Source organism: Ceratotherium simum, chromosome 16 (assembly GCF_057802395.1).
Source record: "Ceratotherium simum simum isolate JZ-2026a chromosome 16, ASM5780239v1, whole genome shotgun sequence".
Lineage (NCBI taxonomy): Eukaryota > Metazoa > Chordata > Mammalia > Perissodactyla > Rhinocerotidae > Ceratotherium > Ceratotherium simum.
Window position 1 is genome coordinate 44,137,739 of NC_141915.1, and position 61,056 is coordinate 44,198,794.

Consider the following 61,056-nt stretch of genomic DNA (forward strand, 5'->3'; position numbering starts at 1 on the left):
GCAGGGAGCTCAGTGGCTCCCTGCTACTGCTTCCTGGGCCTGGATCTCACCTTTCCTGGACTGGCCCACCTCCCACTCCCAAACCCTGAGCCTCTGCTTCCCTGCCCAACCGTGGGCTGGAGTCGCACATCCGACTGGGGTGTCCAGGCACACTGTGTGTTCTCAGACCTGTGCGCCTGTGCTGGCTCCTTGAAGTAATCTGTCTCCTCTTCCAAGCTGGCTCCCATCCCAACCCCTCCTCCAGCCGGCTTCCTGACGACCCATCCTGTCCCACCCTCTCCACCCTCTTGTCTTGATCATTCCCTGCGCCTTAGCATTCACCTCCGAGGAGTGTTGACTTTCCATGTATAATCAGTCTCCAGGTTAGATCATAAGCTTCTTGAGGACAAAGACTTGCTCGAGTCTTTCAATGAATCTGCTCAACTAATCTAGGGTAGAGAGGCAATGGGCTTAAGGGGATGGCCTCAGGAATCAGTCCACCTCTGTGTCGGAAGAGGGAGCCTCACCCCGCCACATGAGCTCATTGAGCAGTGGTACTTTGAGGATCTGGCTTACTGGAGGGCTCAGTATACATCCGTGAATTGACTTGAGCCGTGGCAGGCTAATGTGGAAGGGAGATTGTTTTTGGCAGGTGGCAACTTTGTGGTACCTGGCAAAGAGTGCCAACCTAGAAGCCCTCTATTCTACAGCCCATAGGGCTTGCCCTGAGCATGCAGGAGCCGCTGTGTCATCCCCTTTTATCTCCATTCAATGAGCACTCAGGGTTTCAGGTGTGGAGTGGGAGGCAGGGATGTTGAGTAATTTCCTTCCATGCCCTTGATAACCAATGAACTGATAACTAATCAGCCTGCTCATTTTCCCACAGAGAAACTGAGGCCCAAGGCAGAGATGTGACCTGCCCACATCACACAGAGTTCAAAGCTTAGCTGGGGTTGGAACCTGTGTGTCCTGACTGCAGCCCAGTGCTCAGCTCTCTACCTCACACTGCCTCTTGGGTGACACACACACAGCAAGCCCTGCAGACAGAGATTCTGGAAGCGCAGGCCTGGGGACCAGACCTCAGGAACCATCCTTGCATCCAGATTGCCTCCAACATGCCAAGAGGTTGAGCAGGCCAACACAGCCTAAAAAGTCTCCAAGAAGGAATCTCTAAGCCCCTCTTCAAGGCTCCCAAACCTGCCGTACCTTGAGGCATCCTGTCTCTTTCTCCCCTTGAAATGAAGGTGATGTCCCCACAGCCCAAGCCACATGGTCTAGGGCTGCGCTGTCCAATGGCCGCTAGCCACATGTGGCTATTGAGCACTTGAAGTGTGGCTGGTGCAAATTGACTTGTGCTGTTAAGTGCAAGCTATACACTGGCTTTCAAAAACTTAGTGCAAAAAAATACAGAAAATATCTCAATACTTTTTTACATTGATTCATGTTGAAACAATGTTATTAAAATTAATTTCAGCTGTTTCTTTTTCCTTTTTTAATATGACTTCTAGAAATTTAAAATTAAATACGTGGCTCACATTTGTAGCTTGTGCTCTATTCCTATTAGACAGCACTAGTCTAGAGTAGACCCTTTGGCTGAAACTGCAGGCTCCTGAGGGCGGAGAGCTGACTGGGGTAGTACTTCCTCCACACAACTCACCCCCTCCCATCCTGACATCCCAAGGCTGGCACATGCTGATCCATAAATTGGGTCCCCAGTTCTCCAGACTGAATTACCCCTCCATATGGGTTCCTCTGAGGTCCCTCGGATCCAAAGAATCTCAATGTAGGGTATGAGGGCAACCAAAGCAGGCTTTCTGCTGGAGGCGAATGGGGCTTCAGGGCCAGGACTGGGAAGAGGCAAGACTGGCACCAAGGGCACAAAATTAAAGGAGGCCCTCACTCTCAGGGTAGTGCAGGGGTTGACCCCAGGAACTTAGCATGCTGCTCGCCCTGCTCCCAGCCCTGTCAGGCTCCGATGTGGTTCCTTCAGGGAGACCCATGCGGGAGCCACATCTCCACAGAGGTCCACAGCTGAACCCACGGCAGTCCCAGGGTGGTCCTAATAGCCTCTGCCCCCTATGGGCAAAACCCCACTCAACACCCACCAAGCCAGCCCCAAATAAGCCAGATCCAGCCCTGGATCCTCTGCAGCCAGGGCCTGCTCATCCTACTTCAGTGCCTCCAGGAGACAAGCTACATTAATGGCGATAATTTTGCAGCTTTGAAAGGAAAGCGCCCAAGACCCTGAGGCATGGGGCTAGAGGAGCCCTCTGAGGAGAGGGCCAGACGGCAGGCATCCTCAGAGGCCTCTGTCCCGCTGCAGGCCATGGGGCCAACGTGTCCCAACACTGACAGGCTTCCTTGCACAAGCCAGACCTCACAGAGTGAGGGGGGCGCATGAGGAGGGGGACAAGGCGGCTCGACAGCAGGGTTGGAGGCTCATCCATCAAGAACCATCAAACAGCAGGGCCACAGGCCTGCCTGAACGTTTGGCTTTTAAAGGGGACTTCTACAGCGCCCCCACCCCCAAAATCTTAGCCTCCTGGAATCAAGCACATTCCACTGGCGAGGGATTAGGGGGTCGGCACCCTAGGCTGGCCCCCCACCTGCTCATCCACAGTGGTGGGCCTGAACTCCCCGACACCTGCGCCCCCTGCCAACTAGAGCTGCGGTTAAGGGGCCCAGGGCAAGATAGAAATTGGTGGGGCCTTTTTGTCTGCCCCTGCTTTTAAGAAAATAGCACACAATTTGAGAGGCAATCTTTACTATCTTTTCTTTTTTTACATCAGGAGAGCTGGGTTGCAGTGCGGGTCTCCAAAGCCTCGTTTATGCCGAGAGCTGGGCCTAGAGAAGGGGAAGCACACCTCAGACAAGAGCAGAGGACCAGCGGTCCTCCTCGCCGAGCCCAACACCTACGCCTGGCTCGCCCGCCTGCAACACTGGGGGTCAGCCAGCCTCAGGGGCCCTGAGTGCTCCCTGAGACCCCCGCCAGGTGGGACAAAGGCACAGACCTCCCTTCTCTCCTTCCCTCCCGAGGGAGCCCCGACTGGGGGCCTGCAGTCCTGAGAACAGCAGGGCCAGGAAGAGCCCTAAGCCTTGACAGTTTGACAGTTGCTCATCTAGGCATCAGAAAGGCCTGTGTTCGGATCCTAGCTCAGTCCCCTGCTGCCTGTTGACCTTGGCAGACTACTTGAATTCTCTGAGCCCCGTTTCCTTAACTGGTAAGTGCTACTAGTATACTCCTGGTGTAGTGGAAAGCCATCTGGTCTTGCCATCAGAGAGACCTGGGTTGGACCAGTGGCTGGCTGTGCATCCTTGGGTAAGTTACTTGACTACTCTGACCTTCATTTTCCTTATGAGGTTTTTGCAAGGATTAAATGAAATCACGTATTTGAAAGTACCTGGCACAACACACAGTGGGTGCTGCCATCAGATGGAATTCATCCTTCTGTCTCCTGCCCTCCCACTTCACAATATAGCTTCTCTTGGTCCCTTCACGATATAGCTCTGATCACCCCAATCACCTAAAAGTGGTGTAGCCGTGGCATAGTTATACACTGGTCTCCCAAGTGGTGTGTTCCAGGCAGGACCCTGTGACAGCACCTAGTACACACATGATGCTCAAGCAATGCGCTTATTTTTGTACCTTTGGGAGGTAGGGTTGCATATTAGGTAGGAGCTTCAACTCTGCAGCCTGAGTTCAAATCCAGGCTCTGCCACTTACTAGACGGGCAATCTCGGGCCGGTTGCTTAACCTCTCTGTGCCTCAACCTCCTCATTTGTAAAATGCACATGATGATAGCACCTTCCTCTTAGGGTTGTTGTAGGATTTAAATAATGTAATAATTATAAAAGGCACATGATACGTGCTATCAGAGTGTTTTGTTAAATGAAATTTATTGACCACCTTCCCTGCAGAAGGTGCTCTTCCCGGCAGAGATGCTCACCGTACATCTGTCGGCCCCGGTTCAGGCCTTTTGCAGGCCCTGTCCTGTTAGTTCAGGGAAGTCCTTTCTGACCCTGTGTCTATTTTCTTACAGGAGAGGGGAGGGAGCCAGGCTCCAGAAGCGGCTGGGTGAAGGCCTCGGTGTGGCCTCTGGTCCTTGCCTCCCACCCCACCCCACCCCACACTGGTCAGAAGCCAGGGTACGCAGCTCCGTCTCGGGAGTGGGGGCTGTGCTGGGCTGGGTGAGCTGCTCCTCACTGCTCAGGAAGGGACCGACAGGCAGGGAATGTGTCCGTGACCGCCCAGTGTCCAGCACAAAGGTGGCTGCAGGAGGAGCTTCCTCTGCAGGAGGAAGGGAGAAGGTCAGCAGCCCATATCCGGCCCTGCCTGTTCCTCCCAGATGCTGTGGAAAGATGTCCTGGCCACTTCGTCATAGCTGGGCGGGGTCTTTCCTTCACACCGGGGCAAGTCCCTTGGAGGACCCTGGTCTGCAGGGCTGGGTACACACTCACAGGCACAGAGTTCCCCCCCTCCCCCGACAGACACACAGTGCAGGGGCTGTGGGATGAAGCAACCAGTTATTGACTTGGCTTCTGCTTGACATTCCACTGGGCTCTCCCAGGCTGCAAGGCCCCACTGTCTGGATGCATAATGGGCTGTTGGGAGTGATGGCTTAGCTATCAGTGTTCACTGCCCAGAGGTCAAGGTTGTGGGTCAATCCTTAGATAGGTTTGCCTCTCTTCCATAGCCACAGATGCCACCCTGCACCAGGGCTTGCTCTCTCATACATGTGCAACATGTACAAAAGAGATCAGCTTATGACTCAGCAGAAGGATGAAGCTGTTCTTGATGATGCCTACTCTGGCTGGGGGTGGGTCATTCCAGGCATCATCTTCACATGGCACCTTTGGATGCTGTGATGCAGGCTGTCTAAGAAGGTCACTAGCGCCACTGCGGTTCCCCTTTATCCAATGTAGAAACTGAGGATTTGGGACACGGGGAGACCTGTTCCAAGATCCCAGAGCTGGTTCCTTTGTGTAGATGTCAGCAGCTCCTGCTCTGTGTGTTGGGAGGTGGAGGCCCAGAGAGGGGACCTCAAAGTGCATTATCTCTGAGGGAGAGGCAGAGTTCTGTTGGAAACCGTGGGCCAGGGGGTCTTTCTGAGATCTTTGCTGGGAGGATCTCAGATCTCAGTTTTCCTGCCAGTCCCAGGCAGAGCTCAGGCCTATGTTGGGTGAAGGCTTCATCCACGTCTTCTGAGTTTGGGACTTTATGCCTCTTTAGCCCACTCCGACCTTGATCGAGGATAAAATGAGAACTAGAAGAGTGGATGCTGGGACAAAGTTGCTGTAAGAGATAGTGAGCTCCATCCATCCATCCGTCAATCTGCTGAGCACCCAGAATAAGCCAGGCTTGGTGTTGGGTGCTGGAGGTCCAGAGGTAAGGAAGCCATGGTCCTTACCTTCAAATTTTTCCAGCAAGGGAGACAGCATTGATTAGAAGTACCTGGGAGCCCTGCTTGAAATGGCTTAAATAACAAGGAAAAGTTATCTCACACAGCAAGAAGGCCAGAGGGAGGAAGCTTCGGAATTGGTCAGTTCAGAGACTCAATGGCATCACTGAGAACTGGGATTTTTTCTATCTTTCTGCCTGACTATCCCCTAAGTGCCTGCCAGCTCACCTCACAGTGTCAAAATGGCTGCCACACATCTGGATGCTGCAGGCCAATTCTGTAAATAGCTGAAGCGTAAGAGGAGCAGTTTCTTCTTGCATCCCTTTTTAAGAGAGAGGAGACCTTTCCCACAGGTCCCAGCAGAAGTTGCCTTTGACTCTCATTGGCTAGCACTGCATCACCTGCCCAGGCTCAAATTAATCTTTGAAAAGGGAAAAGGGATGATCACACCTGGATTTACCCCAGAGCTGGGAGTGCAGATCCCTTCCCTAGGGAGGATGGGTGTCTCATCAGAACTGGGGTTCTCTTTACCAAGAAGAAGGGGCAGCTGGCTACTCACAGTGTTTGTTGGCAACCAGATGAAAGATCCGAGCATCTTGTGTTTCTTCCCACACCCCGGGAGCGGCTCAGTAAACCCATCTCTGCCTTTCTCAGCCCCCTGCTCTGTCTGTTTTTCTCTCTAGCCTGACCGCTTGCCCACAAACAGTTCCTTGTTTGTTGTTAAAACTTGGCCAAGTGAAAACTTCCTGCCACAGCATCTCTCTCTCTATCTCAGTCTTAGACACACACACACAAGCACAATCTAGGTGTCCCTTGAATTACTCTGAACCCCACTTCTCTATGAGGACAACGCCTGTCCCAGTGCATTGCTCTCTTCCCGGTACAGACACCCCTATCTGTTTCTGACAAGGTTTGCACAAGTAAGCATCTGTGGGCCTCCATTTCTTCAGAGAACAGTTTACAGCCCAAGACCAGGCTTGATCTAAAGCAAAGGAAGAAAGGACACCTAACCTCATGCGCTCCCTGTGGCCTGACGAGAAGGAAGATGCTTACCCGGCAGCATTCAGGGAGGGAGGCTACTTGTCCATCTGGGTCCGTAGCAGGCACCACAAGGATCTCAGTGTTAAAAATTTTGCTCCAGGCAGCCAGAGACAGTGCATGGTGCCTGGGCATTGTGGAGGGAACCAAAAGATTTGCTGCAAAGACTGCCCCTCACTCCTTTGCCATAAGCATAGAGAAACACCATACTGAATATATTCCTTGGGATTCTACTGTTTCTCTCATTCCTCCTCACAAGAAGTCTAGGGAAACTTCCCATGGCAGCAGTTGCACTAGATAGAAAAATCAAGTCCCTAATGCAGACCACGCACTCTGTGTAATAGGGCCCCGCCCACCTTGGGGTCTCCCCTTGATCACTCCGCCGTCCTGCCTCAGCTCCAGCCAGCCTGGCCTTCTTGCTGTTCTTTCGATGTGCCAGGCTTGTTCCCACGTCAGCTTCCTCTGCCTCAATGCCCTCCTCCTATCTTAGAGCAGAAGCCAATTTTTCAGAGAAACCTTCCTTGAACAGCTATATAAGAAAGTTACTTCCGCCTTTATTTATTTTAATTGCATTATAGCTGATCAGAAAATACAACACTTATAGGTTCACTTCTTTATTCTCTACCTCGCGCCCTAGAATAGTGGCCCCGGCACGGCCAGACCCTGAACTATCTTGGTCCCCACTGTATCCTAGAGCACAGCCTGGCCTGTAGATGGTGTTCAATAACGAATGAATGAATGAATGATGTCTCCAGCCCAGACCACTTTTCTGGGATGAAATGAAAGAAACAAAACATAAATCTGCTGCAAAAGTGTCTGGTAGAGGGCCGGCCCTGTGGCTTGGTGGTTAAGTGCGCGCACTGCGATGCTGGTGGCCCGGGTTCGGATCCCGGGTGCGCATCGAGGCGCCACTTCTCTGTTCATCCTGAGGCCGAGTCCCGCATACAGCAACTAGAAGGATGTGCAGCTACGACATACAACTATCCACTGGGGCTTTGGGGGGAATAAATAAAATCTTTAAAAAAAAAAAAAAGTGTCTGGTAGAGATTAGCTAGAATTGCAGCCTCCCCACCCTGCTGTGTCCCGTGATGCTGAACACACAAGAGTGAGGTGACAGAGAGAAGCGGATGTAAGACTCTCATAAAAGCTTCTCCTTCTGCTTGTTCGTCAGTATTCATCCTCATCCTCTAAGGGTGATTGCACTTCGTGGGCTGGAGAAGTAGAAAAGGACGGGAGGAGGTTGTGAGGGAAGCCACTCTCGTAGTGACGATGCCTGCGTGCTCCAGGCACTGTGCTGTGGGTATAACATACAGATCGTCATGCCCATTTTAAGGACGAGGACTCTGAGTCTCATGAAGTTGGAGGGCCTGTTCAACGTCCCTGAACTAGTAGAGGGTGGAGTGGGGGAAAGTCTGTGCTCTTAACTACTCGACTAGACCACCTCTCTCCCTCGATGTGGATCACTGTAAGAATTCAATGAGATAACAATCAACTCACCTAACACGGTTTCCTAGCATTTTCTAAATAACAGCTCTCTTGTGGTAGAATTCACATACAATAAAGTTCACCTTTTTAAAGTATACAATTCAGTGTACAATTTGAAGTGTACAATTCACAGAGTTGTGCAACCATCACCACTGTCTAATTCCAGAGCATTTTTGTCACCTCCCCGCAAAAACCCATACCCATTAGCAATCAGTCCCATTCCCTTCTCCCCCTAGTTGTAGGCAACCACTACTCTACTTTCCGTCTCTATGGATTTTTCTGTTCTGGACATTTCACATGAATGGAATCATACAATATGTGGTGTTTCTTGACTGGCTTCTTTTACTCACCATACTATTTCAAGGCTCATCCACGTTGTAGTGAGCATCACTACTTCCTTCCTTTTGATGGCTGAATACTATTCCATCGTATGGATACACCACATTTGTTTATCCCTTCACCAGTTGATGGACTTTGATTTCTTTCCACCTTATTATGAATAATCCTGCTATGAACATTCCTGTACAAGTTTTTGGGCAGGCATATGTTTCAATTCTCTTGGGTAAATACCTAGGAGTGTAATTGCTGAGTCACGTGATCATTCTCTGTTGAACATTTTGAGGAATTTCTGAAGGGTTTTCCAAATCAGCTGCACCATGTCATGTTCCCACCAGCAGTGTGAGGGTTCCCACACGTGAGGGATGCTTGGTGCTGTTATTATTACTGTTGAAATACACGATCGTCTGACCCTCTGTCGAGGCTGGCTCCATTAGACAAGGATCCTCCCTGAAATTTGAGGTTCCACTAGGAAAGAACCCCCAACGTGACTTTATTTTTGTTTGATTGTTTCTCCCCTTCACCTGCCTCCTGACCTTCCTCGTCGCCCTAATTTCTAACTCTCCTCCAGCCCTGTCATCCCCACAGGCCTCGCCTGTGTCCTCCTCACACACGGTGGGGTGGCTGGAGGCCCCAGGGGGCCAGAGATGAGGTCGGGTCTCATGTGAATGGCCATGGGCACGGGCTATGGCCAGAGTGGGAGGAGAGTATCTGAGTAGCCTGCTTCCTGGGGGACCCTTAAACTTAGCAGTGGAAACCTTGGGGTATAGGCCAGGGCACCCCATGGGAATTATCTTAGATGTACAACTTTTTTTTATTGATATTACTAAGATTTCCGTTGTTAAGAACTTGGAACTTTTTCTGTATACATTTGTGATATTCTGAAGCTATGTATTTGTTGGCTGGAGGAGGGTGGGGAAGTGGAAAGAGAAAAGTCCTTTCCCACATTTTCCCTTGGATATTAGCATCCAAGGCTGAAAAGTGTGGAGAACAGTTGGTCCTTGAGTGGGTGGTGTGATTTAGGGAGGCCCTGGCCCCAGTGACCTATCCCTGATTATGTTCTGCTCTATCTCTGGGGCATTAATGCTGCCTCCTCCAGGAAGCCCTTTGATCCTACTCCCCAAAGTACTTCCAGGAAAAAGAGGACACCACATTAGGAGGCCATGCACGCCCTCCCTTGCTGAACAAGCCCCACTCAGGGACAGATGCTGGGTGTGTAGGACCCACCCACATGACACATGCTGCCTCTTGTTTTCCTCTTTGGAAAGTTCACAGGGAGACTCAGGATCCAGGTAGGCGAAGAGGCCTTTGGTTCGGGCAGTGGAAGAAGTAGCCCAGGATCTCTGGGATATTTCCTTGCCAAGCACAGTCAATAAAGGGAAATATACTACACCCAGAGCCTATATGAGGAGAGCTGTTCACTAAGGGCCAGCGTGATCTTACTACAAAGTCCCTCAATCCAATATGAGTCCAAGGATGAACAAGAGATCAGTGACTCTGTGGCTCATCATACAGGCTCATGGTGACCCTAGAGTTCTAATTTATGGCAGCCCTGGTTGGGCTTTTCTGGAGTGCTAGGCACCTGTGTCCTGTGGGTCTACGTGGTTCCAGATGTCAACAGCACCAGAAGAAATTGGCACTGGGTTTCTAGGTGAAGGTGGCCCTGGCTAAGGGTGACCCCGGGTTTTAGGCATCAGTGGCTCTAGACTTTGGTAGCCCTGGACAGTCTGAGTGCTGGTGATCCTGTGGCATTAGTGATGGAGGCCCCATGGTTCCGGGTGCTGGCAGCCTCTGGCACTAGGTGACCAATGAGTCTGTGGGCATTGGCCAGAGCTGGTCAGAGAAGAAGGGAAGAAGAGCTAAGCCAGAATTGCCCCGTGCTCCCAAGCCTGCATGGTTAAGCCCCGGGCTGTGGCTTCCTCTGAGCTGAGCTATCTGGAAGCACTTCGTAAGGGACAGGCGCTGTGCACAAGTTAGTTACTGTAAGTCACTGACGGGGCGGGGCTGGGGGGATCCCAGCCAGCAGCCTCCGCACTGACCGGTGGCTGAACTCAGGCTGGGCTCCCTGCCCTGGAAGCAAGGCAATGCCTGGACGGATGGCCCTGTGTCCTCTCGGCCTGGCCCCATGGGAGCCTAAGGCCACCTCCCAGTGGGCTCTGCTGAGGTGCAGGAAGGGGCTGCCGCCGAGGAAGGTGGGATCCAGCAGGTCTGGGCAGGTCTGCTCTGCTGAGGCTGGGCCCTCTCCTGGGTGGCTGGGGCACCCCAGATCGGGCAGGCGAGCACGTCCGGAGCACAGGCCCCTGCCCGGGAGGCCCTGCTAATGACCCCGTGCATTCCGGCCCATGCAGGCCGGGGAATTGGTTGAGGGCAGGCCCATTAGCTGGAATTCTCCCAATGCTCACACATCAGAGTGGAGGGGGGAGAAGTGAAAAGTTGAAAAAGAGCTAATTATCGCTTTTATCAGAGCGGGTGGGTTGATGGGTCCTGCCCGAGGGCAGCTGGGGCTGCATTAAAGATTAAACGCCAGGTAGGGGGGAGTGGGGCTCCTCATTCCACAGGAGGGAGGCCGGCAGGCCGCCCTATGGAGACCTGGTGGCAGGCGGCAGCCTTAGATCTGTCAGCCGAGCCCTCTGTCCCAGGGCCCACCATGGCCACATTCCACCAGGGGACCCCCGCGGCGCCCAGTGCTTCCGCCCACCACTTGGGGAGGGCGGCTGAGGTCCATGTCTGCTCCCTCAAGGGATGAGGGGTCAGGGCAAGCCTAATTATCCAATTGGTAGGTTTCCTGGCACCTGTCTTAGGGGGACTTAAATGATTCCTGCACATCACCCAATGACCTTCCGTATGGAACCTACATTGGAATTATATGAGACCTGGCAAGGACTCAAGTTCAGGAAGTCTGATTGTCCTTGTTATTACAGAGCAGGAGCCTAAGACCCAGAGAAGGAAAGGGACTCAGGCAGTCACATTGCTGTGTGGTTAGTCCCACGAGGCTATAAGTCCCTTGGGGATGGGGGCTGCATCTTTAATTCTCCTGTTTATACCTAAAGTATTAAAGTTAAAGGAACTGGGATGATCGGCTTAGAGTAATCAAGGCTGGGGTGACTTCATGACACCATTGCAACCCAACAGAGTTTTGGACACATGGGGTGTTCAATGATTGTTTGTTGGTTGTATGGATGATAAAGAGGTAGCAGCTAATGAGCACGATGATCATTTGGAGCATTCTCTAAATCTTGGGAGCTAATTCACTGGCCGTGAAGAATGGAAGCAGGTAAATATCATCTTGAGTTATAGGACAAACCAAGCACAAGTGGGGAATGGGTCGCTGAGTGCCACAGGCAGACCGACTGTAAGCCGGTGGTGTCAAGGCAGCCAGCTGCACCAATCCAGCTGTGCTAGTCTTCACTGTGTGTGTCTTGACAAAGATGTCCAAGACATCTCCACTGCACAGAGACACTGGAAGCATGCTATCCCCCATCTGGCACCACTAGGGACCCACAGCCCTGTCTGGCCAGCTCAGGTCTTTGAAGGATCTGCCCTTGCCCAGGAGAATGAATTAGACTCCTTGCTTCTTTTCCTCCTCCCAGCCTTGAGAAGCCAGAGCCTTTCCAGTTTGGTTTCTTCAGGCTTCCAACCTCAACTCAGAATTTGATGCTGTTCTCACCTCTTCCCATGGTGAGAAAATCCCACAAATGACATGTAGATGATGACCTGCCCCAGTCAAGGGGGCTCTGACTTTCCCAGCACTTCCCATACACTGTTCCACAAACAGACATCCTCCATCCCCAGTGATCTGGACTAGATTGGGCTACTAGAGCCTCTACAAATCCCTGGTGGGGGGAATGAGTCTGAGCAAGGATAGGTAAAAAGGATCTGGGGTTCATAAAGGACCACAAACTGAAACTTCACTGGCTACACGGATGTTCTGAGAGTCAAGCCAACATGATGCTGGATTGCTATGAAATATTTGACCTGCTCCTCACTATCAGGTGCTTCTTAAGAAAGTTCACGTAGTCCTGGGCTGTACAATCTAGCATGCTGCTGTTCTTCAACAGAGCAGCTATCACAGTGCTAATCAATCTTTTGATTAATTGTATGAGTATTTGATTGTTTACATCCTCCACTAAATTGTAAACCTCAGGACAACTAGGACTGTGTCTTTTTGTTCACTCTGAACCCCCAGCACCTGGCTTGGCACATTGTTGTACTGAATAAATATTTATTGAAGGAGTGAGGAGAGAAGAGAGGGAGGGAAGAAGGAAAGAATGAAGGAAGAAGGGAAAGAACTTTTTCAGGAATTGAGGTGGATGGGAGCCCTGCTCCCAAGGAGCTCACAGTCCGGTAGGGGAGAGAGATGGATGCACAGTTGCCCACGAGGCAGGGCACTTAATGCAAATGCAAAGGAAAAAAACAGTCTGATGGTGGGAGCTCGGAAGAGGGAGTGCTTCACTCTGGGGAATGGTGGGAAATCTTAAAGCAGAGTCTTTAAGGCTGGGCAGGAGTGAGTCAGGTGGACAAAGGGAGGACGGTCATTCTCAGCAGGACTGGCACAAGCAAAGGCACAGAGGTGAGAAAGTGTGGCCACGTTTGGAGAGAGGTGAAGCGGTGCAGCTGACTGGGGCATGGGGCACCTGGAGGGGGCCCTGGAGGTGTGGGCCAGGATGGTGGGCAAGGGCTAAGGAGCGCACCTGCAGATAAACAGCCAAGGTTTTCAAGCAGGAGTGTGACATGTCCAGCCACCAAGAAATGTAAAGGGAGGGACTTTGAAACTCTGAGGACTGGCATTAACCTTCACTAGAAACAGAGACCATTTCATTTGGAGCCAAGAGAGCTCTGGGATCCCTGAGGCTCCTGCAGAGGGTGATCTTCTGGGCCGAGTGAGCAGAGCACAAAGAAGGACCGGGACCTGGTGGCAGGGCGAAACTGGGCCATGCACGAGGACATTTCCAGCTGGAAGGCCATTGGGCTGGGTGGAATGGGAGACATTTCATGGTAATTTTCTCCCTGGTATTCTCTACAGGCCAACTGACATCCTCCTTACTGAGCTGATGGACAGGAGAAGGTTTGAGGGGCCCAGACAAGATCCTTGACTTGGGTGCCCATTGGAAGCCTCTTGGCATTTGGGGCAGCATGGCTGGGAACTCTGCAGAGGGCGGGGGTGAATGATGATTCTTATCCTTTGGAGAAATCAGAATCCAGTGTCCCCACTCTGCACATCTGGTCCCTGAAGACCTTGGTTTGAGTTCTGGCTCGATCACCTTCTACCTGTGACCTTGGAAAGGGTCTTCACCTCTCTGAAACTCAGTTTCCTCATCTGTAAAAGGGGATGATAAGTCATGCCCTGCCTACCCTGTGGGCTGTTGGGGGCTACTCCTCATCAAATGAGTAATAGCATGGAAGACACTTCGTAAACGGGAATGCCCTACACAAAAGTTAGATGTGATTATTAACAGGTAATACCTGAGTCACAGAGCTGGGAAGACCCAGACGTGAGATGTCAGAGTTCTGCACCCGGATCTGCTGGGGACTCAGACTAGCCAGAGAGACCTCTGAGACTCTGCAAGGGGCCCTCCTTCTGTCTCTCCCTGTCAGACGCTCTGCAACAACCTGAATTCAAATCCTGCTTTTCCCTTTCCTAGCTGTGTGACCTTAAGCAAAGCACTGCATTTCTCTGTGCCTCAGTTTCCCACCTGTTCAGCAGTGACAGGAGTGCCGACCTCAGGGGGCTGTTGTGGGAATTAAGACGCGGCCTGCAAAGTCCTGGCACACTGCCGGGCGCTGAACGTGCTCCCCAAGTGGTTATTTGTCTGTCTCCCTGCTCCTTGTACTCTGCCCCCTTCCGTCCCCTCGCTCCCCCTGTGGTCCTGTGAGCCTCGCCCAGGGTTCCTGAGGGCTCCCCATGGCTGCTGTGCTGCCTGGAGCTTGGGCCTAAGGAAGGCAGACCTGTGGCAAGGTCTGAGAAGGGCTGAGAAGACAGGCCGCACCTGTGGCTGAAGGAGCTAGACCTCAGCTCAAGAGCTGGGCCCAGTGGTTTTGCCAGGAGCCTCCCAGTTGCAGAATTCCATGACCCTGGAAGTCCTCTCAGATTGAATGCCCAAGACACAGCCCCCAGTGTGGCTCCATCTATCACGGGACACTGGGCTGGGAGTCTACCCCAGGGCAGTGATGCTGAGATTCCAAAACCTCCATTCCCTGCTCTCCTGAGCGCAGCCCGCAGAGAGGCCGCTCCTCCTGGCCCCCACCCCCACTCCGGCCCCATCTCTGAGCGGCAGGAATCCAGGAGAGCCCACCTGGGAACTCACAGACCCACATTCCTCCTCCCGAAGCTTCCTCCAGCTGGGCAGCCCTTGGCCCTTCTGGAGCACTTTAGGCAGAGCTGGGAAACCACAAAAATTTTAAGCTGAGATGAAGGAACGTAATGGGCTCTAATCTGAACTGACAGCGGCGTTATTAGCCAGCCAAGGGCTGCAGGAGCAGCGGGTAACAGGGACAGAAGGGGAGAGAGGAGGACGAATGGGGACAAAGAGACACAGATCAGACACGGGAATGAGGCAGGGCCTCGGGGATCGAGACCCAAGCAGGGCCAAAGTGGGGGCATGAGAGGGGCTGCCCAAGAGCCTGGGGGCCAGAGTCTTATAATGATAGTAGATAATGCTTATTTGGAGCTGCCAGTGTGCCAGACACTGTTTTGAGCTCTTGTATGAACGAATGTAATCCTCACGGTGTAGATGTTAGTGTTATTATCCCCATTTTATTGATGGCACAGAGAGGTCCATCAGTAAAGAGTGCTTGTCCTGACTCCAAGGCCAGGGTCTGCTGCTCACAGAGGCCTTCTGCTCTCTACAGGTCAAAAGTCAAAGGCCTTGCTCAGGAGTCAATGAGATGCAACATTAGGGCTGGGTGGGACCCCTCCCTCCAGGGTCTGGAAGGGAAGAAAGGACGTGCACTCATGACCCCCAGGCAGGCATGGATGATGGGAGCCAGGTGAGTGCCAGGAACGCAGAGGTCAGAGGTCTTAATTAGCTTTTCAGGAGTCAGAAGTCAGAGGTCCCTTTAGCCAATCAGCGGCTGGAGGCCATGACCACTGACAGTTGGTGGACCCTGCTGAGGCCATGATGAAGCTGTGGTTAAGGTGTGACTCTCACTTTCTTCCAAGAAGGGAGAGAGGGTACATGGCCACCAGCACTGCTTACCTGTGCCTCGCTAGCCTTGCCAAGTCTCCTGGGGTCAGGACTGTCACCCTCTGGCCCTGGCCACTGGGAGACATGCTGAGCCCTCTCCCTCCTCCCAGGGGAAGCACTTCCTGTCGGGCTAAGGCTGTCACACCCCAGAGGGCCGGATTCCGGAAGGCCTCTAAGTGAGCCATGCACCCCTATCCCATCCTGCATCTAGACGTAGTCCACTCCTAACCATCCAGCCTCCCTGGAAATCAGATTTTCAAAATGTTACTGATGTCACTATGGGTTTTAAGTCTAGGACTCAGATAAAGTTTGAGTCGGGCTTGGTGGGCTCTGCTGAGTTGGAGGAAATGGTTCTCTTCTGATGCAGGGAAGGGCCGAGCAGGCAAGCAGAGAAAATTTGAGATCCAGGAGCTCTGCTTTAGGGTCAGTAAGTGGCCAAGAGGCCATCTGGGGTCAAAGCCTGACTGTGTGACCTCATGAGGGTTCCTTATCCTCTGCAGGCCTCAGCTTCCTCATCTGTAAGCTGGGATGGTAATTATGGTACCTCGCGTCCGGAAGGGTGGTTGTGAGCATGAGGAGCTAATGCATGTAAAGCGTTCTGTGAGCGTCGGGTGCTTCATCAGTGCTCACAACACTGGCTTTCACGGCCATGCCATGCACGGCCTTGGGCCTGCAGTTGGGAGGGAATTCTGTCCCTTCCCAGCGTGGGGAAGTTTCTTGGTTTGTGGCGTGAGACAAAACAACCTGGGCAGCCGTCCCCTGCGTCAGAAGTCCGGGGTCGTTTGGTCCTGTGTTTGAGGGGGAGCTGATTCTAGAGGAACCAAGCCTCCCCAGAACGGGCCACCCTCAGCTTAGGCCTCCTCTCCGCTTTGCTGTGCCAAGGATGGACCCACGCAGACTATAAAATGCTGCAGCAGGGCCAGGAGTCCCCGTCACCAAGGACTCCCAGAGGCCCAGGAATATATCACAGAGTCAGTGCCAGCATGACTCTCCGCAGCCCTGCCAACGACAGCATCCATACCTGGGGAATAATAATAGTAGTGGCTACTGTTCATTAAGCATGTCCTGTGTGCCAGGCACTTTCCAGAGACACCCTCTAATCCTCCCAATGACCCTGCAAGGCTGGGGTTATCACCCCATGCCGTAACCTTCCCACTGACACCTGTCTCCGCCTCCCCTTCCAACTCCTCACCTGGCCAAGGCCTCAGGAAGCTTCGGGCTGGAGCTGGGCTACCACTCCTCTGGGGAGCCTTCTCTCCCTTCCCCTAGGCCAGGTCTGCAAGAAACCCCACAGGGTTCCCATAAGCACTTACCCCTTGTTAACACTTTTCACACTTTATTTTTACTCTATTTTTTATTTGATTTGTTTTAGGGGGTAAATAATGCTTTCATATGGTTCACAATCCAAAACCAACAACAAGGAATACAGCCAAGTCTCCCTGCTCTCCCACCCTGGTGCCCCAGCCACCGAGTTCAGCTGCCCGGGGCGGCCAGGGTTGTCAGTTTCATCTCACTGAGTAGTGATGACTTGTTTATCTGTCTTCTGTCCTGTAGGAGCAGGGACTGTGCCTGCCTCGTTAACTGCTTCATCCCCAGGGCCCGGCATGGTGCTTGGCCCATAGGAGGGATATCATGTATGTAATCTGTCTGTCTGTCTATCTATTTATTGAGGGATATCTACATAGAGGTTTTGTTGTTGTTGTTTGTTTTAATGAATGAGGCTCAGAGAAGACAAGCAACTTGCCTGCTTGGCTCTAACTCCCAAGACAGTGCTCACCCGGTGACTCTGTTTATCTGACTTGTAAAGACCACCTGTCCCTTCTTCCTGGATGATTGACCATTCATTCTCTGTGAAATAGATCCTGATTTCATTTTTTTAAGTTTAATTTTTAATTGGAACATAAATTTATTGAGGACCCCTCAATAAATGATCACAGAGCAGAGAGCCGTGTGTCAGGAAATAGAGAAGCTCCACACTTCAGAAGTCCCGGCCCTGGTGCCTGCTCAGTCATCACCCACTGTTGTGTTTAGGATGTTATTGCTGCTGCTGCTGCTGCTGCTCACCTTGGGCCTCAGTTTCCTCCATCTGTAAAATGGGAAGGGGCCCCTTAGGTCTGAAGTGCTATGGATCTTTGATGTCTTCTCTATTTGTACCCCTTCCAGCTGGTACTGCTTTCTACCAGCCCTAAAAGGAAACCAGAGCTATGAAAGCCTTTTGATCAAAGCTAATGCTTGATACCAATGCAACAAACGCATGAGGCAGGTCAGGACAGTTTTCTGTCCTGGGCTCCACACCAGCCAATCTGGCTTTGTCCCTAGGTCTGGACCAGGCCAAGGGTCAAGTATACACGGCCGTGGGTCCTCTAAAGAGCTGCAGGGAGAGGTGGGAGGGAGAAATTCATCCTAGGGATGCAGGTGGAGCTGTGAGGACCACTGTGGGGACCGCAGGTTGGCCCATGCACCATCTTCACCAGGAGACCAGCAGGCTGCTCTCTGAAGGGATTAGCTCATTCCCTGCCTGGGGCTGCGGAGAGCAGCCCTCATCTCGTGGAAGCTGCAGGTTCAGGCTTCTGTGTGGCCTTGTTCCCGTGGTCGAGGCAGCCAGGGATTCTAGGAGTTGGGAAGGGGAGGCGAGAGGGAGGAAGGGGAAGGAAACGGAGAGAAAAGGTCAGGGAGCACGGCCAGTAAGGAGCCAGTGTGTCAGGGAGGGACATGGTACCCACTCAAAAAGGAAGTCTGCTCTGGTGGGATGCTGCTGGGGAGGGAAATGGGGATGGGGGAACAGCATGGAGAGCAAGATTCATAAATTCATTTGTTCATTCATCCAATAAAACAAGGGATGCCAATATTAAGAGATAATTGCTAATCAAGGTATATGCAAAATGCTAAGAAAAGGCAAAAGAGGGAGCAGATAACTATTTGATGGGTTGCAGAAGTAGGGAAGCGAGGAAAGCAGGCAACTTTCACTGAAGGTATTTAGGCCAAGCCATGAAGCAAGCAGAGGAGAGGCCAGCCCCCAAGTCCTCCCCAGCTCTGCGGCTCATCCTCCCCAGACCTCCAAATCCTGGTCTGACTGTTGCCCTCACTGGGTTTGAGTCCTAGCTCTGCCACATACGTGCTGTGTGACCTTAGATAAGTGATCTAACCTCTCTGAGCCTCAGTTTTCTCAGCCATAAAGTAGAGACGACACCAACCTGGAGGGTTGTCATGAGATTCAAATGTGACAGTGCATGAGAGGCACTTTGCAGGGTGCCTTGCCCCTGTATAGAACATGCTCAAAACAACCTAATCTGGGTATTGTCAGTTTCAGCAGCAACTACGCTTACTCAACTCTGGGCCTCTGTCTTTGGGCAGGGGAGGAAAGCCAAGGCTGTTCCCAGCATCCCCCATCCCTGGCCCCCAGCCCTTGGGGAAACATGAGAAGCAGAGCTTGAGGATCTAACGTGGGCCCCCCCATACCCCTTAATCCTTCCTGAACTTGGGGGGTGGGTGGGGTGGGGGTGGCACCGCTGTAACACCTGCGCGGCTCTGACATCTCCCGCCTCTGGGCAGAGAAAGCAATTTCAGAAATGACATGTTGCCAACAAGCAGAAATCAGCTTCTGAATTAAAATGTGTCGGCATCAGGTGACCCCGGGCTTGGAGGGCTGGCTGCATGAAGACAGCTAAGATTAGGGCCTGTCAGCCCCGGGAGGGGCTGTGTGGGAAGGGATGCGGGCACCCGGGGGCTACCGTTGGCCGCCCTGGACTTGTTCAGACGGGGGGCAGGAATTCGGACGCTGGGTCGGGTTCTCCTGGGGCTCTGACTGGCCTCCACCTCTCCACTGTCCACACTCCATGGCGGGGGCGGGGCAGGGAGGGTCCAGCTCCCCTGGGACAGCTCCAGCGTAAACACACTAATGGGCCTGAGAGAGCCAGGGAGGAATGTGGGCCCCACAGCCCCTGGGGACTTGAGGAGGGATGGGAGTAGAGGGGATAAGACACCCAAGAGACAGTCAGCCTCAGCTGGCAGGTATGCAGGGAGGAGAGAAAGGGAGAGGGAAGGAGAAGGAAAACAAGAAGGAGGAGGACTGAGGGAGAGGGAGGAAGACACAATCAGCCACACTGAATCCCTGCACTTCCACAATGCCACCTTTGCCCCGGTGCCCGGGCCTTTGCACAAGCTGTGCCCTGTGCTATGGGAGAAGAAGTATGAAGGGGCTGTTTCATTTTCAGCCCTGCTATTTATTGTGGGGCCTTGGGCATGGCAGGGAACCTCTCTGAGCTTTAGTTTCCTTCTCTATAAAATGGGGATCATGGCTGTATGTACCCCTAAAGTTGCCGTAGTGGTTAAACAAGATGATCCTAGGATAAGGGACCAGAGTTCAGTACAGTCAGGCACCTTGCACAGGTCTTCATACCTAGTGATCTCTTTCCTTGTCTGTTTCCCTGTCTGTGACCTCCCTGAAGGCCAGGCCTGAGTCTCATCACCCTAGCACCTGGCACATGTCTGGCACACTGTGGGCGGCTAGTTAGTGGTTGCTGAGTGAGCCCTTACATGAAGGGACACCAGGTGACAGACATGCAGAGCAGAGTGGGAAATGAATGTGGAGGGCAGGGGGTAGGCAGAGGACCCCGCCGCTCTCCCTCCAGAATGTCCCCCACCCCAATCACAGGTCATCCCTCTGGTCATTTAGAGCCTTTCTTCTAGAGCAGGGCTCGGCAGACTGTGCTTGCTAGCTAGACAGTGACCGTATGTCCCCAATGGAAATCGGACATATGGGATCCTTCCACGTGTCTTTAGGAGTCGGCGGGCAGAGTAATAGACCTTGGGCCCATCTCAGGAGCTTCAGGACGTAGGGTCACCACAGTCATGCTCCTCAGAGCTGGGAACCCAGCAAAGACCAGAGCAGGGCCGGCAGGGGTGTGGGGTCCTCAGGGGCAGCAAAGAGGGAGGCATGGGCACTGCTGAGCCTCTAAGGTGGGAGGTGGGCTGGTGAGGCAGGAGCAATCTGTTCCATGATTTCAAGAGAGGAAATCTCCCTCCCCGACACCCACCTCCACTGCTGCTCTAAACGCCTTCCCCACCTGCTACAGGAATTCTACCGGGAGAGGGCATGGCTTCTTACCTCCTGCTCAGAGCTAAGTCATCAGAGAAGAAACCTAGGAATGTGAGAAGATTCCAGAGGGCAGTGGGTGTGAACTCAGGCATGAGAAAGGCCTGAATCTGAATCCCACTTCCGCCACTCACTTGGCAAATAGTTTAAGCTCCCTGAACCTGTTTCCTCATCTGTAAAATGGGGGTAACGATTCTTACCCTGTGGGTTGATTGTGAATATTAAAAGGCATACCATGGGAGTAAGAGAGAAGGGAAAGCTCTCTTTTATAGGAGAATGCCGACTAAAAAATAGGCAGGGAATGATCGAATTAGAAAATCACCATTTGCAATCGATTTGGGCAAGGATTGCCAATGGAGGCTGAAACTATCAGATAAAATGTTGTTGGGTGACAGGATATTCCCATAGTGTCAAAGCGTCAGCCCACAGATGAGTCATGAATCACAAAGGAAAAAGGGCAACTTCACATCAGAGAGCTCTGACGGAAACCACCTTACCCAGGTGATGAAATTCAACATCACTGGTAATGTCGACAAACCAACCTCCCTCTGCTCCTGACAGCGTGCACAGAGGACACACACCACCCCAGAGACTTCTTGCCAAAATGTTTAACCAGAACCTAATCATAAGGAAACAATCCAACACATCTCAATTGAGAGACATTCTACAAGACATCCAGCCTGAACGCTTCAAAATACCAATGTCGTGAAAGCAAAGACGGCAGGGAGACTATTCTAGACCAAAGAGGGGTAGAGGGACATGACAACAGCATGCAATGCCCGATTCTTGAGCGGATCCTCGATCAGGAAAAGAAGCTATAAAGGACATTTTGAGGGACAATTGGGGAAGTAGGAATAGGAAGTGTGTAGTAGATAATATTGTGTCAATCTTACATCTCTTGGATGTGATGATGGCCTTGTGGTTCTTTTGGAGAATGTTCTTGTTCATAGGTGCTATGTGATAAAGTATTTAAGTATCTCGGTGTCTGCAATGTTCTCACAAATGGCTCAACAAAATAAATATGTGTATACAGAGAGAGAGAGCAAATGTGGCTAAACGTTTTTAAAGAGGGAGGGGGGATACCGTGGTACAGTACCCACATAGTGGTTGTTTCAGCAAGCGCTGATCCCCAGGAAGAGCAGTGCACCCAGTGGCTAAGGGGGAGAGGCCCCAGGGCCTGTTTGGGACCTGGTTTAAGGGCAGGCTAGGAGAAAGGGGGTAGGGGGAAGCTCAAAGCAGTGTAGGGTAGAAAGAACATAGAGTCTGGAGGCAAAGAGCTGGGTCTGCTTCTTAGCTGTGTGGCCTGCAGTGAGTCACTCAACCATTTTGTGCCTCAGTTTCCCCATTTGTAAAAAGTGAAGAAGGGTGCCTGCCTTGTGAGGCTCAAGTGAGAACACGGGTGAGAAATGCCTTGGGACCCTGGAGCCTGCCACTGCGTGTGGACACTTCTGTCACTGCTCAGAACAGGCTGGTCTCCAGGCCCCAGAACACGGGGCAGAAGGGACATGTTAGGACAGGCATGCAGGTGGAAATGTAGGTGCCCTCAGGGATGGACTGTGGGCCTCCCTCTGCCTCCCTCCCTGGGGACCCTGTGTGGATCCCAGCAGGGCTGAAGAGCTGGGGAGGGGCAGGGACAAGCCCTTTGCTCAGAAAGGGGCCTCCTTCCCCCCAAGACCCCCAGGAGCAGCAGCTGGTTGAGGACATGCACTTCTCAAAGCATGCTGGGAAGGTAGTGTGGCCGGAGGAGGAGCTCCAAACCATTGCAAGGCCGTGCCTCTCATTTCTCCTATGCGACCATAGTCCTTGAAGGCTCCTGCTGTGCCTTATCTTCCCCCTGCCCCCAACCCACACTGCTGGCCATGGGATGAGGGCGCTAGAAACACTTATCTCTGGGAGGGGACCCAGGCTCCAGCCTGGTCTGACTTGGCGTGTCACCTTGGATGGTGACACGCCATCCTTCTTCTAGGCCTCAGTTTACCCAGAATCCATAAAATGGGGTGATCCATCCCCCACCTGCTGACATCTGAGGGGAGGCAGCATAAGGGGGGAAGAGTCCATATCTTGGAGGCCAGCGGCTCTATGTTCCAGCCCTGACACCACTGCTTCCTGGTGGAATTCAGGAGCCCTCACATTTCCTAACCTCCGTTCCCTTAACCACAAGATGGGGATGGCTGTGTCCATCGAGCAGGCAGGGTTCTTGCAATAAATTGAGACAAAATAGGTGCAAATAGCTGACATGTTGTTTATTGGTTCACTGTCTCTCTCCTCCCCTAGGGTGGCAGCCCCACAAGGCGGGGACTGGCTTGCTCACTGCTGCACCCAGCACTCAGAGAGGTGTCCGGAGCTCAGCAGGAGCTCACTAAATAATCGCTGATTGAATGGGTGGACAGAACAGACACTGGATATACGACAGCTCCCATTGTAATTCTAAAATGTGTTGAGACAAAAAGCATTTGACGTTCCTGGTTGTTGAGAAAGGAAACTCTAGAAAGCAAGAAATAATCTTCAGGGTTGGCACGAGTCTGTCTGTTGGTCTGTTTGCCAGGCAGTGGAGGACACTGGAGAGGCTGAGCTTATCTGGACCAGAGGGCAGACACGACGTGCCCGCGAGAGCCAGGCTGAAACACCCCTGAGCGCGGTGGGCCGAGGTGGGAGGTGCTTGGTAAACTGGGGAGCCCCGTGCATCCTGTCTGAGAGGGCTCCCTTTCTCTAGCTGACTGTGGCCAGGTGGGAATGCAGCCTCGGTTTGCCAGCGCAGCTGATTTTACAAGACAAGCCAGAAAGCCAATGGGAAACAATTCATTTTTAAAAGAAAAACACAAATGAGAGCAAACAAAACCCATCAGTGGGCTGGGAGGGGCCCTGTGATTAGCCAGACCCTCTCGGAGCGTGGGCAGAAGGAGGGCGAGCCGGATGGTGGAGCCCCTGGAATGGCCTCCAAGGGGTCCTTGTCTCTCCAGGCCTCTCAGGGAGTTCCAGCCGCTGAGACCCAGGACTCCACTTGGGAAAACGCCAATCTGCCATCCAGATCCGAAAGGCCAGGGTCAAACACAGCCGGGGAAGCAGCCACTTCCCTGGGTTCTTGGGCTCAGGGTGTATCCAGGCTTTGGGGCTCCCAGGCTCAAGGTAAGTCAGCCCCCATGGCGCCTGGCCCACGTAGAAGTTCAGGAAATGTTCATTGAACGAACCTCTCCAGCGTGACTTTGAGCACAGCCCTCCAGCTCTCGGCCGCATCTGTGAAATAGGCACAGTAATGTGGCCCCACCTACCTCACAGGGATAATGGGGAAATCAAGTGACATTTAAGGGACAAAAGTGTTTCCGAAGATCAAAAGTGCTTTACAAATGCAAGGTGTGGTCATCCTTGTTGTCATTATTATTATGAACAAGCCAATTTTGCCAGAGCAGAAGAGGGAGCCTGGGACCCGGAACAGCAGAGAATTTACAAAGACTTCACAAGGAGGATCCAGATGGAGCCCACCAGGGCTCATGCATGAAGGGGATGCGTGCTCACCAGCTCCAAGACAGACCTGGTCACAGGACACGGGAGCCTGTGCGACCTTCTGCCCAGTCACCTGGTGTCCAGGTCAGTGGGTGCCCCAGTCAGGCCAGGCTGTATCTCCCCAGAGAGATGGCTTCCGGCAGAACACAGACCCCACAGGTGCTGCCCATGGAATATAGAAACTATATAAATAACATAAATATTTTCTCATATATCTTAGCTATATAAATTATTCTCTTTTGCCCTAAATACTATATATGTGAGGTAGACAAAAAATACCCTGTGAGTGTTTCCCTTAAAGCTGTAGAATGAGGGGTCAGTGGTCACTGGTCCCCAGGGGCCCCAGCAGGGCTGAGATGGACCTATGGGGGCAACTGGAAGAGAAAGGGGTGGGAGCAAGGAAGGAGAAGAGAGGGAGAGGGCTGGACAGGGAGGACCCCACAAGCCGAGGGGCCCTCTGAGCCTGCACCCATGCCATTGACCTAGTCAATGTTAGTGGCCAGCCCAGGCCTCGGTCCCTCAGAGTCTGCCCTTTATCCTCCTGCAACCCCAGCACTGACGGTCATGGACTTGGGATGTGGATGCCGTGTTGGTGGGTCAGGCCCCCTCTTCCTGCCAGATAGGCCTCCGCCGCCTTTTGCCAAGTGCTGAGCCTGAGTGGAGGCAGAGCTGCGGTCTCAGAGGAGCAAGATGGATGGGGCTGGCAGAGAGAAAGTCTCCATGCAGTCGAGGAGTGGAAGAAACTAGAAAACCAGTGCTCTCTCCTTTTTGCTCTTCCTGCCAAGACGTGGGCCAGCTGCTTGGGTCAGCAGAGTCAGTCTAGAGAGGGGTCTCAGGTCAGTTTGGCTTCTCCTCAGAGCCTTTGCAGCCAAAGATCCTTCCAGCATCTTGCAGGATCATCCTGATCCACTGAAGACAGGGCAGCTCCTGCACACCCTTGGAGGTCTCAGGGAGCCTGAAGTTTCCTGTTTCAGTAGAGGGTCAGCAACTCTGGGTTCAGGGAGAAAGGAAGCTGACAGAGGGCGCGGTGGGGCCGGCAAAGCGGCCAAAAGCTTCCGGAAGGAGGTCACTTCCTCCTGGCTGGCATCGGGCCCTGCTCTGGGGAAGCACGCAGCCTCCAGCAAAGTGACCCCTGCAAGATCTTGGTCCTGCACCAGAGAGGTGTGTGCTGCTAAACAGGAACCCTCAGCCTGGCAGGCCCAAGGGGTGTGTGTGCCTGCATATGTGTGTGTCTGTGTGTGTGTGTGTGTGTGTACCAGTTTCTCTCTGCTCCTCCCACACAGAGCCTTGGTAGGTAGCACTGGAAATGTCCACAGGATCAGAGGAAATTAGTAAAGTCACTTCCATTTTCAGGTAAAAGCCAAAGCAGGGGGCCATTAGTAAATGAAGGGGGCCCCCAAGGAGCTGGGCTTAGCAAAGAGTTTCCTATGCCTATAACTCCAGCCCGGAAAAAAAACCCTTAATTAGATGAGTAGCTATGAGAGTAGAAATGTAACCAGAATCAGAATCATAAACTAACTCTCCTGTAATGAATGTCAGCTGTGTTGGGGCCTCACAGGGGGATCCCAGCCACTGGGAGCTGACCAAAGTGGGCTCAAGGGAAGACAGAAACTGAGCTCCCCGTGTCCCTCCCTGGCACCAGGGGGCTGTCACCCTCTCCTGGCCTGGGACTAAAGGTTACATGTCACAGGGAAAATGGGGAGAGGTCACTGTCTCCCTGTGCAACCTCGGTGAACTATCTGCGCCCCACCCTGGGGACCGGCCCTCCCTGCTTGTCTGGCCTCCGCTCAGCTCTCAAGACAATGGTGAAGCCTCCATGCGGGCATATTTTAAAAACCAAATCAAGGACACAGGGCTCCAGGGCACATAACCTACTTGGGTCTACTCAGGCCCAAACCTTTCTTTCTCCAAACCAACGGTTCCTTCCACCTGGCCTTCCCCCTTCTCCCGTACAGCAAAGCCACAGGGTAGTGAGGGTGTATGGCCCCAGGGCTCACTGCCACCTGAGCAGGGCCTGAGGCCTGGACTGATCCATCCCAGCCAGACTCCAGCCCTTGCTTCCAGCTGACACTGCCTCCTTGTGCCTTCTTGGCCCAGAGCTCACCTCCCGACTTGTTGCTGGCTCTAGACCACTCACCCAGCACTCGAGATGACGAGATGTCCCCTTTCTCCCCTCCAAACCCTCAGTCCTGCCCTCCTCCTGGTCTCCCTTATTTCCCTCCACATCCTTTCTACTCTGCCCTCCTGCTCCAAGTCCTCAACAAGGCTGGGGATCCTCGGGGTCAGGGGTGGGGCCCCCACCTCTCTTTGCTGAGTGTTGAGGGAGGAAAATGTTACCGAGGCCCGGTGGAGAGAGGAGAAGGTGTGCACTGGTGCGTACATCAGTGAGTGCACGCACGCTGTATGTACTTGCCCGGAGGGGCCGGCTGGACAGCTGGGTGGCCTCAAACTGACCAGGGGCCGCGGGAGGTCCTGGCTTCCCGGCTGGCACACTGGGCAGCAGGCCTAATGCTTGCAGGTGTACACGAGCTCCTCCTGCACGCACTGCTGGCACTCCACGTAGCAGCACCACTGCACCTGGCAGTGGCAGGAGAAGGCCACCAGGCGGCTCTGGGTGTCATAGCCCCGCCCGCAGCACAGGCTGCTGCAGCTGGCCTCCCGGGAGCACACCCTGCCCGCCGTGCCCGGCGAGTACTTGCTGGGCCGGCAGAAGCTGGGGGAGTCCTCCATGTAGACGAGGTCCCCGGGTCGGGGGGCCAGGCCCTTGGTGGGGCTGCCCGGCCTGGCAGGTGCCCACAGCTCCAGGCGGCCCAAGGCCTCGTTGGTGGCACTGGACACCTTGACAGCTGAGTCGTAACGCAGCTTCAGCACCTGGCCCATCTCGCGGAAGGGGGAGAGCTGCTTCCAGCAGGTGCGCACGGCGCAGGAGCCCGACACGCCGTGGCACTTACATGTAGTCCTGAGGCCACTCTTCACGGCCTGCGAGGAGAGGCAGAATGGAGGCGTGGTCAGAGGCTGGGGCCCATGACCCAAGCCTGCCCCAGAGCACCAACCCTGGCAGGGGAGCGTCAAGAGGATGGGAAAGAGAGAGTAGAAGGCTCACATGAGGGGGGCAAATAGGACTCAAGCTAGCCCACATGGCACCTTTGAGCAAACTAGCCCAAGGCTCCCCTTCTGCTGGCCAGAGGCAGTCCTGTGCCAATGTGCATGCCTCAGTGAGAGCAGGGTGGGCGGGATCTCAGCCTCAGCTGCTCGGTGAGTGCCTGCACGTTGGCACAGGGTGCTTGTGGAGCAGACAGCTTGCACAACTGAACACAGCAGCCCTGGTTTACACCAACTCAGTGATGAGGATACAGAACACAGAACTCAATTTCCTAAAGAATTGGAGCACTAGCCCCATCCAGCTTACTCATCCCAATCGACCTAGATACTTTTTACCCTCCAGTCCTCCCACTACTGTGTGACCACAGCTAAGCCCCTTCCCCTCTCTGGGCCTCCTGTGTCTTCCCATCTGTAAAATGAGGAGTGGCAGGGGTTGTACCAGATCAGTTTTAAACAATGTTGGTTTCTAGGACCTCCAGGAAGGCCAGTCCTTGGAATGGATACCCCTCTCCACACATGTTCCTGCCTTACCAAGTCCTGGTCCCAAGCCTGGTTCCCATCTGCTGCCCAGCCACCAATGAGGCCCAGGGCCCTTCCCTACTTCCTGGGACCTGGTAATGGTCCAGTGTGGAAGTCCAAGGAATGTTGGTTGAAAGAACGAGGTTCATGCTGGGACAGCTCTGTGTGTGTGCTGGGGGCCAGGACGGGTGTCTCCTACAGACCCAGGTCCCCAGCCCTGCACTCTGGCTGGGAAGGGGTTCGGGCCGCCCAGGAATGTGCTCACCTTGATGCCCACGTGTGTGTTGTGGGCATCTGCCCGTGCTCGCAGGTCTTTGCTTCCTCTCTTGGGACCCAGGAAGTTGCTCAGGAACTTGGTGCTGTACTTGAGGTTGTCACCGCACACGCCCCACTGCCAGGCCTGCCGGCTTTCCAGGCCCGGAGAGTCATCGCAGGTGCAGCGCTCCATGCGCCCAGCGCTGCAGGCCCGGGCCAGAGTGTGCGTGAGGGCGGCCGAGGACACCGCGTACAGGAAGGCCGTCTCCTTGAAACCTGGGCCGGGCACCGGGAGATCCGGGAGGGAGGAGGAGAGTGGGCTCAGATGCCGCCTGCTCCCATCTGAGGGCAGGAGGGGGCAGTGGCAGCGCTGTGGTGAGCAGGACGAGGGGCATGTGAACCTGAGGACATAGCTCAGGGCAGCCTCCTTGTCACCTGCACCTTAAACTCAGGCTGCAAGTTGCTGTTTCAATGGAACTTTCAAATTCACCACGGAGTATGTGCCCCGACTCTCAGGGTGGCAGGACAGTGGTTAGTGTCTCTGCTGAACAGATAAGCACACCACAAGGCAGAGAGAAGTGACTCAGGCTCCAGGTGAGGGCAAAACTGGGCTAAACCATTGACCTTGACTGCACATCAACGTGTGAGCAAGTTGGACCAACCCATTTCCGGGGCCCCTGGTCCCCTGAAATATGCCCTATGGGCTTCCTGTGCTTCATGATGCCTCTCACATGTCATTCTCTGCTACCTACTGTGGAGGAGACCCAGTGACAGAGTAACCTTGGGTCTCCTGCCTGACTTGTCCCAGACTGAACATCCACCCACTTCTGGGACCATCGCAACTCTTGCACTGTTGGGGCATGGCCCAAAGCTGGCCTCCCCCACGAACTTGCTACCTCCTGCCTGCTCTCCAAGGTGCCTGGGGTACTGGTGACCCTGGAGCATGGCACCAGCTCTGCCCCAGACCCTCCCCAGTGGTGGAGAGCAGCTGGGCTGGAAGGGGGCCTGCTGCTCCGGGATACCCTCACTGCCTTCTTATAAAAGCCCCTTGCTGCTTCGTGATAGAGTCACACAATGACCTGTTTTCCCCCTTAGGTTGTATGCTTTCTGAGGGCAGACGGGGTCTTGCTTGCTCTGTGCCTCCAGCGTCCTGTGCTGACAGTGCCTGGCTCTCTGTGACCTCACCAGATGCTTAGTGAGTGGATCGCTGGGAGGAGGCGTGGAAGGATGCAGCGAGGGAGGGAGGGAGATGGGATGGGAATGGAAGGGAAGGAGGGAATGATGGATCGATGGGTGTGATGAACAAAGAAACAGGTGAATGAGTGAACAAATTAATTGGGCCTGTCTCATGTTATTTGGCCAACTGTTAATTGCCCTCCATCCTTATCTGTTCTTACACCTTTGTGTGTGTGTGTGTGTGTGTGTGTGTGTGTGTATGTGTGTAAGAAGCTGAGGAAGAGGACTGAGGAACCACCCATCTCATCTGTGGGCACCTCCAGGATGAGCTATGCCTCCTCTCCTCCTGTGTCTTCCTTGCTCCTCCATCTTCCAAAAACTGGGGGAAAGGCTGGGTCTCATTAACTCCCAGGACTCTTCTCACTTGGGACTGTTCTGGGTTCGCAAGGCCAGTGTGGCCTGGGCACAGGCGCCAAGGGAGCAGGAAGGGCAGCCTCCTCCCCAGCCCTCCTCCTCCCCACCCTTCTCCTGCCCAGCCTTCCTCCTGCCCGGCCTTCCCCCTCCCGAGCCCTCCCCCTCCCCAGCCCTCCCCCTCCCAGCCCTCTCCCTCCCCAGCCCTCCTCCTGCCCAGCCCTCCTCCTCCCCAGCCCTGCCCCTCCCCACCCTCCTCCTGCCCAGCTTTCCTCTTGCCTGGCCCTCCCCTCCTGAGCCCTCCCCTCCCCAGCTCCCCCTCCCCAGTCCTCCTCCTGCCCAGCCATTTCCCTCCCCACCCTCCTCCTCCCCACCCTCCTCCCTACCTCTCTTGAGCAGGGCCGTCCTCCCCTCCAGGCTGCAGTTCCAGCGCTCATGCCGGAACTGGAACTGGCACTCGAGCAGGCTGAGGTGTGCAGCCTCCTGCAGGGTCTCCGCCAGGCCGGGCTCCCGTCGACAGAGCTGCTTCTGCCGGCGGGACAGCTTCAGCAGGTCACACTGCTTCAGGTGGGCCCCACCCTGCGCGGGGGCTGCCGCGGTGCCCAGTCCTGGGAATGGTGTCAGGACTTCCCGCCCGGTCAGGCTAGAGAGGGCGAGAGAGGGAGACCAGTGACTCTTGGGGGTTGTGACAGGGAAGACAAAGCATGACAATCCTTGAGGACGTGGGGCAGGTGAGAGGAAGGGGGCCTTTTTTGGGGGGCTTCATTTATTGCCCTTCTGGGAGGGAAGGCAGCCCCATGGGGCTATGTCCCCATTTTACAGAGTAGAAAACCAAGGTGCCTGTAACAGGGGCCAGTGCAGGATCTCAAACGCAAGTTTTTCAGATGCTGAAGTCTCTGCTCTTCTTACCCACCCTATTTCCCAAACCTGCCCAATCAGAAAAACCATCTGGAGTGCTTATTAAAAATATGGACTCCCAGGATCCATACTTGGCAATTCTGATTCTATTGGCCCGGAGTGGAACCTGGGGATCTGTGTGTTTACCACATTCCCTGGGCAGCTGGGATGATCAGGGAAGTTGGGGGAAATAGTGCACTTGCTATCAGCTGCTGCCTCAAGGCGAGAGCCGTGTCCTAGGAGGGAGCAGGCAGAGGGGTGTAGACAGCAGACCCCCAGCCATGTTCCTGATATCCCTCACTCCTTTACATTATGCTGTTGCCCAATAATCCCATGCCAGCTGAACTCGCTTCCAAAATTCCCAGGTAGATCTTCAACTATGTGGCCACTCAGTGCCTGTTACAAAGAGATGCTTGGGGCATACCTGGTTGGATGGAAGGAAGGAAGGAAGGAGGGAGGGAGAGAGGGAGGGAGAGAGGGAGGGAGGGAGGGAGGAAGGAAGGAAGGAAGGGATAGGTGGGTGGACGGACTGACAGATGGGTGGATGAAGGTGAAGGAGATTCACCTGAAGGCCACGAGCCCCAGACTTCTTATTCTACTCTACCCAAAGTCCATGGATTCTGGAGTCAGACTGCCAGGTTCTAAGCCTGATGCTGCTTCCTAGCTGTGTAACCTTAAAGGCTTGGTTTTCCCCTGGAAAGTGGAGAGTGATCCTTTCTACCTCCTGGGGCTTCTGGGAGGCTCACATGAAAAGTACCAGTGCCTGGGACATGCTGGTTCACCTTCCTGCTAGCTGGAGTTTCTCAAAATTCCTTCCTCTTTCAAGATGCTTCACTCTCTGACCTGGGCAGAGTCTTCTCTTTGCCCAGATGAGGAAACAAAGGTTTTATGAAGAGGCAGCGACTGGCCCGAGCCATAGGGCAGATCAACAGCAAGGTGGGGGCTAGGATTAGAACTCAGCTTCCCTCTCCCCACAAGTGTCTGTAAGATGCTCTCCTAGTTCAAAATGTTTGCTGTCCCGTACCCCGGTGGCCCTCAGTGTGTGTGGAATATACGGCATTCTGGGACCCAGGCTGGAGGAAGCAACCCCTCTCTGGAACATGCTGGTAAAAGAGACAAGGTGGAACCAGGCGACGTCTCTCAAAGCTCCTGCTTGGATGTGGCAGTTGTCACTCCTGCTCATGTGTCCCTGGCCAAGATAAGCCCCCTGGCCAAGTCCTGAGTGGCCAGAGAGGCCCATGTCCCATGGGGCCAAGGGCATGGCTCTCCTGTGTGGAGCCACCTGCCCCAGCCAGGACATCTGGCTGGATGCCGCACCCTCTCTGTCTGCCCCAGGGAGAGTGTGCATCCTGGCCAGGCCCCAGGTGCCCCCAGAAAGTGCCCATAGATTCCAAATCTGTCAGGTGCAGCCAACCCAGTGTGGCACATATCTCCGAAACCCCCGAGCAGAGACAGATGCTATCAGGCTCCTCCTGGCCCAGCCTGGCCCTGGGCTCCCCTCCCAGACAGGGTGAGGGCAGGGACCTGTTAATCATTAATCTGGGGGCAAATGGGTAAATTTCCAGTCCACCAGGTCTACATCCAAACCCCTCCCCACAGCCTCGCAGGAAACCCTTCGAGCTTGACCGTTGGCAGGTCCAGAGCAGAATCCGATGTCAACTCCAGCTGAGGAGGCCCCGCCCTGACTGGCTTCCAGTGTGAAAGGCAGCTCAGGAGCTGCATTTGTGTGCCCCTTAAATGTCCTCCTCCCACACCAGGGGCTGGTGTGAGGGACAGCTTCTGCTGATACAGTTCCTGGCTTTCAGAAATTGTATCAGCTGCTTGACAGATCAGAGAACAAGCAAGGAGTGATGGGAATTTTGGCCAACAGGACTGCACATCCTTCAAGGCCTGTCTCAAATGCCATTTTAAGAACAATAGCTATTATTATATCATTATAGATATATTATATAATATATAATTTATATTATGTTATCTACTGCTTTTTGAGCGCTTATTACTAAGCCCTTTAAACTGCTATTGCAGAAACATGTTGGGTTAGCTGCCTACCTGTTCCTTCTATCTATACGGTTACCATGTCGGCCATTTTTTATAACACATGACCTTGCTGCTCTGGCCTGTTGATTGGACTAGTGAGGGTCACATGACCCAAGCTGGGCCAATCAGTACGTTCTCTGGGAATTTGGGATTTGAGTTAAGAGAGCATACATTTGCTTTCTCTTTCTTTCTTTCTTTGGGTGACTGGGCCTCTAACTCAGGAGATAAAAAGAGGAAGCTGGTCCAAAAACAGAGAAAAAGAACAAATCAAATGCATAGAGAGAAGCAGAGGTGAGAGTAGGAGGGAGAATTTGGGGAGCTTTTGAGCCCCTGGCCCCAGAGTCTTCCTGAGGTCAACTGTGTTCTTGCTTGAGACACTCCTGTCTGCGGTACGGTGTCAGGGCTTGGAGTTGACTTGTCTAGGGTACCGCCCCTGACCACGACCTTCTGACAGCCGTGGAGCAGCAGCGTGCCCTAGGCTGCACTTGTGAGCCAGGCTCAACAAACACCCTTCCCTCATCCACAGGCACCTGTTTTCTTTAATTTCATGTAATAGACCCTGTGATTGATGGCCCCAGGAGTCCAGTATAAAGTCGGTTAATTTTATTAGCGGTAATGACACTTAGTAGAGATTAATGGTCAGGAAAGGCAGCCAACCGCACAGAAGCCGCAGGCCACGCTGGGCCCTGGTCTGCCCAGGGCTGCTCTCAAAGAGGGCTCCCCGGCACTGCCCTGGGGGGTCCCCACAGGGCCTGGGAAGACAGCTGGGGGACCTTCCAGGATCTAGTTTCCCTTTTATTTGTTTTCTATGTTGCAGTTTGGGATCATATTTCCTTTGAAGAAATAGTGCCATGACATCAAATTTAGAAAACAACTCAACTTAGTTCCTTAAACAGTGCCAGTGAGCTCTCACACACATGCCCATCCCACAGCATTTCCTCGGGAAGGTTTCTCCTGGACCTCAGAAGAATTCTAGGCATTGCACATTCCAGTCTGTTTGGGATCAGTGGGCATGATCCCCTCCGCTTGAAGAAACCATACTCTGACACCCCAGGCCTGAGAGCCCCATCCACCAGGCCCCTCTGCAAAAGTCTCCATTACTCACATGTTAGTTGAGCCCCATGAGAGTAAGATGTACAACCGGAGAAGATCGAGTGAGCTTCATTAGGCTAATGAGTCCAGACAAAGTTTGGGGTTTTAATGAAGACACTACCCCGTGGTCAGGTCAGATGCTATCAGCCAAACAAATGGCCAGTGTTCTGAACTGAAGAGCAGAGGTTGGATAACTTGCGAACCTGTTAACTGCCTTTCTGGGCTGGGGGACAAGAGCTCCTTCAGTCTCCTCCCCAACTCAAGTGCTCCTGAGCCACCTGGGACCACCCCCTCATCGGCTGCTTTGGCCCAGCTGGTCTCCCGCACTCCTGCTTCCAGACGGGTCCCCAAGGCTAACTCCAGCTTCTCTTTTCCCATTAAGAAAGCAACAACGCACGTGACCAGCTCCATTCTCCCCCTTCTTTGCCCCCAGCCTGTGCATGTCTGCTTCCTGCACCCCTCAGTCCATGGCCTTTAGCGGTCAGGTTGGTAAGAAGACTGGAAGCCCCCACCCCCACACAATGAGGTGCTTCCGGCTTTGACCCCAGTGCAACCCCAGCCACCTTGTCTCCCCTCAGAGTGGGAAAAGTCAAGGGTGCCCCTCAAGACTTCATCATATACACCCCACCCCCCAGATCTCCTCTGTCCACTCCTGGTGCTTCCTGCCCCTGCATCCTTTCATACATACTAATGTTCACCCCATCCACAGTGTGGGCTAAAGCTGCCCCATCCGGGATGACTTTGAAGGAAGCAAAAGAAGGTTCTCCCAGGCTTTGGGGAAAGACTCCCAGGAGACTGCTTTGGTCTACCATCAGCAGGACCCCAGGGACCACCAAACCCCTGAGAAGAAATGGAGCTCACCCTGGAACAATCACCCACGCCTGCGGGAGTGCGGGGACCCACGGACCTCAGGCCCCCAAGGCTGTTCTGGCCTGGGGAGTCTGGTCCCAGGTCTGCCCTCACTCATTGGTGGCCTCAGGGATGTCCGCTCACCCCCTGAGCTCAGTCCATCTAACAAATGCACATTGACCAGTGGGAGAGCATGACGGGAGCCAGACTGCTGGGTTCGAATCCCACCTGCAGCTCTGACTGTTGTGCTGCCTTGGGCAAGGCACTTTCCCCTCTGTGCCTCACCCGTAAAATGCAGACCATCACAGTACCTACCTTGCAGGGGTGTGGCGCGGATTAAATGAGTAACCTTTGTAAAGCTCCTAGAACAGTGCCTGGCACGTGGTGAGCTCCAGAGAAGTGTCCTTATGAGGCTCTTACTATGTGCCGGGTGTGTGCTGGGTGCTGGGACACGCTCTTGCCCTCGAGGAGCTCAGTCTGGAGGGAACTCACTTGGATTCAGGAGTACCCCAGACTCTCCCAGACCCCAAGAAGCAAGGGAACCAGCCGAGCTCCCTGGGGAAGAATCAGTAGCTGCTCAGGGACCCAGATCAGAACTCGTAGCCCCACCTGGGTGAGAACCTGACCACGGCCAGGCCTGTGCTGTCTGTAGTGGGAGGCCTGGGGGTGGAAAGGAGGCAGGAGGAAGCTCCAGGGAGTACTCCCAGCTAGCTGGGGAGGACCTGGCAGGTGCAGGGCATTTCCCATCACCTACAAGTGCTCCAGGTTCTTTTTCACCCCCACCTCATCCTTGTTTCTGCTCGAGAGGGTCTGACGGTTCCAGAGGAGGCTGCCCCAGGAAGTGGGTGGGTGAGTGGGTGGGAAATGCGGACAAGGCTGGCAGTTCCCAGGGCACCGGGTAACGCCAGTGTGTCTGCACCCTTAGCTGGAGGGGCCAGGAGCTGTGCCTGGCACCAGGGCCCATGCCAACTGCAGGCAGCTGCCTGGGAACCAGGAAAGCCTTGCCCTGCCTGGAGCATTGGCCTTGGCCCTGCAAAACCCCATTAGATGCTCCCGATAACAGGCTTCCGCTGCAGGGCCATTTGCATGGTGAGTGCGCCCTTTGTGCTTTCATCTCAAACATCTCAGTCCCCCTCTCCGGGCCCTCACTAAATCCCCTACACACACATACACACACACACAGTCACTCACTCACACTCCCCACCTTTACCCCACACTCTCCACTACCCACCCCTTCCCAGCAGGGGAAAGTTAGTGAGGGCACTTCCTGGCCCAGGAAGAGGGCACGTGGCTCCGCACAGTCCTTCTTCAGAGAGGGGGCCCCTCAGCACCCACCCCAGGCTTCTCTCCCCTCCTCCTGTTGTCTGAGGGCCCCAAGGTTTATGCCTCTGACCAGCATATCCTTCCCTTCATCTTGCAGACTCCTCTCTCCTCTGCAGGATTCAATGTGCCTCGCACCTCCTCCAAGATATCCTTAATGAGCAGCCTGCCAAATGGGCAGTTACCATTTCCCAGTTACCTTTACTCCAACTCCCTCCCCGCCCTCCTTTCACTCACTCATTCCTTTCAATGTCAGTATAAAGGACTTTACTGAGCTTCAGCCTCAGGCCTGGCTCCCATGGAAGACCAAAACGAGGGAGGCCACTCCCTCCTCCCTGTCTGGGTTCTCCTCAGCCCCTCCTGCGTCCAGCCTTCCTTTCCTCTCCAGCTGCTAACCTCAGAACCCACACTGAGGACTGAATCTCATCACACCTCCTCCCTGGAGCCCATCCCAGAGCCTCATCCCCCACCCCACCCCTGGCTCAGAGAGAAAAGCGCCTGGCCCAGCTGTGGGCTTTGTCTCTTCTAGAACAGCTCCGCTTCCTGTTTCACAGCCGCAGACGGGCTGCCCGCTGAGGATGGCATCAGGACGTGTGCTCACGAGATAAGTGGGCAGCAAGCAGCCCACACAGCAAGCATGCTTTGCATCTCAACAATCTCCGGTATTTAGAGCGTGGCTTGTGCAACATCTGCGGAGGAAATGCTTCCCCCTTCCTCTCTCCTGTCTCTCTCTCTCTCCACTCAGGCTCAGGCTGAAGCTGAGGAGAGGACGCCTTTGTCCCGGCATGCATGGATCCGGTGGCACCGTGGCCACGGAGGGTACCAAAAGTCACTCCTGTGCAGAGGAATCCCTCCCCTCCACCAGTCGGGAATTATAAACATCTCCCCCAGTTCCCACTGGGTCCAAATGTACACCATTTGAATCATTACATTTTAGGGCTGGAGAAATCCTTCAAGAGCACCCAGTCCGGAGGATTTGCCCTGATGGCTCCTGGGACGTATCCCAGAGGCTTCTGGGGGAAGGCAGGAGGGCAAGAGGTTTGCCAAGTGTGCAGGTCTCTGCTTTGACCTGTCTGGTGCCCTGGAAGTTCATGTAAGATTTATTGTCCAAGGTCACCCCCTGAGTTAGTGGCAGGGCTGGGACTGTGTCCCAGTCTCCTGACTGCTTCTATTAAACCCGGTGGTTTCTGCTTTCAGTTTCAGTGTAAGACTTCAGGGAAGAAAACCAGCCATCACCACAGCAAACGTCTAGGGCGATAGGAACACAAGACAGGTAGGTTTGAAGGGAAGGAAGCCCGGTCAGGACTCCTCTGACCTCCTGGGAAGTCTAAGAGGTGAGACCTCAGGAAGGAGAGAAGGACCCTTTGTTTAAAAGGCTACTTCTTCCTGGTATAAAACTCAGTCTCTTTTCAGCCAAAAGTCAGAAATAAAACTTAGAGGAGTGGCCTGCCTATTCATACTAAAGTGTGGGAGTCTGATACAATACCAGTACCTGAGAACATGCTTTGCTAGATAGAAGGAAGATCAAAGGAGAGGTTCTGGTATTGTGAAGAGAGAGAGGAAGGGGGAGCCTGGGGTGATGAGGGGTAGGGACAGAGGAGAGGGGAGCTGAGAAAAGACAGGCTGCCCCAGCTTCCTGGGCTCACAGGCGCAGCCCTGACCCAGGGAGGAGCAGTTTAGGGGGTTCGGGGTAGGGACTGTGGGGAAAGGTTAGCAGTCACTGAGGCTGTATCTCTTCGTGGCAAGCGACACTGCTACCCAGCTCTGCCCCAAACAGGGGAGCCTGGCTCCTGGGCTGCGTAACTTCTGCCGAGTCATTTAACCATGGTCAGTTGACCAACTAACCAGCTTGGCAGGCTCTTGAGTCGTCACCCTCTTCCCCATGGACAGGCAGGCTCGGGCTGGGCTGTGCACCCTGGAAGAGCCAGGCCCCTGGGGAATGGTTTGTGTGTGATCCCTCTGGGATGAGGACAGCTCCACTGTCTGCAGATGCTCTAGCAGAGATGTCCCACGCCACAGACACCATCTGTCCTCTCGCAGTCCCGGGATGGCTCACACCCCTCCCCTCAGCTCCGGGACAGCAGGAACCTCCCAACCTGTCCAAGGAGCCACTCCCCGAACATGCCCAGGGAGGGACAGAGTGGTCAGCACAGCCCCAGGGGACGGAAGAAGTTGTGAGGGGCTCCCTCAGGAATCCAGCAGGGTCCTCCTGAACAACTTCCCACCTTGGACCGTCCTGGACTCAGAGCCAGTCAGGGCTGTGGAAGAGGGCCCCTCCCCTCAGGCCACTCTCCTCTTTGTCCTCTGCCATGGCTAACTCAGTCTCACCTCCATGCCTTTCTTCACGCTGTCATCTCACCTGGGATGACTTTTCCAGCCCAAAATCCCTCATGGATCCCCTGGACTGTTTTATAGCCACTGCCTTTTTCAACACTTGATTCAAAAATGCAGGGAATGGGAAAGGTGATCCTGAGGTCCCATCCAGCTCTAAAGCACGCTATGATGCTTGTCTGCCTCCTCCAGGAAGCCCTCCTTACTTGCCAGCCCCATCCCACTCTAACCATCCTTGTTCTTTGTCTTCTCCCACTTTTGTGGATATAGTACCATCAGTTCTGCGTGGTTGGCACTTTCTTCTTCCTCCTTGGGGCTGTACAGACAGTCTCCCCTGAGGTCCCCCTGTCCCCAGCCCAGATCCTGCACCCCAAGCAGACACCTGCTGGCTGCATAAATCTCTCAGATGTCCAACCCAGGCAGAGAGTGTAGCTCCAGGCTCTCCCTCAGCCTTACCTGCCCCCACTCCACTGGCCTCCGTGCTGCCTTGCTCCCAGCCTGCAGGGGCCACCTAACCCCCAGACCTTCCTAAGCTCAGGCTATGCAGGCTTTGGGAGGGCGTGGTTCTGGAGGAGCCTGCCTGTGGCCAGGCCCTACCCAGCGTCCAGACTGCAATCGCTGGTGCGTGCTCTCCCCAACACCAGATCTCAGGGCCTCCTGGCCATGGTCAGTCAGATCCCAAGTCCCTTGGCCCACTCAGCCCCTGTGGGGTGCTGCGATGTGGGGACTGGGAGATCCAGGCTGGTTCCCTCTGAAGTCAGATCCTGGGAACGAGCTGTTCCCAGGCAGCCGGAGCCTCCCTTTGATCCCAGTGAGGACCAGCCGAGACTGGGCCCAAGTCTTTCCTTAAAATTCAGCTTGCACAGCCTCTCGTGGTGACACCTGCTCAGAGTTTCCCACAGGTTCACAAACCCTTATCCACAATTCCAAACTCCAGAAAGCTCGGACAGCTACACGTTTTTTGTGCGGTTGTGGTGAACTCATATGGCAACAAGTCCTGACCTGAACCAGGGTGAGAATATTTATGGTCTTTATTTATCCCAACATGCAGAGGTTTTCTGCAAAAATAATAGTGTCTGGTTACGGGGTGCTGCCCTAGACCCTGCTAGGCTTGTTATGTTTTACACAGTATGCATTATAGTACCTTTCTGAAATCCAAAAAATTTTGAATCCTGAAGCACATCTGTCCTCAAAGGGATTGTAACTGTCAGGAAAGCAGACCTTCTCTGCTCTTGTCCTAAAACCAGTCTCTTTGGGATTTCTAGGACAGACCGAACATGGTTGTTTAAGTCTCTCCTGGCTCTTTGGGACTCCCCCCTACTCACCCATCAATCTTCATCTCTCCAGTGAGGGGCTCTGCCCTACCCCACAGCTCCTCTCGGCTGCCACCAGGATCCCCATGGAAGGCAGGAGTGGCTGACTTCTGGAGTCTGATGGGGGCACGTCTCTGCTCTCTGCTTGGCTTCTAGTCCCTGTCCTGACAGGCCAGGTGGTGGCCAAGTAGCGTGTGCTCCAGAGAGCCGAGCATAAGTGGATGAAAGAGCAAACGCGATGGGGCAGAGAAGGAGGTTCTGGGGGAGAGGAAGAGCCAGTAAAAGGGAGCGGGGACTGCCCACCCAGACATTCCCTGTGGAGCAGGAGGCAATGCTGGGGACTGTGGGGGACTCAGCCAACAGCAGGTTCCCAAGACCTCTTCCTAAGGGGACCTATGCATGAATTGGAGACATGAGCACCTGAAAAACTGGGTAACAAACCAAGAGTTTAAGACATGCAGTATGAAAGATGCCTACGACGTATGCCAAGCGAAGGGTGTGGTTGACAGAGTGGAGGGCTCAGAGGGTCAGAGTTCCCGGGGAGGCAGGGATGTAGAGGTCGGCTCTGGATTCTGACAGACTGGAATTCAAACCTCAGTGCTGCTAGCCACTAGCTGTGTGATTCTGGGCAAGGCACTTGGTCTCTCTAAGCTTTTTCTCCACTCACCTGTAAATGAGGATAATTATACCAGCACCTACCTCCTGGGCTGTCACAATGGTTAAACGAGATGATGCACATAAAGTACTGAGCACAGGAAGGATTCAATTTGTTCTGAATTATACAATCACTGGGATAAATAAAGATGAAGAGAAGGAACCAAAACCAAAGACACCAAAGACACTTCTTAGCTTGGGATGTTCTAAGACTGACCACCAGATTTCTTGGATTCCTTATATATGAATAGCATCGCAGCATTTTTATATACATTTATTTAACCCTCACAGCAACACTAGGAGGTAAGGATTAGCCCATTTTATAGATGGGCAAACTGAGGTCAGAGCAGCTGACCTGCCTTGCGTCACAGTTAGTAAGTGGTTGATAGAGGATTTGAACTTGATTGTATGACTCTAAGTCCAGTGCTCTTTATGCTATAGCAGGGCCTCAGGCCACCTCCCATCCTATTCAGGCTGATGTCAGAGTGGGGGTCTCCCTCACAGGACCTGGCCCACCTCCTCTGGAGCCCAACTTCTCCCTGAGCACATAATCTTGAAGGCACGAGGGCTTCTCTTCCTTGGGAGATGCCAGCCCAGGAGTCCCCCTGCCCTGCTTCCCTCCCGTCCTTTTTCCCCTCCTCAGCCTCAGAAACTCCACCATCATCCACGGAGGAGACTGGTTTGACCCTGAGCCCAACACTCAAGCCCAGCTCCTCGAGGAATTATAGCACAGCCAGGGACAAGCCTGCCTAAATGCTTTCCCCAAACACAATGATTCTTATCAGTGATGTTTGGCTTGCAATCCACCACCCCAAAGCAGTAAAATGTATTTTACCCTTTCTTCCCTTCAACCCTGTTTTTCTCAAGACTCAATCAATTTCTAAAAATGTTTTTTTAAATAAAAACAATACCATCCAAATACATAAAACACTTAGGAATAATTTTTTTAAATTATTTGCAAGGCGTGCACACTGAAAACTACAAAACACCACTGAAAGAAATTTTAAAAGCCCTAAATAGAGAGAGATGGCCTGTTTGTAAACCGGTGGACTCAATATTGTTAGAATGTCAATCTTCTATAAATCAATTTATAGATTCAATGCTATCCAAATTCCAATCCCAGCTGGCTTTCCTGTAGATATCGATAAGTTAACATTCAAATTTATGTGGAAATACAAAGAACCTAGAGTAGTCAAAACAACTTTGAAAAAGAAGGACAGTCAGAGAACTGACAGTACTTGGCTTCAAGACTCACTAAACAGGTAGAGTAATCAAGACTGGGTGGAATAAACACATAGATTAACAGAACAGAATAGAGAGTCCAGAAATAGGCCTTCATAATTGGATCAGTTAATTTGTAACAAAGATGACAATGGAGAAAGGTTCATCTTTTCAACAAATGGTGCTGGAACAAGTGGACATCCACATGGGAAACAATCAACTTTGACCCTTACCTCACACCATACACACAAATTAACTCAAAAAGAATCATAGACCTAAGTGCAAAAGCTAAAGCTATAAAGCTTCTAGAGGAAAACATAGGAGGAAATCTCTGCCGCCTCTGATAGGCAGAGACTTCTTGGACAGAACACAAAAAAAGCACAAGCCGTACAAGAAAGAGTTGAAAAATTGTACTTCATCAAAATTAGAAACTACTATTCTTCATAAGACACCATTAAGAAAATGAAAAGGCAAGCCATAGATGGGGATAAAATATTGCCAATACTTTCTGACAAAGCACTTGTATTCAAAATATATAAAGAACTTTTATAACCAGTAATAAGACAAATAACCCAAGGAAAAAGATTTTCAAATGATCAATATGCACATGAAAATGTTCAACACACCATTCATTAATGGAAAAATGGAATTAACACCACAATGAGATACAAATACATACCCACTAAAATGGCCAAAGGTAAGACTGACAATAGCTGACCAGAATATGGAGTAATTGCAACTCTCATACATTACTGTGTAAAATGATACAACCACTGTGGAATACTATTAGGCTGTTTCTTATAAAGTTAAACATATACGTACCATATGATCCAACAATCCAGTCCTAGATATTTATCCAAGAGAAAGAAATACATACGTCCACAAAAAGACGTGCACATGAATGTTTATAGCAGCTTTATTTGGAATAGCCCCCAACTGGAAACAATCCAAATGTCTATCAAGTGGTGAACAAATAAACAAATTGTGGTACATCCATACAATGTAATACTACTCAGCAGTAAAAAGGAATGTGCTACTGATATAAGCAACAACATGGATGAATCTCAAAAACATTATTTTGAGCAAAAGAGTTCAGACACAAAAGGCTATATATCATGTGATTCCATTTATATGAACTACGACAGGCAAAACTAATCTATAGTAACAGAAAGCAGGAGCTGGTGGGGGAGGGTTGACTGCAAAGGGATCCTTTGGGATGATGGAAATGTTCCATATAGTAATGTGGTGGTGGCTACACAGGTGTGCGCATTTGTTAAAACCCAAACTGTACACTTAGAATGCATGCATTGTATTGTACGTAATGTTGATTTGGGGAAAAGAATTAAGCTTGTGTTTTGCTTCTTCACAACGATGGCACTTCCACAACCCAAGAAGATGGTTAGCAGCCCAACAACCAGCAAGGGTGAGCCTAGGCACTCAGTATGTGCTAGGCACCCTAGCAGGCCCTTTCATTCGTTGTCTCAATTAAGCCTTGCACCAGCCTTTAGGATGGGTATTGTCATCACCCAAAGCTCAGTAAGGTTAAGACATTTTCCCAATGTCACACAGCTAGCAAGAGGTGAGGCCAAGATTCAAACTCAGATCTAGCTGACTCAAAAGCCTGTGCTTCCATAAACGTCTCCGTACCATGCCGATAGGAAAGAAACCCAACCAGCGCACAAGTCACACATTTAATAAGCAGCATCAAAATCAGCTACAATTTTAAAAGTAGCATCTACAAGAACTATTTCTAGTTACAAAGCCACTGGAATGACTTAAAGCTTGGATTGGCTGACAAGGCCTGTCATGTGCCCAGCTCATCACATAATACAGTGGTGTTCATTTAGAAAACTCTGTGAAAGCTAATATTTGCAGAATTCCCAAGCCATCTGAGCCAAAACACGAGCTCTTGAGTAATCCTAGACATCAAGCCAGGACCAGCCTATTAGGGTACCTTAGGGCCTCCAGATGCTAAAGACCTTGGAGGCAAGTGACTTGACCGTGGACAACACAGAGAGTGGTCCAGAGCCCGGACAAACCTGGGCCCCTGACTTCTGGTCTCCCTCCCATCCTGCTGTCATCATGCCATCCTCTGGGATGACCCCCCAGCAGGGGGGTCCTGCTGAAACCCCAGCAGGACTCAGTGCATTTTGTCCCACTGCTGAGGACAGAGGAGAATGCTGTGGCCTCATCCATCCCACTACAGCCAAGAGGGTCTCAAAGAGTTAACTAAGCAGGGGAGGGGGCTACCCTGCACCCCCACCCCCTCTGCAGCTCCTTTGCAGCTGCTTCCCTGGTGACCACACAGTATTAGCTCTGGAGGCTGTTCTTTGCAGGGCAAGGAGCCCAGACTGGGGGCAGGACCTGGCTTCTATCCTGCCTCTCCCACTAACTTGCTGTGTGACATAGGGTGAGTCACTGAACCTTTCTGACCCTCAGTTTCCTTTTGGGAACTATTTACACCCATCCTATATACCTCAACAATGACTCAGGCTCAGATGAGAGAGGGGCCGTATAAGAAAGTGATTTGTGAACTGTGATACTAGTTAATACATTAATAACAACATCAACAGAATGAGGCACTAGGCTCGTGCAAAAGCACCAGAAGCAGTTGCTGGCTCTCTGTGGTTTGGGGATGCTGGTTGCTTCCTCTGAAAATTGGGAATACATGACCTGCTTGAAGCAGGGAGTTGGACCAGGGATCTTTCAGGGGTCACTTCCAACTCTTAAGTCTGTGATTCTATGATTTCAAAGACCCCAAGAAGATTGGCCTCACTTGCCCTCCTGATGTTTGAATTTTCTTTTATGGGGATGCTAAAACATTTCATCTTATAATAGAAATAAGATTTCAAATGCAAATGACCGGGAGAAGGGAGAGGCACATTGCCTCGCATTCTCACTACATTGTCTAAGACTGATATAGATTCCTTCCACAGAGCAAATTCTGATAGGAAGCTGGAAAACCTGGCCTGATGGTCACAACAGGACTTCCTCAATGAGAACTCAGGATGAATCCTGTCTGTTCTCTGAGACCAAACACATAACAGCACAAGGCCTCCATTTTAGCTTATTCTCTGAGTATTTGTCCTGCACTCCAGACTGGGGTGGTGGTGGCTTGAGTATATTTGCCAGGTCTTCCCAGCCGGGGTCACAACCTGGAGGAGGAGGCTCCCATACTCGTGTGACCCAATACATGGCTCCAATACTCAGCCCTCACCCAGGCCTAATCCACCATCCCCCTCTTGTTTCCAAGGCTGCCTCCTTGCTCACAGCCCTCCAATTCTAACACTGGGCACTACTACAGACTCCTTTCTCTTCCAAACACACCAGCCAGGGTGGTCCCAGCCTCCTAGAGCCCCTCTACTCCCACCCCACCTGGCCCCCACCCCAACCTCAACTCCTAAACCCAAGCAAACAAAGAATTATGGACATGAGCTGGTGTCCCAGAGGATGCAGGTACCATTTGTCCTTGCACTGTCCATTCCAGCTGAGAAACCCCTGTCAGGGCTGGGACACCAAGATGCTGCACCTGGTCTCCCGAATCACCATCATCATCATCACTAGCATTAGTTGAGCATTTACCATGTGCTACACCCTGTTCTAAGTGCTTTACAAGAATGAACTCACGTGACCCTCATAGGAAATAAGCACTATTATCCTCATTTTACAGATGAGAAACTGAGGCACAGAGAGGTTAAGTGACTTGGCCAAGAGCACACAGCTAGCAAGTGGCAGGGTTGGGGATCGACTGCAGAGTCTGTGCCCTAACCATTATATCCTGTCTGCTGAGGCAGCAGCAGTGCCTTCAAGCCTGAAATCCTCAGGAAACAGACATGTGTGTGCATGGCTCTTGGGGGGGATCTAGAGGCTCAGTCATACCAAGGCAGCCCCTTCTTTGTACAAGAGGAGTCACTGAGGCCCAGAGACTGAGTGGTCTTCCTAGGTCACCAGCAAGCTGAGCTTGGAGCTGGGGTTGGGCTGACCTCCTCCCCACCTCCACCCCCCCCCCCATATATTTCAGGAGAGGCCATTGCCCAGAGGCAAGGCATGTTTTAACCAGGGTCATGACCTGGAATTAGCCCACAGCCCTTATTCCAGCCTGTGCGGGACCTCTCAGACTCTTGCATGCCCTTCCCTGGCAGGTCCTTCAGAGCAGTCTCTGGCAGGTCACTTGCTTGGTGTTTTTGTTTTTGTTCTTTTTTTTTTGTCTTTGCTGTAGTCAGACAGTAAACCTCATCCTGATTTGGGGTGAATATCACAAAGTGGCACGATTTAAACTAACAGACTGTACATATTTGGAGCAGGCTTTGGGTGGAGGTCAGGAAATTGCCTTCACACCCAAGACCCCATCTCCCACCCTAAGTCCCTGCAATTCAGGGTCAGAGAAGGAGGGACAATTGCCCTGTAACTTGCGCTCCAAACTCTCCCCGCTCCCACCCCACTCTCTCCCCAGATGTCACCCCGGCTCTGATGCTCCTTTCCCAATCATGTACACCGCCTCCCCTCCCACTCTTCTCGTCATCCTGAGAAGTCACCCGACGCCAGGTCTGAGACGTGGTCGGGTTTCCCCAGCAGACAGCTCCCTGCAGCGTCTCCAGCTGACACTCCCCACGGTCCGTGGCTTCCTCCATTCTCCTTGGATCGGCGCGACCCCCTCCCCCGGCCTCAGTAACAACCCACTTCCACCCATCCTCCCAGCCCTCCGGTCTCCGCTCCGCTGGGCATGGGGAGGGAGCCCGAGGCAAGGACTGCGGCTGGGCAGAACCCAGGAGAGGGGCAGACAGGCACCGAGTGAGGATCCGGAGAGGGCATCAGAGCGCGGGAGGGACACCTGGACAGGCAGGGATAGGGCGAGTCGGAGCGGACGGGGCCGGGGTCCGAGACGCATGCAGAGTCCGGGAGCTTGGGCTGGGGTGTGCGAGACCCGGCGGAGCGAACGGGATGAAGTCTCGGACAGCGCGGGGTGAGAAGGGCGGCGGCGAAGGGGACTCAACACTCGGACGCTAGAAGGTGCGATCGGGGCCTGAGCTGGGGAAGCCAGAGACAGAGCTCGGGGCGCGAACTCGGACCGCGAGGCGGGGCTGGATGCCTGGGGGCTAAGGTCTGAGTTCGAGATCCCGCCGGGGCCGGGGCCAGCGGGAGGGAAAAGTTGGCCCTGCTGCAGCTGGTGGAGGGGCAGGCGGGCGGCCAGGGCGCGGGCCGGGGGCGCGGCGGGCACTGACCCGAAGTAGGCGGCGGCGGCGGCGGCGGGCAGCGCCAGCAGGCAGAGCGCGGCCAGGGCCAGCGCGGGCGCGGGGCGCATGGTGCCGGCGGCGCGGCGCCCTCTCGCATCTCCTCGCGCCGCTCAGCGCTCGCAGCGCCGCCACCAGCCACCCGCCGGGCTTTAAACCCGGGCGGGGCGGAGCGGGCCGGCGGGAGGGAGCGGCGCTGACGGCACCCCCTGGGCGGCGAGCCCCCCCGCCCCATTGGCCCCGCCGGCCTCGCCCCGCCCCGTCGCGGGTGGGACCGCCCCCCGGGCCCGCCCCCGCCCCGCCCCCATCTTCCCGTCCCACCCGCTCCAGGTGAGAGCTCACCTGACGCCGGGCCTGCCGCAGGGTGCGGCGGCGGAACGTGAAACCCCCGGGGCCTGGAGAGGAGGGGATGGGGTCCGAGGCGGGGACCAGGGAGTTTGTGCCTCTCCGGGCGCGGGGGAGGGACGCGCAGGATTCTCTTCCCCGAGGTTCAGGCGGTGGGGGGCGTAGGAGGAAGGAGGCGCCTGGAGTCTGGTCGTGTCCGCTCTCCTGCCCGGCGGGTGCGGGTCTCTGCCCCCGTCCCGGGACACCGAGGGCGGGGCCGGGTCCCGACGCAGAGCTGCTCTCCCGGAGCGGGAGATCCACGTCTAATGGCTGGGGGACCCTGTTGCCCAGCAAAAGGAGTCCTGGGGGGGTCCCTTAGTCAGAGCGGAGAGGGGAAAGGAAGCCCTCTTTCTAAACAGGAGACTGTGTCCAGGGTGAGACGCACAGCGTGGGCCTCGGTGGGCGTTTGACAAAGTGCTGCTGTCGTTCTCGGGACAAAAACCCAGATTCTCTGGTCAGTGGGGCAGGTAGAGCGCGGTAGAGGTGGGAGGCCGAAGAGGAACCAGCTTTCCACGGTGTGTAGATGCCAGAACCTCTGTCACACAGGTTGGGAATCTCTGTTTGGCTTGTTCTTTGTAAAAGTTTACCCCCCATTCCTGCAGCGAAGGTGCAGTGATCAAGGCAGTGGGCGGTGCTCGTCAGGGAGGGAGACATACAACAAATGACCCAAGCGAAATTTAAAATGTTTCTGAGAGTCTTGAACACTGGGTCGAATCAAGCAAAACAAAATATAACTTGCACTGAATGTCAAGATCTGCATGAAAATTTCCCCCCCACAATCAGCCATGCGTGCAGAACATCAGGAGACAGCAGCCTTGGCTTTGTGGTGGATGCCAGCTTGATGAGGGGCTGGGAGACTGGTGGGGAGATGGGAACTGCCATGTTAGGTGATGAAGCTCCCCCCCACCCCCGCCCGGCCATAGCGAACCTCCCTGAGCTCAGTTCCCTTGTCAAACAAGTGGAGTGATTAGATGACCAAGGATGTTTAACAATTCTGCCAACTCTACCAAATAACATGGTTCTATTTATTGAGGCACACAACCCAGCGTGGTGGGCAGAGACCTGGCATCAAATCACGTAAATCATGAACCCCAGATGTGAAATGGAGGTGATGACAAATGTCTCTCGCAGGATTTTTGTACAGATAAGACTGATGCCAAATGCCAGGCAGGTGCTGGCACTCAATATCGGGTTGTCATTACAACTGCAGGCAGGACCAGAGGTGTGCTGGTGAGTGATGACATGCTTTTGGGGGGTGGACGGGTATCTGATTTGTATCATTTGCTGATTTCTGGGCTGTAAATATTCCCACCATGGCTGATTTCAAGCTACCAATGTGGTGTCATCCCTGATCTCGAGTTAGGAAGAGATTTGCACAGTTGGCTCTGCAAGCCAGTCTGAGCTGGCTCCAGCACACCACTGGTAAGACCCTGAACCAGGCTCAGTGAGGTTCAGAGGAGGGGGGCCAAGTTGGGCCAGCATGAGTCAGAGAGGAGGAAGAGTGCCCACCAGGCCCTGCCATGCCCAATGGGCACCTGAGTGCAGGCAGGTGGGGAGGGAGCAACTCCAGGTCCAGCTTGGGCTTACCCCAGCGGCCCCTCCTGTCCTCATGCGCAAAAGCACACACTATATACACAAGCACGCACAAGCATGCACGTGCCTGGAGAAGGTGGGGGAAGAGGGCAGAGCACATTCTCCCAAAGTGCCGCATTTTCAACATTTCATAAAAGTTACATGTTGACATCTGACAGTTAAGGCTGTGATGCAAAGAAGTCGGAGGAAGCATCAAAGATTCAATGGAGATATCAGTGGCTGGATAGTGAGATACACAGAAAACATCCAGAAGGATGTTCTTGAACGCCCACTAGCCAACGGTGTGGACCCCGCCCTTGGGCTCTTTCCTCTTGACGTTAGAACTGTGCAGGTCTCTGCCTGCTGGGATGACTCCCAGCTTGCCCATGAAGGCTTCAGAGTTCTGCTTCTGTCTTTCTGGTCAACAGGGCTTCACAGAACTGCCCAAGTGGCAGCACCTGTTGCTGATAATTTCAACAGCAGCTCCTGTGTACCAAGCTCTGTGTGTGTGCCAGGCCCAGCACATGGTTTTGCTGAAGTCTCACACCCCCTGTGAAGTTAGGGCAATCGTTATCCCCATTGCATAGATGAGGAAACTGAGGCTCAGAGAGCTTAAGTAGCTGGTGCCTGTGACCCAGCTCTAAGTAGTGGAAGCAGGAGTTGAGCCCAGCCCCAGTGGAACTGTCACACAGGTTGTGGCTCATGTTTGTGGCTGGCTGAGAGCTGCCCAGGCCCAGCCCGCCTCACAGTGGCCTTTGCATAATTCAATCTTACGGAGCATTATGTACCTCCTAAGGGCTGACCCTTAAGGGGCTCCAGTCTGAAGGGGGAGCTGGTGGTAAAAATAGCTCATCTCCACAGTTGTGGTGTTGTGGGATTCCTGAGGAAGGACATGAGGGGTGGCCCTCGGGACTTGCAGCCTTGTGCCATAAACGATTTGTTCCTCCCACCTACCCCTCTGCCCCGTGAGCTCCTCAGGGCAGACCTGTTTCACTTCTCTCTGCATCTCCAGAGCCTGGTACAGGGCCCAGCACATGGTAGGTGCTCAGGACATATGTGTTGTTGCCAGCTTATAACTTTGGGCTGTGCCTTTTTCTGGGGCTACAGAGATAGAAAGTGTCAGACTGACACAATGCTTGCTCACAGAAGCACCCCCTCCCATGCTCAGACACGTGCTGTATCTCACACACACACACACACACACACACACACACACACAGACTTTGACACTCTGCAAGTCAAGTCCAGGCATTCAGTGACACATGGCTCCCCCACACCTGCCCCATGGATGTCTAAATTCCTAGGCAGACCCACAGCTGCTCCTGGACCCACACGTTCACACAGGTCTGCCAGAGAGGCATTCTTAGACAGCCACGTGCAGCTACCTGTCTCCATGAACCAGCCCAAGGCAGCTACGGCTTGCGGATGGAGTTCTCCTCTCCCCCTACATGCACACACACACACACACACACACACAAACGTGTCGCTGAAAGGCTTGCGATGGCTGCATCAAATCCAGCTCCAGGATGTCTCCAGACCTCTCCCTCCTCCCCCCCCAGGAACCAGCTGTCTTTGTCTGGCCCCAGGTCCCCCACAACTCCAAACCCCAGCCAAGCCCAGGCCCCAGGCAGAGCCAGGCAATCCCCTGAGCTCACCGCCAGGCCATGAGCTAGCAGAAAGGAAGAATTCCAGCTGGCCATCTCCCTCTAATCACCCTCATGCTGCACTGGAAATGGACTCGACCTGACCGGAACCGGGGCAGGCAATGCCCAAGCAGCTCCGAGGGGAGGCATCAGTGCCCAGGCTAGGTCCGAGGCCCGGCTGCTCAGGAGAGCTGGTCCTGGGGAGGCCCCACCAGGACTGGTGTGGGTGTGCTCACCTGTCCTTCTGCCTGTCCTTCCCCCGTCCCTGTGACTGGCCTTTTTGCTGTGGCCTCATCATGACTACTTCTGTTTCTATGCCTCCCGTCCATCCTGCCCCCACACATTTGAAGCAGACTTGACTCTCACTTGCATTATTTGTCTCCAGGATGCTGTGAGGTAGCATGTCGGGCGTCACTGTCCCCTCTAGACAGATAGGACACTAAAGTCCAGAAAGGTGAGTAACTTCCTTCATGTCATAGAACTCACTGGCACTTGGTGATTGGGGACCTGAGTTTCCAGAACATCAGACTGAAATAAGACTGAAACTAAGTGGGAAAAGTAGGCTACTGAATCCCACATGAAGGAGACTCATGGCTATGCTTGAAAACAACAAGGAAAGATGGTGGAGAAAGACACCAAAATATGGGCCGGCCCTGTGGCTTAGCGGTTAAGTGCGCGCGCTCCGCTGCTGGCGGCCCGGGTTCGGATCCCGGGCGCGCACCGAGGCACTGCTTCTCCGGCCATGCTGAGGCCGTGTCCCACATACGGCAACTAGAAGGACGTGCAGCTATGACATACAACTATCTACTGGGGCTTTGGGGGCGGGGAAGGAGGAGGATTGGCAACAGATGTTAGCTCAGAGCCGGTCTTCCTCAGCAAAAAGAGGAGGATTAGCATGGATGTTAGCTCAGGGCTGATCTTCCTCACAAAAAAAAAAAAAAAAAGACACCAAAATGTTAAAAAAGTAGGTGCTTTGGAGGTTGAAAATGTGGGTAAGAAATGTTTTTATCCTCTTTGTATTTTCCAAATTTTCTATTACAAGCATGTTTAACATTTATAATGAAAAGAAAATTCCTTAAAAGGAAGAAGGGACAGGGGCCAGCCTGGTGGCATCGTGGTTAACTTCACACACTCCGCTTTGGCGGCCCGGGGTTCGAGGGTTCGGATCCTGGGCGCACTCCTACACACCACTCATCAAACCATGCTGTGGTGGTGTCTCATATACAAAATAGGGGAAGATGGGCACAGATGTTAGCTCAGGGCAAATCTTCCCCAAGCAAAAAGAGGAAGATTGGCAACAGATGTTAGCTCAGGGCCAATCTTCCTCACCAAAAGAATAAAAGGGGCGGGGGAGGGACAGATACGCAAGAATAAATCTCTAATGGTAGAGCATTAAGCATTGGCAGGAAAGGTATTGGTGGGGAGGTTTCCTGCTGTGGTGCACCCCCACTCCTGGAAGCCTGCCTTGACTGACCACTCCTGGCTCTGCTCACTCACCACTTTGCCCCTAAAGACTTTATTGGCACAGCTTAATTTTATGCTAGGGACTATGTTCATGGACACCGTCCTTGAGTTTGGGGGAGTCAGGCACCCCTACGATGTATAGACTACAGATTCCTCAAGGCCTGAGACCCTGTCCCCTGTTTCTTTTGTACCTCACACCTTGTCCGATGGTGGTACTGAGCTTCAGCCCACAGTAAAGTGATCAATAAATATTTGAATTAATGAACAAATAAACACGAGCCTGGACAGGTGAGACTGACTTACTGATGGCTCCAAAGCCTGCCCTTGACTTTATAATCTTCATGAAAAACAAGTTGGTGAACCTAGCATCTTAAGTTGGACCTAGCTGAGTCCAACTAGCACAGTTGGAACTGGGGAGAGGGTTCTGAGCAGTCCAGTTCTGTCTGGTAATCACAGGTAGGTAGGTAGGTGGGTGGGCAAGTAGGCAGGTAGATAGCAATCTGGAGGGACAATCCCAATTTCTAATAGCCTGCTCCATTGTCCCCATACATTGACTCATAAATGTCAGGTGACATATATGTCCCTGCTCTGCCTGGGTGCTGGGATCACCATGAATATGCCCACCCCCGGGGTTCCCACGTCCAGGAGCCTTAGAACACAGTGAGATGACCGGGCCAGCAACGCTGAGCAGCCTGCGTTCTGTCTCCGACTATTGTGAATCCCCCATAGGGCCTCCCCACAGCCAAAGTGCTAACAAAAGACTCTACTTGAGGGTGTTTTACAACAGAATGGTGTTCCACAAAGGCACAGCTACTAATACAGCTCGAAAGAGAGAAAAATGAAAGAAGGAAGGGAAGGAGGAAGGCAAGAAAAACAACTTTCTTAGGTAATAGAGATGAAAAATAATGCCAGAATTTACTATAAATAACATCCTAAAGATTCAACTCTAGGGGCCGCCCCGTGGTATAGTGGTTAAGTGCGCGCACTCCGCTACTGGCTGCCCAGGTTTGGATCCCGGGCGCGCACCGAGGCATCGCTTGTCAGGCCATGCTGTGGCCGCCTCCAATATAAAGTGGAGGAAGATAGGCACGGATGTTAGCCCAGGGCCAGTCTTCCTCAGCAAAATAGAGGAGGATTGGCATGGATGTTAGCTCAGGGCTGATCTTCCTCACACACACAAAAAAGATTTGACTCTGAACAGAGGCATTCTCAACATCTTCCTTTTAATTTGTTTTCATCTGAATACCTTCTTGCTCTATGAAAGGGAAGGGCCAGAGGAGAGGGATCCCATCTTGAAGTTCTAATGTAGCTGGTGCCTGGAGGAATGAATCCCCTGCACAGTCTCAGGAGATGGCCGTCACAGACCATCTCCTCCAGGTCACATTTTCACAGCTACCGGTACACACAAGTCTGCAGGCAGTGCTCCTTAACAAAACCTTGACTAGCAGACAGTTGGAGCACAGCCTGGTTTCCTGAGCTCACCGTGGACTCCAGTGGCCCAGCCAGAGGTCTTTCTTTAAAATGGGGAGAGACTCAAACCTTGATCTATCTCTGGGATACAGTAAGCTCAGGCTTAACTCTTCAAACAAACAAACAAACAAACAAACAAAAGGTGACTAACAGGGCTGGCCTGGTGGCGTAGCGGTTAAGTGCGCCGTGCTCCGCTTCGGCAGGCCAGGGTTCAAGGTTCAGATCCCAGGTGCGCACAGATGCACTGCTTGTCAAGCCATGCTGTGGCGGCGTCCCATATAAAGTAGAGGAAGATGGGCATGATGTTAGCTCAGGGTTAATCTTCCTCACCAAAAAGAAGAGGATTGGCAACAGATGTTAGCTCAGAGTTAATCTTCCTCACACACACAAAAAAAGGTGACTAACTCCATTTTACTTCAAAATCTTCATTTCATATAAAGTATGATCATATAATATTCAATTTAACAAACTTTGATGGAGCATCTGGTGCTAAGCCCTGGGAGTAAGAGATGATTAAGCCAGGTCTTGTCCATGAGGAGCACACAGTTTGTTGGGAAAGACATGTAAATAAATACATACAGCATTTGGACATTTCTTTATAAGTGTAAGCTAGTTATTGAGTACTTACTATGTGCCAAGCACTGTTCTAAGCCCTATAAGAACATTAACTCGTTAATCCTCATAACATTTTACAAATGAAGAAACTGAGGCACAGAGAGGTTAAGTAACCGGCCAGCTAGTAAGCATGGAAGTGGGATTAGAACCCAGGAAGCAGGCCCCAGAGGCCGTGTGTTTCATCACTGTGCTGCAGTAAAGAGAAGAAAGTGAGATGGGAACCCAGGTGAGAGGACAGTCCGTTCATTGTTCCAGGGGAGGTGTGTCTAGGGCATTACTGAGATGCGGTGATGTTTGAGCTGGGTGCTGCAGAGTGAATTTTGTCAGTCCATCTTTCTTCACTTTACCAAATGGCACTGTCCTTCCTAATTTCCCACATAAATGTTTGAGAAGGAGTCAAGTTTTACCACTGGTTGTCATAATTCTAAGGGATGACCCTACAGAGCATTCCTTTGCTGTACTGAGTTCACCTTTGGAGTGAGAAGTAGATTGAAAGGGTGTTAGGGACTTTAGAATAGGAAATGCCTTTGAGTCTTGCTGAACCTTGCCACTCTGTGTTATTGATCTGGAATCTCATTTTCACCCCACAGCTGCAATGTCAAGGTCTACCCCCGTCTCTCCCTCTCTGGATGCAGCACCCAGGATGTGCCAACATTCCTCCTCTTGACCAGCATTCAGTGTCTAGTATGACCTGGCTGTAATACCACAGGTCTCCATTAGGGGTCGCTGACGACAGCGGGACGGGACACCTGTAGTTGAATGGAGAGAACCCGGGGTTCTAACTTAACCTTTCCTTTGGCTGCCTCTGTGACCTCGGTTTCCTCATCCGTAAAATGGATATAACACTCCCTACCTGCCTTCCTCACAGAACAGTGGTGAGAAATGTGAGGATGAACGTGAACACCTTCCAGTGCGATTCAGAAGAGGCAGCTCCTGTCCAGATGATTTCAGAAAACCAGTCATTCCACAACTACCTTTTGAGCATCGCTCACCGTGCCGGGTGCCATATGGAATCCAGAAATTATTTCTACCTTTGCATAAAAGGACTTTGAATAAAAGTTTAAAGCAAACCGCAACCCTCAGGAAGGGGGAGGCTCGAGCTCTCCCTGGCGGGCGGTAACAGCAGCATCCCCTGCCGTGAAAAAGACAAGGAGGTGTGAAGCAGCAGGACATCTACTTCGGCCTGCGGCTGGAAGTCTCTCCCATGCCGTAACTCCTCTCTTCCACACACGACCGACTGCGCATGGGGAAACCGAGGCACGAAGAAGCGAAGTGACCTGTCCAAGAACCTGGATTCCAGGAACCTCCCAGCCAGCTAATCCCAGAACTTGGGGTGGGAAGGGTCAGTGCGGGAAGACAAGTGACTGGAGCAGGATGGGAGGGACGGAGAAGGGAGGATCTTCCTGTCCTGACACCCTGGCCAGGCAGACGAAGCTGAGGGTGGCCGCCGCGGCCAGCCTTCTGCAGGAGCGCCCCCTGCTGGTCACCGGTGCTCCTGCTTGCGGTGGCCGCGGGTGGAGGAGGATGCTCAGCGCTGGAGGGACTGGTCTCTAGGGGACCGGAGACCTGCCCCTCCCAGAGTAGAGCAGGAAGAGCCCAGAGGGGCCGCCCCAACCTCTTCACTTTGCACATGGCAAACGCGAAGCTCAGAGGAGGAAGTGACTTGCTCAAGGGCTCTGAGCGAGCCGTTTGGATGTGGGTCTCCCAGTGGTCCCGCCTCACACTGCAGAGCCCTCCGTCTCCCCTCCCCTCCTACCCTGCATTCCTGAGCCCAGAGGACCCCTTCCTCCTCACCTTGCACCCAGCCAGCCTCTATTCCTCCTCTCCTCTCCAGTCCCTACCCGCCCCACAAGCCCATCTCCTCCAGGAACGCTTCCACACTCCGTCCCAGAGCTCTCCCTTCCCGAAGCCCTATTGCCTCCAGGGGCCGCGAGTTTAAATGGCTTTCAATTCCGGGACATGGCTTTGTCAGCCTGCTGGCACGGTCTTGGGGACCACAGATGAGGCCTCTTTCTTTCGGATTCTCCCCTCACCCACCTAGCCCCTCCCCACCCAGAGGTGCCTGGTACAGGGCCGAACTCTCACTCAGTGATGAATATTTTGAATTTTCAGGAATATTTTTCTTCTTCCTACTGCAAACCAGCGCAGCAGTGTTCATGGCCCTGGACAGCCAGGATGCCTTTGCTGGCTTTGGGGCTTTCCTTCTTAGCGGGTGACCTTAGGCAAGTCACTTAAAATCTCCTGTAGCCCCCATTTCCCTGACTGTAAAAGAGGGATAAAGCTGTTCTTCATGGTTTAGGTTGTGAGGATTAAGTGAGATTATGTGTAAAATGTGCCTGCAACATTGTCAGTGCTCCATAATTGGCAAGGTTGGTTAGTAAGACTTCCAAGGAACCTTGGGCTGGTCTCTGATCTCATCCCTCTCCTATTCGCACCCTCTTTCCTAGATATGAACCTTCCAACCCTAATCCTCCCCACCCCCTGCCTCCTATTGTAAGCAGAATCAGGGAGGGGCCGCACAGTGACTGTGGAAGGATCATAGCAAAGGAGGATGCAGTTAGAAGACAGAAAAGGCTGAACAGTGAGGGTTATCAAGCCACGCTGCTCGGCTAATGCTCCCACCAAGGGGACCTTTGGGTACCTGGGTCTGCCTCTCGCTCCCTCTTCATGCCGCCTGCTTCACCCTGCACTCTTGCTAAACATGTCTTTCTGCTTCAGCTTCTATAAACTCCTGGTTCCTGTTTCTTACAACTTAGAGTCTGCATCATGGCTACCATGACACCCTCACAGCACCACGGCTGCTTGGCTTTGGGGCCCAGTGGCATCTGCCATATATCCCAATACGTGTCTTAGGAAAAAAAGGGGACACCACACTGCTGCTACCTGGACCTGTTAAAGGCTGTTGACTAGGTGTGGACTGGTCGCCCGAGGGCCAGTTATCCACACCTGGTCCACCTGGCTGTAGTCATGGGGACAGGGTATGTGCTCTGAAGTATGTGGTCAGGGGGACAGGGTATGTGCTGTGAAGCACGGCCACAAATGTATTTACATGTCTAATAAAATAAGCACTCAATGAATACTGTTAATAATATAGGAAACTTGTGGAAATTCATTTGAAATTCATTAGTAAAGGAAACAACCCCTCGCGAACTGTTTTGTGTGGCACGGACCTTCAGGCCAGTTGTCTGTTTTGTGTACCCAGATTTTGATGGACTGCATCTGCTCAAAGCGTGATATACTCTTATGCTTGGTACAACAGATACTGCTCCAGGAAGCAGTCTCAGGGTCCCCAGCCTCCTGATGGTATTGGGAGGGCTCTCCCCTTCCCCAAATGTTCTATGATGTTACAAAAAAATAAATCTGTGATGTGGGAAAAAAAAGCCAACCCCTGCTCTGCATCTTCCCTTCTACTCACGCCCCGGGCTCCGTTGTCTGCCTCCCCTCTCCCTCCTTTCCTCCCCTCCCTCATCCCCAATTATGAGGCCCTGCTCCAGCAAGGAGAGCAAAAGCCTGAATCTTCAGCCAGTTAGCTCTGAGAGGAAACAGCAGGACCAGTGTACAGGGAAGGCTTTGCTCCCTGTTGTCCCTCCGTGACTGCTGGGAGAAACAAGACGGGACAGAAAATGTGCAAGCTTCCTCCTTTCCCAGGCTATGGCCCAGAGTTGCCCCAACACCTGCTCAGTCCTTAGGGTGGAGGTCTCGAGGAAGCTGTGATGTACATAGGAAAGGCTGGCAGGGCACTGAAAGATAGAAACAAGTATCTCCTCCTCCAGCTTGACTTCCAGCCATCAGAAAATGGTCACTGCAGATATGTCTGGGATGCGAATGGTGCCTTCCTCTGTGGGGTACCCTTTTGTGGGGCATAACCTGCATGGTTGTGCATGGCAGCCCTAAAGGTGTATACCATGTCAGTCCTCTGCCCCGTGAGTGGGAAACCGAGTCTCGCTGACCATTAGCTATCCCTCCAAACCTTCCCCCAGGCACATTCCCAGTGGGGACACCACTGCCTTCCTATGTACCCAGCCTCAGCCCTTCAGAGTCACTCCTCACTCTCTGGCTTCCTAGTGAAGTAGATCCGGGTTCACGTCCCCATTCTGGCATTTAATGGGACTGTGACCTCAGCTAGGTCACACAGCCTCCCTGGGCCACAAATCCCTTATTTGTGACGTGACAGCGGTGCCAGCTCTTACATGGGGCTTCAGTGAGGACGAGATGGGGAAACAGATGTAATGCACTAAGAAGGGGGTCTGGCGCCTGCTGAGCTCCCAACATCAGCTCCTCCCCCCTCCCAAATATTTTCCAGTTTATACTCCAAACTCTGCCCAGGGAACATCAGCATTTGGCTATCTGTGTAGTTTCTCTCTCTAGCCCCATCACTGCAGCTGGAATTTTATTATACAAGTAAAGGGTGTGAGGGTAAAGCGAATAATATTTGAAATACTTGCCATAGTCCTAGAATGAGTTCTTCCTGAAGGGAAGGATTATTTCACAAACTGAAATTCCTATCTCTGGATTTCTTTATTCACACATCTGGGTTTTTATTTATTCCAGGGGCTTACTGAGCAGCACAGCTGTGTGTTAGAGGGACACAGGTCAGCTGGTGGCTTCCAACCAAGACATCACCCCCTGGCTGTGGGCAGCTCTGCTCACCTCCAGCCTGGCTTGCCAGGGAGGCTGATGCTTCCTCCACTGTGCGTTTCATTTTATCAAATAATTGCCCCAACATAGTGAGTATTTACCAGGTGTCAGGCACTGTGCTAATTCATTTCATTATGTTTTTTATTCCTCCCAATTTCTTCAGAAATTGGCATTACCGTGATCACCTGGACTGTTTTTAATCCTTGACATTTGCAGTGTTACAAACCTTTCTTCCTGTTAGCGATGCAATAAAACACAGACATACAGAGGGTATACTTGTTCTTTGCCCTTCTAACTCCATTTCACACAGAAACTCAAAGAACAATCTCAGACTTCCTTCTGAGTACATCCCTAGAGACCAGACTCTGAACAAAGTTCAAAAACCACCACCAGTTCTGAGGAATGGGGCTCATGTCCCCAGGACCCTGGCTTTCCCTGGGAGCCCCAGTTGGGATTCCAATGTCCCCGTTCCCTCTGCACTGTCTTGTGCTTCTCCCTGGAAAGGCATGAGAGTTTATATCTGAGGCAAATTTCCAGATCTGTGGTGAGGTGTTATTAATTGCTCTTACCTCCCCCCCACAAACACTCACAGCCAGGGTCTCTCCAGGTGCTGTTCCTAGAAGCTCCAGCAGGTGTCACTGTGACCCCGACCATCCTCACAGGTCCCTGCTCTGGGCTCCTGCCCACACCTTGAAGGCCTGGGGGGCTCCTGGAGGTGGGACCTCACCTCTAAGGAGTCCCACAGGGAGGGTCCTGTCCCAGAGAGAAGGGTCCTGTCTCTGCTTCACACTCTCTTTAGGGAAGGGCTGTGGTTCAGTGAAGGTTCAATCTCATGGTCAATGGGCTAGGCGGGGGTTACAGAGGGTGAGTGTGAAGTGGGAAGAGGGGATCTAGACCCTCCTCCTTTCCCTCCAACTCAACCGGGTCTCTTCTTCCATTGCATTAGGAGAGAGTCCCCCCAACTCTCCCTCAACCCACCTGACCACCAGCCCTGAGTTTTGGCGACAAACCTTGGTGACAGCTGAAGGCCACTTGGGGTCAGGAATCCCAACACTGATGAGGAACCAGAAGACACAAAAGGAGCTGCAAGTCAGAGAGGCTTCCTGGAGGAGGTGAGTGTGGGCCCAAGAGATTAACTCACGGCCTTGCCTCACATGAAGAACAAGCGAGATGAGGGGCCACCCTAGGGGGTTCGGTACTGTCTGTGGGAGGAATGCTGAAGGTAGCTGAGTTCATCAATGGCCATTTTGAGGGTGTTTCTGGTGTTGGGATGGGCTTCCAGGGACTCACCTCCCACAAGCCAGAGAAGCAGGAACCACTAAGAGAGTGGGGGGCCGGGGGAGGGGCCTTGGGAGGTGCCAGCAAGGGGATGTGAGGGAATAACAGGATGCCAAGTTGTGAGAGGGGAGAGGGAGACCTTCCTTCCAGGTAAAAATGGGGTCGTCTGGATGGGGGTGGGCTGTGACAGGAGAGAGTGGGAGGAGGCAGGGAGGAGGGACTGAACCCATGCACCGAGTGTGTTTTCTTCCTTGAGCTCATGGCCATTCTTGGGATGAAGTCAGTGACAAGCCAGGGAGATGGGCTTTTCCACAAAAGGCGTTCAACACCTCCTGTTGTGCAGATCTTCAGACTTCAGAGGGCCTAGCAGAACCTCCCAGGTCCCCCCTCTGCACCTCCTGATGGCCCATCCCTCCACCCACTAACACATCCCTGCTTCCCAGCCCATGGCCCTGCCCCAGAGGCCCTCAAGCAATCAGAACCAGTCACCACCCCCCTCCAGCCGCTGCCCAGGACACCACTACCCCCACCCCCACCCCCACCCCCAGCCCATCCCACCTCTGAGAGTTGGCAAATTTGCCCTTTTGGTTAGCACCTCATGGAGATTCGGCCCTTCTGGAAGCTAGTCGTGACACCTGGGGTGGGGCCTGGCCCCAGATCCTGGCAGGAAAGACTTGAGAACTAGTAAAAACACACTTCAGCAGGAACAAGATGCAAGGGAAGGAGGAAAAGTAAGCTCCTCACAGGAGCCCTGACGGGCAGTTCCTAGTGGGCAGTCCCACCCTGCTCCTTCCTTCATTCCAGGGGAGTCCTGTCTTCCGGGACGCTGGCTCGTGTGGAAAACATCTCAGTGCACACGTACACACAGAGTGAGAGACTGCTTGGAAGACGTGATGATTTCTCCATTTGGGCTGGAACTGGCCTCTGCTGCGCTATTTCACACATGCTCCCTCATTCCCTCCATGGCCATGGCGCAGTCCCGCAGGACAGCAGGGGAAGAGGGCTGTCCACTGCCCCGAGCGGGAAACAGGTATTCGAGCCTCCAGCCGGGCCCCTGACGTCCAAACAGCAGCCCAACGACCAGCTGGGAAGCTGGGATGGGTTGGCTGTCGGTTTCTTCCTAATGCTAACACTGATGCTTCAAGGGGGCTGGGAATGCTTCCAGGACTAGAACCCACGCTTTCGTGGCGTGCCCGAGGATCAGGAGAAACTGCTCTTTCTCTAATCCGATTGCTCCCTGAAGCATCAGACACTGCAGCCTGTTTTCCTCGGGGCCTGAGAACACAATGTTGCATGAGCTCTTACACCGGGGAGCTGACACTCCGAGTCGGATAAAATCCGCCCGGCTTCCATGCACACGGAGCAGAGGAGGCCACGGCCACATATACTCACAGCCCCTCTACTGAGTGCACCGGGCGGGACCCCCGCCATTGATGTCTCTCCATTGACAGCCAGGGCCTGGATCACTTGAGCCCTTGTCAACAGCCCTCACCCTCTGTTTATTCTTGTGGTTGTGTGGTGGCCTCTTCCAGGAAACAGATGCAGTCACCCACTGGGCTGCAAGGAC

At 53.2% G+C, this 61,056-nt stretch overlaps 1 protein-coding gene across 1 annotated transcript; it reads right to left on the reverse strand.

Annotated features, from left to right (window-relative positions):
- Positions 1-23,299: 23,299 nt before the first annotated feature.
- WNT9B (Wnt family member 9B) lies at positions 23,300-46,496 on the reverse strand. Its single transcript, XM_087441887.1, has 4 exons — positions 46,417-46,496; positions 29,867-30,123; positions 27,904-28,169; positions 23,300-26,996 (listed from the first exon to the last, which is right to left on the reverse strand). The coding sequence occupies exons 1-4, from the start codon at positions 46,494-46,496 to the stop codon at positions 26,523-26,525; spliced, it is 1,077 nt and encodes a 358-aa protein (XP_087298013.1). The 3' UTR covers positions 23,300-26,522.
- Positions 46,497-61,056: the final 14,560 nt, after the last annotated feature.

Coding starts and splice junctions, on each gene's coding strand:
- WNT9B (XM_087441887.1), bottom strand. CDS start 46,496: ATGCGCCCCGCGCCCGCGCTGGCCCTGGCCGCGCTCTGCCTGCTGGCG. Junction 28,170..29,866: donor GACGGCCCTGCTCAAGAGAG/GTAGGGAGGAGG, acceptor TGCCCGGCCCAG/GTTTCAAGGAGACGGCCTTC. Junction 26,997..27,903: donor ACACACACGTGGGCATCAAG/GTGAGCACATTC, acceptor CTCTCCTCGCAG/GCCGTGAAGAGTGGCCTCAG.